At 42.9% G+C, this 56427-nt stretch overlaps 3 protein-coding genes across 5 annotated transcripts; 1 reads left to right on the top strand and 2 right to left on the bottom strand.

The window, feature by feature from the left end:
• Nucleotides 1-6405: 6405 nt before the first annotated feature.
• On the bottom strand, nt 6406-24561 carry LOC108941158 (death-associated protein kinase 2-like). Of its 3 annotated transcripts, XM_018763763.2 has the most exons (12): nt 24477-24561; nt 23370-23513; nt 14301-14522; nt 12853-12991; nt 11088-11217; nt 10870-10918; nt 10750-10776; nt 10496-10648; nt 10112-10157; nt 7144-7233; nt 6979-7059; nt 6406-6540 (listed from the first exon to the last, which is right to left on the bottom strand). In XM_018763763.2, exons 2-12 carry the CDS (start codon nt 23444-23446, stop codon nt 6463-6465), a joined length of 1092 nt encoding a protein of 363 aa, XP_018619279.1. In that variant the 5' UTR covers nt 23447-23513; nt 24477-24561; the 3' UTR covers nt 6406-6462. The 3 variants fall into 3 exon arrangements, with proteins under 3 accessions (XP_018619279.1, XP_018619277.1, XP_018619278.1); XM_018763761.2 differs by lacking the exons at nt 6406-6540; nt 6979-7059; nt 7144-7233 and adding an exon at nt 7847-9145; XM_018763762.1 differs by lacking the exons at nt 6406-6540; nt 6979-7059; nt 7144-7233; ... (1 more) ...; nt 23370-23513; nt 24477-24561 and adding exons at nt 7847-9145; nt 13406-14274.
• Nucleotides 24562-29937: 5376 nt separating this feature from the next.
• tbc1d2b (TBC1 domain family, member 2B) lies at nt 29938-43900 on the bottom strand. Its single transcript, XM_018763940.2, has 13 exons — nt 43497-43900; nt 40711-40861; nt 39540-39687; nt 38089-38258; nt 37464-37681; nt 34836-35210; nt 34070-34180; nt 33492-33688; nt 32384-32875; nt 32114-32231; nt 31424-31609; nt 31187-31308; nt 29938-30380 (listed from the first exon to the last, which is right to left on the bottom strand). Exons 1-13 carry the CDS (start codon nt 43833-43835, stop codon nt 30191-30193), a joined length of 2817 nt encoding a protein of 938 aa, XP_018619456.1. The 5' UTR covers nt 43836-43900; the 3' UTR covers nt 29938-30190.
• Nucleotides 43901-44556: 656 nt separating this feature from the next.
• sh2d7 (SH2 domain containing 7) lies at nt 44557-53517 on the top strand. Its single transcript, XM_018763476.2, has 7 exons — nt 44557-44583; nt 49057-49223; nt 50363-50452; nt 51394-51559; nt 51757-51978; nt 52177-52971; nt 53243-53517. The coding sequence occupies exons 2-7, from the start codon at nt 49069-49071 to the stop codon at nt 53288-53290; spliced, it is 1476 nt and encodes a 491-aa protein (XP_018618992.1). The 5' UTR covers nt 44557-44583; nt 49057-49068; the 3' UTR covers nt 53291-53517.
• Nucleotides 53518-56427: the final 2910 nt, after the last annotated feature.

Genomic DNA, 56427 nt, shown 5'->3' with positions numbered 1-56427 from the left:
TTCATTTTTCCTTTTCACATGTTGTTTATGGATATTGTCCCATCTAGGGTATATGCCTCCAGGACAGCCTGAATTACACAAGCCATCACTGACAATGGATGGACAATGATATATGAATATTTATTGTAGTGTTGGTCCACCAACAGTTACCGTGGCTCATTCCTGGTCACGAATGTCCATTTTACCTGGATTCATTTAGCAGTTGCTTTTGTCCAAAGCAAAATAAAATACAACTCAAAGCAAAGAAAAGTACATCTGCCCAGAAAAACAAAACGGACAAAAGGGCAGCTGGAAACAGACAGGAAGCCGTTGTAGCAAGAGGTTCGATAGGCAAACACATAGATGTAAATATGCATTAACAGCAAGTTTTAATACTGTCAGTTCTCAGGATGTAAAACAAAATGCAGCAAAGCAATAGTTCATTTGCTGAAAGTGGAAGTTTGATTAGTGAGAAGTTAGTTCTGTGGGAAACCACATGAAGAATGAGACTCAAGACTAAATTTATGTGACGTAGACTTGCCTTCTTTTGTTTATAGCTTATCTTTACGCTAAAAAGTACCTTAAATGTATTTGGCTATGTAGAGAATTTCATATCACACCAATGTAGGGTAGCAAAGTCCCTCGGTTGTAGGTTCGAATCCAGTTCAATCTTGGTAGAGAGGGGGACGGGACATACCCAGGACGGGATGCCAGTCTGCCGCAAGGCACCCCAAGCAGGACTCGAACCCCAGACCTGCCAGAGAGCGGGACCCAGCCAAACCCACCACGCCTCCAGGGAAACTGACTAAGCTATATTACTTGTAGTGTGTGCATATACGGCTACCCAGGATGGACTGGTGTTCCCCACCACTGCCAGTGACTCCCTGCCTTTTTGGCTCTGGACTACTGTGACCCTAACTGAAATAAGCAGTTAGTAAAAGTGAGTGAGAAATCCAGTGTAAAAATGTAAAATTTTCTAATAATAATAATCAGAATCAGATTTATTGGTCAAGCGTGCTGATCCACACAAGGAATTTGCTGTGACTCTAGGTGCCTCCAGTATAATAATAATAATCTACTGGATTAGCTTCCAGATTTGTGTTAAATATGAAATAAATACCGACATTTAACTTGTTAATTTGCAATAAACTAGAAATACAGTACAAAGTTGATTTTTAAGCCATATTAACAAAAATGACAGTGCTACACCTTTATAAAACTATATTTTGAAGCTTTTATGTTCAGTTGAAGGGCATGTTTTGTATAGAAGGCCATGCATCCATGTTTGTTTGACACCAAGATATTAAATAAAAATAAACTATATCCAAATTGAAGACTATTTTTTCTAGTGAACATATCACAAACAGAAAATGCAAAAATCTTAATTAACAGTAAGAATTTCCTTTCAGTGAGTTGGATTGGCCTCTCACCCAAGGAGTACCATGACAAGCCTAGTGCCGTATGCTTCAGGCATTAGGTCTGGACCATTGAAATCCTGACTTGGACAGGTGGTTGTGTAAAACGTAGTAATGAAATGCACAGAATTCCCTTGAAAGTCAGTATCATTACGGTTGACTGCATAATTAGATCTTATTTTAATCGCAAATATTACATTACATTTAGATGTATTAGTTTAACACTTTTCTCCAAAGCCATGTACATCTCACAGAAAAAAATGAGTGCATTACATCAACGCAAAGAGACTTAGATGCATACATGTGATGCTAAAGCAGAGTTAATTTGTTACATTCCACTATATGTACCAATGTGCATCACACCAGTAGCTGCATAAAGGATTATCCGTTGATGCAACAGTTTTTGACCATAAACACTTACACGTTAACATGAACTTAAGGGATCATGGGAGAAGTGAGTCCAGAAGTGTGAGTTTTAAAACCCTTCTTAAATGCAGGGAGAGATTCAGTAGTTCTGAAGGAGATGGGGATGTCATTTCATCACATCGGAGCCAGAACCAATTACTTTATGAACATAACATAAACAGAACATAAACTGTTACTTTATGAACAGTTCAACAGAGTGGTAAAGAGCCTTATGAGAAATTTAAATAATTAAGAACTGCTGCAGTAATAGTGATAACAATTACAATCTTCAATACTGAAGAGTTCTTTCTATGAGAAGTCTCTTTACGTGCAATTCTTTAGGAATGGATTACTCTCATTATGTGAGGGAAGCTTGTACCTTTACTTTAGTTACCACACAATGGGTAAGCAGACGCCAAACTCAGGCATGGTTTCAAAGGCCTTTTCTCATTTCACGTGACTGCAGCTATCGAATTCCAGCCTTGGGAAACATCCAGTTTGCCTTGTAAGTCATTCACGAAGTCCTATTTAAATAACACTCCACTGAGAGATCGCAAGCTACCATAAATATATGACTTTCCAGTCACCTTACCATTACCTATAGGTTACGATCGAATAGCAGACAGATGTATAATCTTCTCATACAACCAAGACAGTTTGGGATCATGTGGGTTTATCTCGGCAGCGTATTTAAAAATACAGATGGCTTCTGGCACTCACCATAGATGACCTCATTTTGAGGGATCCCATTACCACAACCTTGACAAGTTAAAAAGAACCCAGTGACACCAGAGAAATGCCTGGGCCAAGTCCTTCCAACATCGCAGAGATATCAAATCAAGGATGATGATCTTTTGTGAGACTGCCAGTGGATGAAAGCAACATGGTAAACTTTAGATTTGTACAGTGATGTATAATATGCAAATGCATCCATTTAAACCACAAAAATAAAACACTTATTATCAGTTACAATAACAGACTGGAAACAGAAGTCTAATCGGGTTTTGTGCTTCTAAGCTTTAAGAGACCAGTATTACAGCATTATGAAGACTTTTCTGTTACATCAGAGGATGTTAATAAGATGAAAAGCATAGTGTTCAAAAATAATGTTTGGGAGTCTGTAATAAGTGGGGGTGCGGTGGGTTGGACCAGGTCCTGCTCTCCAGTAGGTCTGGGGTTCAAGTCCTACTTGGGGTGCCTTGTGACGGACTGGCGTCCCGTCCTGGGTGTGTCCCCTCCCCCTCCAGCCTTGTGCCCTGAGTTGCCGGGTTAGGCTCCGGTTCCCCGCGACCCCGTGTGGGACAAGCGGTTCAGACAGCATGTGTGTGTGTGTGTGTGTGTGTGTGTGTGATATCCTAAAATAACGAATTCTGGATGTATGAAAATATTCAAGATAATAAAAGACCATTTTAAATGCACTGTCATGTGTACAAAAGAAGCCAGTGTTCAGTCCCAATATTTCGTACCCTTGCTATTTCAGCCAGGTAACTTTAGTAATACAACATTTCCTGCTGAAGTCATCTGGGTCATTGAACAGCACCTTGTACAGACGTCAGTTAATGTTAAAGACAGTCTTTCTAAAGTTGTTCTCAAAAGATCTGTGAAAAGTAGTAAAGACAAAATGCTTGTTATTATATTTCCACTTTGACACCCATGCTATTAAGATGGCCTACATTTTTAACTGCCAACAGATTACTTGTTTCAAGTCCAATTCATTCCAAAATCTCTTCCAGCTCAGTGGAGCTTGAAAAACAGTTATACAATTTTTTCACTGCCTGACCACCCTTCAAAATTCATTCATTACAAATTTACAGAACCTCAGCAGTTTGATCTTCAGGAATTCTGAATAAACCTCAGTCCATACCTATTATACTTGAACAAACCAGGTGGAGAATCTTCACACACACACATTAAGAACACAGATTTTGATTCAGCAATAATTTTATTGAAAGCAAGAATGTGAAAAACTAATCTGTAGTTGGGTGTCACCCAAAGCCGTCGGATTAAGCACTTTTTGTGTAACGTTACAGAGAAATGACAATCCTTTTCCCATGCCCAGACAATCATGTCCCAATCCATCATTCCACATTTTAGACCCAAAAAACCAGCCAAAATATGCCAAAACTATGCTCGAACCTTTTCAGGTTTTCTGATTAAGAATGCAGGGAACTCTAACTACAGTTTTGTTTTCCAGTCAGACATTAGGAGCATAAAAGTTTCATAACAACAGTTATTGCATACAAAAAACTGACAGGTGAGCGGAACTGGCTTTGTGAAAATGCTGCTCATTCTCAGGAGTCTAATGCAACTTTAATGATACTCAGTGGGACTGTATGCATCAGACACAGCATACACAAAGTTCAGTTCCACAACGTGTTAGGGCCCCTCTGTAGTGCGGACAAAAGAGGACTACACAAAACCTAGGGACAAAATGAAGTATGCATCCATATCCTATTCAAGGCACTCACAAAAAATTAGCAAAAAGTCAGTGTGAAATGAAACAATGGAGGAAAAATTCATTTTACGGAAATATATAGACACACACACTTGCTTTGTGAGTAAATGCACTGCAGGTTATTTTGCATGTGCTTTAGTTTGTGCAACTATTTCTGAGTTCCTGAGGTAATGGCTAGTAACAATATGTAATAAGGATTATACAATTCATACGTTTTAACAAAACTCATTTTACTATTTACCCATAATACTCGAGTGAATAATCACTCACCACACTGCAACAGACCTTGCTGACACAAAGACTATACTGTACAATACGTTTAATGAATGGTACATTAACTTAAGTCTAAAATATTTTCTTAATGTAACACAGAAAAACATTAAAAACATAATTTTAAAACTTTACAAAACTGAAAACTGAACTGGTTATGAGACTTTTTGTAATTCAAAACATTTTAAAAATGAATGAGAAGAGGATGACTGGCCACTTTTAGTGGCTGATCAGGACTTTCCGTAAACAACAGAATAAAATAAAATAAAATAAAAAAAGAAACATCTGGTAAACATTAACATTGCACAGAAACTTTGTCCTTACAAACCAGTCAGCAATAGTTTTAACAGTTTAGACTCTTACAGTGAACTGTAAAACTTACGATATTTAAACAATATTAACATATACACTAGATACATGTGAGAAAATCACATGTAACCTCCTGTTCCTGAAAATTTTCTTATATAACTTCCTTACATCATATGATAGAAGACATGAAGTAATACTTTGCAACTGAAGTAGAATAAAAAGTACTTAATTTGCACAGCACTAGAGCTCATTACAATCATATACAAGACAAATACCAATTAGAAAACTTAAAAGGTCCACAGTTGTTTTGCAGTTTAAGTAAAGGTTATAAAATAATCCATGAAGGTCGCACAATCATGTGACAAAACTTGTTTTATGATACACAAAATGTATAAACTTTTAAAAGTGCACAGCACATTAAGGGGTTAGAGCAAGAAATGACATATAGCCTAATGAATGGGCAACGCAATAAATTCAGTCTTACAACTAAAGTTAAGAAAGGCCACTACAGGTGTAATATTTTAACTGCAAATCAACACTGTCCTTTAATATGGCATGCAGAGAGAGTTAAAAAATTGCAGACAGACAAATTTCACTGGAAAACCAAGTATCAGTTAGTCAAACTGTGCACTATTAATGAAGAACATGTGGCCCATGCTCCTTGGGTGGGGTTAAAAGCTCAGTGCTGCGCCTGCCATGTACCAAACAAGTCTTCAATCACTCAGCAGAATGCTGACTAACTCCAGCACTCCTAACTGGGACAGTATTTTCAACAGCCCACTGTTAGAAAAGCATGGGAACCATTTTTACAAAGGGCTTGTTCTCTGGTCTCCTGCTTGATAAGGCACCCAAAAAAAAAAAAAAAAAAACTGGAAAAAAATTAAAATGACAGTAAACCAATTTAAAAAATATATATATACATATATATATATATTTCCAAATGTTTGTTACAAATAAGCTGTCTTTTCACACAGAGAAGAATTGTATTGCCCTTGGAATCTATAACTGCATGCTCTACATGTTCATGAAGAAGATCAGAACTTCTCCTGTGGAAGTGTGGAACTATATTATGCCATCAAGTGATCTAGTCAGCAGAGGTAGTCCAACCCAGAGCAAGCCTCTAGTCCTTCAGCTACGTTGGTTGACTTTCAGTGGGAGTTCTGGAGTAAGGCAACATATTAGCCACTATTCATCTGCAAGTTAGGAAGGTTTAAGTCAGTCAGGGTCTCTTGAACGTCCTCTGCCTCGCTGCCTTTCTGACACTGACAAGTTGCTGGTTGCTTGCAGCGAGACAAGCTTCAGAGGTCAACTCTTGCCCAGTGCTACGTGAGTCTCACTAAGAGGAAAAGTAGAGGTATGCACAACAACTAACCTCTGTGCTGTATGTACAAGGGGGAGGAGGCTGTTGTGACACGCAAATGAAAATAACTTAACGGGTGTAAAGCTGGGGGTAAATGGCGTGCTGGAATTCACATGTCTTAAGTTCAGATTCTCATTCTGTGAATGACACATTTTAGAAATGAGAGAATTGTAGATGCTCAGTTTGCACAACAGCAGCTTCTCTGTAGTCTCTTTTTTTGTTTTAGTATATGGCCAACCAACCATCTGTCATTCCAATAAAGAATCTGTTCAGGATGTGCTGCTCCTTTTCCTGGCTCTGGGTCTTTTCTTTATGGCTTCCTCCTCCTGGTCACTCTCGCAGCACCTCTGCAAGAAGAGCCATTACTGCATCCGTCGCTTGTTGGAGTAGACCCAGCTGACTGACTGATTTAACAGTGTCATTTACTAAAGGACCAAAATTACAAGCAACTCCTTCTGCTGCAGGCTTTTAAATTAAGTTAATGTTTTATTTAAGGTATGAACTGAAGATCTTAGGAACACCCATAAAGACGATGACATTCAGAATCATAATTACACCTATTTTACAAGAAGCTAATGCTTTGCATGGAATTATGGGCTCTTTTCCCAAACTTGAATTCTAACTTCTAAAGAACATTTTCAGTCACGTTGTGTTCTATTGCTTGAATTATTCTCTTACTTTAACCAAATTCTTTAAGAGCTGATGATCCTGTGCGCATTTGTAAAAGGGACTTAAGAGTGAACCAAGAAAAGCTAGTAAGTGCAAATTTTAAGACGTATAGTTACCAGGTCATCCTCCTCTTTGCGGTGTTCCTTCTTCATCATGCGTGTTAAGCGGTTGCAGAGTGCTACAATCCTAAAAGACATCTGTTAAAAACAGTAAGATAAGTCATTCAAAAAACAAGAGGCATCACTGCTGTTGATTGTCCTTGCATCAGAGGAACACATTACCTTCCATCTTCGGCGGATATACTGTCTCCTGAAATTTTCCAGGTTGATGACAGACAGCCTCCGTACCAGGGCTTGCCTTGGGTTTATGGGCTGAAAAGATGGTAAAAAATGACAGGCAACTTAAATATAGTGAACAGATATCAAAAGCAGGCAATTGCAAAAAAAAAATTATTTTACTGGGGTAATATTGCAAGAAAAGACTTGTGCAAAAATCAAAGATACACTTCTGTTAGACTTCTTACAACTATTTTGCTAATTTCAAGTTCAGTTACAAGGAGCATGTTTTTAGGTCAGTATTAAATTTGTTGTCTGGTAACAACAGCAGCACAAAATTAACCAAAATCTGTGTAGGTGAACCTTTGGGATGGATATTCAAAACTGTGCCATAACCAGAAACCCACATACTATATGAAATAACAAACCACAGTTATTCATGTACATATCGAGTAAAGAAGCTTGAAAAGTACATGTGAAATGACTGAACTCCTTGTACCTTATCCTACTAAAAGTCTGTGAATCCACAGTCCAAAAGTGTTTAGCTCCAGAACACAGCTTATTTTATTTCATATACTGGCTATGTTTGGAGCATTGGAGAATATCGCTTTTTTTAAATAAAGAACATGAAACTAAATCTTAGAAAGTGTACAAAGCATGATGTTTCAAAGCATCATGTTTCAAAACAACTTTATAAGGCAAATGGGTTCAGATCTTGAAAAATAACAGACCAAAATCACATACACAACAAAAAAAGGAAATAGAAGGAAACTGTACCAAACGCCACACTGATGGCATCATAATGTGTGTACAGTACAAATTGAACCATGTGGTCAGTTTAAATCAGCTAACAAGTTTGTTAAAATTTAGCATTAGTCACAAAAAAGCAAAACTTGATCAACTGTTACAAAATCTTAATCATGTTGCCTGTTACAAAACAAATACAAAAAAAATTTACTAAACATTTATTCAAGTGAGGGTCTTTCATTAACAGCTTTGATTTTAAAAACCAGTTTTAAATGCAAAAACAAAACTTGGCTTCCAATTCCTTAAGTGACATACAAACAGTAAACATATGTATAAGTTGTTTTCACAGGGCATAAAAAAAAAAAAGACACATTTTGAACACAATGGAACCAAAATATTTCCAAGCACTGCACACAATGGGAGAGTAATTACTTCCTATTTTACTCAGGCAAAGGGAACTAAAATGCCTTTACTTGCATTAATTATAAAACAAAACACGTAATACTGATTAAAAATACTTAATCCAACATACTACAAAGACTGCCTTCACTATGTTAAGAAACAACACAAAACTAGTACTATATTTTCTCTTTAATGGTCTCATGTCTTTTCAATGTAGGCCTTAGTTCAGGTCCAGATTGATGCCAGAAAGTAGTTCCCCTCCACAGGACTGGTTGAGAAGCTCCTTCAAGGCCTCATTGATATCATTGTTGAAGAAAGAGGAAAAGCTCCGGTTAGAGATGCCCTTGTTGTCAACATCTATCTGGAAGGAAGTCATGACATCCTGGACCCACTTAAGCTCAGAGGAGAGCTCCTGCCTTAAGGAATCAAAGTGTGTCTTCCGATCTACATACTTCCCACTGATGCTGGCCAAGCTACAGTCCACTGCCTTCACGTCATCCCGCACATGCTTCTTCATGGCCTCCAACTTGCGGAACTCGTAACGGATCTGGGAGAGTTCGTGTCTCACATTCTCGTTTTCCTCTTTATACCAGGAGTCTTTCTCGTTGTAGATGGAAATCAGGGCATCTATATCCTCCTGGAGCGAAATGTGTACCCTAGCAATGTCAGTGAAGCTGTTCTCCATGGAGGAGATATCATCCACCACCTTAGCAAAGCGCTCAAAATTGACGTAGGTGTTGTTTGGAGGCATGCTAGAATGGGACTTAATGGTGTACTCCTTCAGACGTTTGGTCTTCAGCTGCCTGCGCTCCTTCTTCTTGCTCTCAGGCCCTTTGGTTTCCTGCTTGTGTTCATGGGACTTCACAAACACAGAAATGGATGATTATTGAATAGGGAACTGAAACCACGATGTTCCATGTGGCACAGGTCCACAGACACATCAGCGAAAACCAGAGTGGTGCTCAGCAAATCAGGGGTTAATTTCCAGCCAGGGGATGCAGATATCGAAAACACGCTCCATGTTTCATGCTGGAGTCATTCTTCTTTTTCTTCCATAATTTCATGCAGTTTTCCAAACGTAACAAGGTTTCCACATTAATAGAAATTTATAGGTCAATTTTTATTATCTGCAGAATGTACTATGTCAAAATAGTACATGTAATGTAATACATGTGCTCACTATAAACAACAAAATATGTGTCCATGGGTTTAAAAGACTTATGCTAATGAAAACTCAGATGAATGTAGTTGTCTGTTGTTAATGAAGTTTGGCTCCAAATCTTCTAATTATATCACACCTTGATTAGAATTTAAATAGGTGTTTATGACTGCAAGAGTCATGTGGTTTAGGAGGAGAATTCTTTTTGAGAAATATACAACTCCTAAGGTAGCTGCTGCTGCTTTACAGTAAATGATGCTCCAGTGGTATGTAGCAGGAATCATCCAACAACTCTCATCCTTTGCATTGGAGCATAAACAGAGCTGCGATCTCCCACTCAGAGTGTGAGTCTTTTCCTTACAGCACAGAACACTTACAAACATGCTCCAGGCTTGTTAAGAAACAGATTCCCAAATGACTGCTTTTACTACTTTCTCCATATATAAGGGCATTTTCACAAGCTGTACATGGGATGAATCCCTTGCCTACATGCAAGTTAAATTTACATTGTTTTTACATTACATTACATTACATGACATGATCAATTAACATCAGTTAAAAACATCATGCACACACACACACACACACACAGAGTTTTTATACAGAGACTACTGCAGGAATGATCCTGTAAAACTCATTTTGTGCTAAATATAGTATACCAGATACCTTAATCCAGGGGTGGTTGAGAGCATCTTGAATTGTAAGTCTCTTCCTGAAAAGCAAAATTCAGTCAAGATCCCACAAGCTCAGCTGACATAAACTTCCAGAAGAAGAACATCACGCGCATGGCATCTAAGACCGCAGCTATTGCAACAAGCCTCATCATGCTTCATTCTGGCCCTAAACCCTGTTGAATTCTGTATCACACTTTCACAACTGAAATGCAGAAATGTGCACGTTCCAGTCACAGCATGCAAAGAATGAAGCCAGATAAAATAGGTCTTAAGGAAAAGTCCTTCAAAATATTATTGTGAATAGAAACACCACTTCCTAAATACCATTACAGATTCCTTTAGGCAAAAACTTACATTAGTGATTTTGATGACTCACCTTGTGTCCTTTTCTAGCAACTGTCTGATGAAGCTTTTTGCAAGTTCACTAGTGTGACTGAATAACTCCTCATCAAACTCATAGTTCACAGCCGAGATGTTTGCCAAAGTCTCCTGTTTGGTCTCGCCAAGAAATGGTGAAGCCCCACTCAGCCTGCGAGAGCAACACATAGAGAAACTTAACAAAACCGCAGCAAATGTAACCAGGACGTGATAAATGAAGAGGATTTCAGAAACAAATACTCCTGAACTTACAAGATGTAGGTAATGACTCCTATGCTCCTGCAAGAGGACACAGATACAATGGTAATTCTGAGAATGACACAGTTGTCTGCTGCATAGCATAAATCAAGAGAGTAAATCGAGACATCTCACCACATATCTGCTGCTAATCCCAAAGGCTCGTAGTTGACGATCTCTGGAGCTTAAAAAAGACATGAGACGAACCATAAGCATCACTTCAGAAGCTCTGAAAATGCTACACAACCACCAGTTGTTTAAAACCCATACACACCAAGATAAATACTGTATCTGCACTGTAATTTTTCTGCAAGGAATCACTGTCCCGCACAATCAAAACTAGAACAACTTACCAACGAATTCTGGAGTTCCAAAAATGTTCTTGAATTCTACTCCATCTTCGATTTTGTGAGCTAGACCAAAGTCAATCAGTTTTATCCGTGGTAAGGGTACGTTCTTATCTAGCAGCATTATATTTTCAGGCTGAGAACCAGAGGAAAAAAACATGTGAATGCCAATTAATAACCAGAGCTAAGAAATGTGGCACAGAAATAAAATCCCTTTTTGTTGCAAGATCTCACAATCGCAAGCAAGACAATTTTATTGGTTATAAAGTTCTTAAAAGTATGTCACAGTATGAGCTTTCATATCTTATAAATCTGAAAGTCTGCTTGGAGGAAATTAATTTTCTTCACCGTAATTTTAAATGACTACTGTTCCAAGCAACATCACACATCGTGTCCAAACCGGTTTTGACAATTTGAAACCACTGGTCTGGGTACAGGACAGAAAGCACAGACATTGCTGGCTACCGATACAAAGACCCTTAAAAAATATATTACACTGATAAATACTCAAGTGTTCACAACCACAGGAAATGCCTCTTCAATGCACGCAAGATAAACAGTTGTACTTCCTGCCATAAGGAGTCACTTCTAGTCATAGAAAAACACGTTTGTACACGACTTCCGCAACATCTGTTTTAACCATGAGCTATTAAACAAAAAGTTTGAAAACACAGTTAAATCTATTAACGACACTGACTATGTTCCTGAAGCAAATAAATGAAAAGAACATTTACTGGAACACCTGGAAACATGAGCCAACTACTGAACAGCTGGTTTAAGGCCTCAAAACTTGACTCGGGGATGTGAGTCTGGTTCCGCGAACTCCAGAGGAGCCCAAGTTAGTCCAGTTATCCGAGAACGTACTCTGGACGGGCTCCACATTCTGCTCCCACTTCCTCGGGAACCTGTCCGGTGCCGGCTCTGGAGCCGGGGGACGGACCCAACGTAACACCTGTGACCCTGCCGGTGCTGGCGGAGGAGAGCAATCTCAGCTCCGATCCCACACGTCGAGCCCTCTATCAGCAAAGCGACTGCACCCGGCGCTCCCAGGCTGATGACGCAGCACACCGCGGAGCCCCATTTAACCTTCTCATAACTCTCAGAATTCTATGGCTTCCTGCAGCAGAGGTATGAACAGCCCTTAAAGCAAAGCCAAAATGAGGCCACAAAGCAACTAATGTTCGCAGCTGGATATCTGTTTGAACTCTCAGCGGGGAGAGCAAACCCGGCCTCCATTTTCTTGAACGTGCTGGATTTACGGAGACTATTCGGCTCTCGCTCACGTACCGCGCAACATCTGCTGCTATGAATTAATTATGATTTTATATTATTTATATACTACACACTCAGGCATCATCAACATCAAATATGGCGCTCGGGTTTGGGAAATGACTTGTCACCAGAACAACTTAATACGCTCCCTTCCTCTTTTCATGCAGGCCTTATGCCAGTGCAAATAATCCCATCAAAGCAGAAGAGCAGCGGGGCCCTTTGTGGTTATGGGCTTGTGACAGAATGAAGGGGATGGTTTAGAACGCAGAAGGAACTAGAGCAAGATCGCAGCTGTTGCAAGTATAAAAGCAGCCCGTCCGTATACAACGCACATTTAAAAGGAAGCGATGCAAGTCGGTTGTTAAAAAACGTCGCCTCAACAACCTACGTAGACGTAAACAGAAAGAGTGAAACGTGTACCGTGCTTTAAAAGCATGACAAAAATGACAACAGGCTGCCAGCACAGGAAAATAACCTAACAAAGAAAGAGATCGAGCACCTTGAGATCAAAATGAGCGATTTTTCTGGAATGGAGGTAGTGGACTCCATCGAGGATCTGCTTTATGAACTGCGTAGCCTCCTCTTCGCTCAGGGACTCCTTCTGAGCCAGGAAGTCAAACAGTTCCCCTCCCGACACCCTGTAAGAGACATGGGCTTTATGTGACGACTCTACTCACTTTACAGATGGCCTTTCACCGCTACTACGGTGTTCATCACTCAGATAGGAGGACCGGTAGTAAAGCTCTAGCCTGACATCTTTGATCCAGTAAGAGAAACAAGGCAGAGCAGAAAGTTAGAAAATTCATACAAGCACAACAGAACCCAGACTACTGTCAAACCACAGCTAAAAAAAGCTGATTCTCAATATTTCAAATGATACCCACATCCTCTTTTTAATGCTATCCTGTTTCTAGTTGAAAAAAAGTGTGCGCGCAGCCTATCAACAGATATGTTATCTATTAGCAAATCTACAGAGAACACATTAGAACACAGGTTTCTCTACAGAACTGCGTGCCGTTTACTCAAATGCGTAAGAAATTATCCGCTTTTACCATCCATTTACCAACATTTCTTCATTAAATCATGAGTTTTTCCACAATGGGACCAGTGACGGTTCCAGGCTAGCACTGCGTGTTAACTGCAGCAACCCTATAATTTGCGCTAATTGGGCGTTCGTGCTCCTCTCCTCATCGAGGCCTGAAAAACCACGCTAACAAGGAGCGTCTCTCTCCCCCACCCACTGGCTACTGACCTAGGCAGTGACATTCAGGTCACTTACTCCTGCACACTGTTGGCAAAAAACTAAAGCAAACAGCCCCTTGGCCAAGAACAACAAATATAAACATTTCCTGTAAGCCCCAGCCCAGGATTATGAAAAACTGCACAAATTGTGCTAGCACCCGTCATCGCAGAAATGCCTGCCAAACAGACTTTTCGAGTGACCTTTTTTGTTAATTTAATTCTAATAAGCATTATACTCATCCCTTTTAATATTTTTCTATAATGAATCACGCTATATTTGTTTTCACGTATTATCATCGAACTGCATCGCAATCTTGCGCGGCTCTCCGTGCCTCTCTGGTGAGGAGAGCGCTCTGCAAAAAAAACAAAGCGAACTTCAAACGAATCTATAATACGCCCAAATTTCTTTCTGCATGCACCCCTCCAATCGGAAATATTCTTCACGGATTAAGAATTTACACAGTTCGATATTCGACTAAAATATTAAACTAAGGCTCTCGTTTAACAAGGGAAAAGCCAGTAAAACGCAGATCGTTTCACAATCTGACGGCAGTCGCGCTAACACATCTGATCCTGACACACACTAAACGTGAAGCATTTCTCCCGATAACTACAAGTTTTCCGTCATCGAACCGGCGCCCTGTGAGTCACATCGGTCAGAACAGATGGGTAGGGCTGGTGCAGATGCTTCTCCTCTTCACTCACAGTTCCAGTATGAGCACCACGTCGGTGCGGTTCTCGTAGATGTCATGCAGCGTGATGATGTTGGGGTGCTGGATGTGCTGCAGGATGCCGACCTCGCGCTCGATCTCTTCTCTGCGCACTCCGCGTCGGCTGGCACGGCTTTGCCGCTTCTTGATAAACTTGCCGGCGAAGTCCTGCCCCGTGCTCTTCTCCCTGCATCGCTTCACGATGGCAAACTGCCCACTGCCGACCAGGAAGGGAGAGCATTCGTAAGGCCACACGGCTCCAACTGCCACCAAACACTGCAAAGCGATAGAAACATCGCAGCTCTGCGTATTCTCCTTCCTTTGTAGGCACCATAACAAGTGTCCTTCTGTTCCACCATAATCTAAAAGTAGCAAGAAACCAGCATTAGAAAGAAGCAGTACTTTGTCCAAGGCAAGACAAGCTATGGAGTTGCCGTAAACACATCTGAAGACCATTAGTGAAATTTTTCAGTTCTGCTGCATCACGTCCGACAGGGAGGGAGAAGGGCGACACAGCGGAGGTGCTGCAGGTATCTTGCAGCTCACGGGCTACGCGACTGAACGTGGGTTCAATCCCCATTCGATCTGTGTGGAATGTGCATGTTACTGTCGGTTTCCTCCCACGGTCCGAAAACACGATTTTTAGTCGAACGTATGCGTTTGACCGTGTGTCGGCTCCACTGGAACGGACTGGCATCCCGTTCGCGGCGTACCCCACGTAGAGCAGCAGCCTATGCTTCTGGGATGGGCTCCAAACCACCGCGACGCTGCGGGGAAGTAGGAGTTGTAAAAGGAGAATACACTTTCAAAAAGTATTGAGAGAGGATGAAGGCACGCGTGAGAAGGAACGAGAGCGCGAAAGTGAGGACAATATAAATTCGGGAAAAAAACCTGTTGCATCATTACGGTTTGCTACTTAGTTGGACCTTCCCATCACGAAAAAATCCTAACTACAGAAAAAAAGAAGCAAATTTAGTGCATGTTAGTCGGGACAGCTCGCAATGTAGTAGTTAGAGCTGCTGCCTTTAGACCCAGAGGTTGCGGGGTTGATTCCCGCCTCTGGCTGTAGCACCCCTGAGGAACATACTTACCCACTTTGCTCCAGTAAAATTTCCCAGCTGTATAAATGGGTAAATAACTCTAGGTAGATTAATATTGTATGTTACTTTGGAGAAAAGCATCTGGAAAACGTAACAAAATTCAGCCACTCATTGGTTAGAAATGGTCTGTGTTGAACGTTTAAGACGTCGTCAACTTTAGTCACAGCTGAAATGCCCTTGATAGCAACCCAAGACTGAGCACAACTAATGATTAAAAGTTCTTTCATTGGCCGTGACTCTCTTGGACATTTAAAGTTTCTTGAAATCGTACATATACAGCTGCTACGTTTCCGAGTGCAAAACACCGGTTTGTATTCCTGCGCGCGTGTTGTCAAGATGGTATAAATATGACCGATTCCAAGCGGTCAAAGGATCTAGAGATACATTTTGAGTCTGAACAATGCCCTTTTTATTTTATCACAAATACTGTATGCAGCTGTTAATCCTCTCAGAATGAATTCCCGCGTTGTAGTCCCACGACAGCACAGTTAAAAGGGCACACGCTGTGTGGTACGCTTCAGCTGCAACAAAACTTTCGCGGTGAAACTCTAAAGGGGCTCGGAATCACAGTTGCATGCAAGTTAGAAACATATTTTTAGAAACTAAAAAGCAGAAACCCTTTCTGGCCGAGCGTGAAACCCTCAAAGCTTTCTCAATTTTCAGAGAGCCTTCTATTCAACCGTCTAAAAGGGATGGAACGGATCTCGTTTTTATAATGATTTTGTAAATCGATGAAGCGATGAGACACGCGGAAAATAAGCCTCGATGGGAGTTCCTCCTCTCGGGTGCAATGCCATGTGCGCGGTGCTCTCTGCGGCTATAGCGGGAGCCTTATCAAATGGCCTCGTCACCCAGGGGCAGGGAGGAGACGTGTCAACGTGCCGTCTGAGCTGACTAAGCCTCTTCGTTTTTAGGCCATACCGCTGTGCCTCGGCAAGCCCTCGCTGCCCAGAGAGAATCACAGCCTCAGCTAAATCATCACTTACCCAAAAAGGTCAATTACAGACAGAGTAAAGCCTGTTAACCTGTGTTTAAGGTTGGGAAGGGCAGACACGTTGTGTTTTTTTCTTTTTTTGGTTGAAAACCTCATGTGCATTTGTGCTGCTGGACAGTCGGGAGGAAGGCAAACTAAAAGTTCCGCTCCTCATTTGGAGCCGATCCTCATTAAATACACGGAGTCCTAAAGATAGACGCTGCCTTTAAAGTGTAATGTGAGGAATTCCAGCCAGCTGCGTCTCCAGAAGGTAGAATGGCTCGCGGACCCTGGAGGAATATTTAGTCTGAAAAGTTTATCTGAGGGCACAAAGCAGAGACTTGCCCTCCCGATAGACAGAGGGTGTCATCTTAACACTTTCTGTATTCATCTTTTGGCAAGACATTAACATTTCACATACAAAATAATTTAGTATGTTTATGTCTTCAGTTTGCTGACGATCATTTTGTATCAACTTTAACATGATGTTGTTCTGTATAGGAATAACAGTGCACCATGTAATGTTAAAAGTAAAAAGCAATATTTCTCAGGAACCCTAATGCAAGACTGACCTAGAACACCCATCAACATTTAACTTTATATTGCAGTTTACACAAACACAGATTTGTAGAGACAGGTACATGTATACATTATCTGAACCTGAAAAGAAAAAATAAATCACATGTAATGTCAGCAAATTGAAAAAATACTTTGTGCTAAAGTGTAACATGCCACGTTACAGAAATCAAGGTATCTGTGATAAAGTATAACGAATTCCCAAGCAGAAAACCATTGTGCTGTAATACAAGTACAGTACCATATTCCCATGTTATATACACATACAATAATTGATTTTTCAACTTATGGTTAATAGCAATACTGCATGCAAACATATTAAGACTTAAGTTTTAATAATCATTACAGGCCTGAGGTCAAAAAATGAGGACAGACACCAGAAATAAAGCCTCTGTGAATAAGAAGAAATGTGTGAGGTTTTTTTTTTTTTTTTTAATTTATATTTTCACATTAACCCTAAGGAAGGAGACAGGTCCCCGTGACATTACTGGCACCTAATAATAGTTGCAGTGCATCCACTCCTTTCACCTGTTGGCTCCTATGGGCTTCATTTGGGGTTGAGGAGGAAGGGGTGGCTGAATTAACACTGTTGCCCAACACCACAACACACTCGGTCAGATTACAGTGGTCCTGTTTGCCCCCATGAGGGACACTCACTTATCTGATGGTCGCCATTTATTGACGCAAAGATAAAACACTGCATTATACAGCATGATAAAATATTTGCCATTCAAAGTTTTTACTTACTGGGCCTCAGAGAAGGTGTGTGCGTATGTTCACACCTCCTGAGTAGGACAGGGCATGAGAGCATTTGTGGAGACGTAAGAATTGAACAACTGACTAAATGAACTGGGGGAAAGAGGTAGAGGACTTCAAATTACACACGTTCAACGTTTTCATATTCAGCGACAACAATCAGTTGTTGTGCACTTCACCTAACATTGCCCACACTAAATACATATTAAAGCTTATTAACAGTGTTATGTCTATTAACAATAGAAATAAAGGACCACAATTTCACTCAGGAAATGCAAGTAGACTCATTTCTGCTGAGCTACGGGTAACTGGGGGTAGTGTAGTGGTTGGCGCTGCTGCCTTTGGACCCAAAGGTCCCAGGTTCAGTCTCCAGTTATAGTACCCTTGAGCAAGGTACTTACCCTAAATTACTCCAGTAACAGTAGCCAACGGTATAAGTTGGTAAATTATTATAGGTAGGTTAACATTGTAAGTTGCTTTGGCAAAATGAATGCGTATTGCAGGGACAGCTGGTAGTGTAGTGGTTAGTTACCGCCTGTAGATGCAAAGGCTGCAGGTTTGATCCCACGTCCCACTGCAGTACCTTTACCTTAAATTGCTCTAGTAAAGTTATCTAGCTGCATAAATGGGTAAGTAATGGTAAGCTTGTAATAACTAAATCCTTAACATAGTAAGTTGCTTTAGAGAAAAGTATCAGTGAAATTAATAAATGCAAACTACAACTAATGGCGTGATGCCTGGGGAAAGAGACCTCAACGAGAGAACGAGAGCCTGGATGAATGGGTTGTATGAACACAACTTCTGGTTTGGGTATAATTACATCATGTCCTATATTAAGCCCCTGTACAGTTGACCTCTGGATATTCTAAACACTTTTGGTGAGCCAAAATGTATAATTTTACTTTGGAGAGTATCTTTGGTTGCTATTGGCTTTCTGTCTTACATGCAAACGTACAGCTAAATTCTACAAACATTAAAATGCTGGTGCACTAGTATCTGACCACATCTTTTTTTTTTTTTTTTTTTCCCCCGTGTGACCACAAGAGCTTTTCCACTTAAAGCAGCTGAAGGTTATTAGCTGCTTCGACGGTTTAGCCATTTGTTCTGGCGAATGGCGCCAGCGCGGCGATCTTGCGTGCATTTCACAACACGCAACTGGAGTGACACAACAGCAAAGGAAGTTACACTTTTGCCAATCCCAAGTCTCCTGAGCGCAGTGCATTCTGAACTCCTTAATCACTCTCAAACTGAGGCATCGAGCAGGGCGCGTTCGCCAGGCGGGCTCTCTCATCAGCGCTGAAGCGTAGCACCGCAAATGCTTGCGCCCTTGTCAAAGCAAAAAAAAAAAAAAAAGCACTGGCAGACTTACAGATCTCTTATTGCAAGCGCACACACACACACACACACACACACACATTGTCTGAAGCTGCTTGTCCCATACGGGGTTGCAGGGAGCCGCAGGAGGGGGAGGGGACACACCCAGGACGGGATGCCAGTCCATCACAAGGCACACCAAGCGGGACTCGAACCCCAGACCCACCAAAAAGCAGGACCTGGTCCAACCCACTGTGCCACCGCACCCCCCTCTCTTACTGCATTTCATGTTTAAACAGCGCAATGTCCTGCATGTTGTTTCCGAGCAGCGGGAAACAGCCCCGGACTGCGTGAGGGTACGGCATGAGTTTGGAGACTCACTGAAGCAGCTTGAGGAACGTACCTTCGACAACAAAGGAGTGGCGTTTTCTTCCGTGGAAGGTGCTGTTGCAGGAACCTTCACATTATGTATACAAAAGAAGCCTACAGGTTCAACAAAGCCTCCATTCTCCCCCTGGGCCAGTTCAACATAATGCACGGTGCTCTTGGGATGTCAGTGGATCAGTTTGCATTGCGATTAACAAGTCCCAAGGACAGTCTCACCACAAGCCTTACCAGGGATACACCCATCCCCTACAGCAGTCACCCACAGTTATTTTCTCAGTCTATCTTAGGTTAAGACAAACTTCCTAAGATTCTTCTTCCCTCACCTACACTGAAAACCCATATGAGGGTAGGTCCAGGATAAGCTCTGGACCACTGCGACCCTTACCAGGATGGGCGCCAGAGTGAATTATTAGGGTAGGAGTGGCTGCCTAAGCATTTTTTCATTCATTTGAACCAAAAAGTTTTTTTTTTTTTTAAATTTTTTTTGTGGTTTTGTGGTTTTAATTGAGCAGGGCCAGCTGAAAAACAAACCAAAACACTGCAATTATGTTCTCCAAATCATCACACAAAGCAAGCCAACAGTTGAGGATTGTCAAAGTTATGTCACTCTGGCTCTCACTGAAGGGCATCACAACAGGTTGAAATCCCAGTTATCCTCAGCTGATCAAGTTCTCTCAACCCCAAGGCCTATATACGATTGATGTCCAGGTTTGAAACGTAGAATGTAAAAATAGCAAAGTCTAGTGGAAAAGAAGTCTAAAGACAAGTAAGGAAGGGTGGCTGTATATTCAACTTCAGATAAAAAATATTTATCTTTGTAAAATATCTACAACCGCTTGTGGGTTGAGGGGGACACGGCGGCGGAGCAGGTTTGACCAGCGCCTGCTCTCCGGTGGGTCTGGGGTTCGAGTCCCGCTTGGGGTGCCTTGCGATGGACTGGCGTCCCGTCCTGGGTGTGTCCCTTCCCCCTCCAGCCTTGCGCCCTGTGTTGCCGGATTAGGCTCCGGCTCGCCGAGACCCTACTCATGACAAGCGGTTTCAGAGCATAGTAACATTGAGACTTGATCTGATATAAATGCTTTTTAGAATAAACCAAAGGGAGCATCTGTCATGTGGCTCTGCTGTTGCAATTCAAGGGATAAATATTAATTTTTCACTAAACCAACAAATGTGAGGCAGATACTGTACCTGCTAAGGTCTTTGTGACGTTCTCAGTGGTGTACACAGGGGATATTGCGTATACTGTACTCCCGTACTATAAATACGCCAAACAAATACATGAAATACCCTGGCTAGCTCTCGGCCCGTGCCGTCGGGATCAGCAACACCTGTTCAAAATGTCATTCATTTTCTTGCATTCACACGATCCGTGTCAAGTGAAACACACAAAGATTTCCCTTAATTCCAGACATCTACTTTACACACAAAACACAAAAACACAACATGCTACTACTAGCAACACACACACCCTTTAAAAGGGGTTAAATTCATGTCTCTCACACACACACACACACACACACACACACAATGTCTGAAACCACTTGTCTCAAGTGGGGTCGCGGCGAACCAGAGCCAAACCCGGCAACACAGGGTGCAAGGCTGGAGGGGGAGGGGAACCTACCCTGGACGGGGGTTTAAATTCACATTTTGTACAAATGTGGAAGAACACAGTATAACTCATGAGGGACATTTTATACATACCCAAAATAGGCATCACACCTCATGACAACCTTTGTGTAAACGGCTCATACGGCACACATGGAGATCTCCGTACAGTAAGTGCTTGCTGAGTACGACTGCTGCATGACCACTGTGTCGGTGTTAGTACCGTCTTCATTTATACAGATGTTGCATGGACAGTATTTCATTTCCTCTTCCTCTTCTACCGATCTTTGGAGAAATTTGTTCCACAGAAAGGTGTAATTATGGCTGCAAGGTCTAATGGGGACTAGCCTTTCACACACAACACGCAAAACTGACCAACTGCAGTCAATCGAATGCCTTTTTCAGGTCTCTGATCAGGTCCGCAGATGTTTTTTTTTTACTGCAATTATAATTTAAAATAATGCAGAGAAGTGAAAATGAAGAGAACGACCACTTAACGATGAAGACGACGACCACGGGTTGAAAGCTGCAGCTCAACAGGTCTGCAAATGACAACTGCTGGGATCACGGGACTGTGTGGGAAAATTGCTGGTTGTCATGAAGTGGACCTGACACATGCTTAAACCCCTGTCATACAACCTGACATACTATACATAATGTTTGTTAGGGAATGAAAAGCAGTCATTATAAAAATTATGACCACAACCATATGAATAGTCAAAAACAACATTAATGCTTAGCAAATCCAAAGGTTATTCTCTAATTTAATCAACAATTTATAAATTCACTTTCATTGAGGGGGAAAAAAAAAAAAAATCATTCTGCCTTACATATTTACAGTAGCCAGTGTCAGATATTTCCATACAACAGTTTTGTGGTTGACAGCAACGCAAAACAGACATTCCCTATACTGTATTAAGTAACGGATGTAGGCTCCCAGACCTAAAAGCCTCCGATCTGCAGACGATCAAAAGTCAACTTCATTGGAAAAGAAATTCGGAGGATGGGACATTTTGCAGACTTGACTGTGACGAGACCATAGACTCATTAAGGTGCATCCTTGCTTGGGCTCATGAGCACAACACTGGTGGGAGGGAATTTTCTCACTTGCTAGGGAGAAGGGAGCCCGTCCAACACCAGCCCACTGGCTTTTTACTAGGCAGAAGGAGCGCATTACCCAGCTCCACATCCATAAACCATGGGCAATACTCACTTCTCACCAGAGTTCTGACTCTCTGCTGTGAATACGTCATGCTTCTTCATTTATGCATATGCAAAGAGCGTGACATGAAGAAGTGGAATAGTGTGGTCTGGTGCAGGACACTGACACAGTCATCATCCCCACCACAGACAGGAAAGCAGCTAAATGCACTACACCTCCACTGCACTGTTACTGTACACATTTGGTAACAAGTTTTTGGCAGTGTCACAACAACGATTAAAAAGTGTACATTGTCATGTGCGCGTAGACTGGAAGCTGCGGAAGAATCACCGTAGCAGCACAATAAACGAATGAATGAATGAATGAATGAATGAGGCTATGGTGTGGAATTTGAGCCTGGCATCATATTAAGATGATGTTCCCACACATTTTAACTCAGTGTGGATTTTGATATTTTCATTTAAGATCGTTCTCAGGGCCACGTGAAAATCACAAGAACTCCTACACCACATCCCACATACCATAAATTTGTCGCTGCTCTTTTTCGGAACATGGATGATTACTTCCTTATCATGGCAAAAACATTCTTTCTATCAGACATTTTTATGAGCCTTCTTATATCTCTAAGTTACAATCACTCAGTAAAAATCTGGTTTTACAGCTGACAGGTTTTAAGAGGTTTTCCTGAAAGGAAATAAACTGTCTAAGAAAAAAGCAGAGTACTTTTGCTTTGCAGACTGAGGTACATTCCATACAATGTGATCCCAAGAGTGGATTCGGAGACCGAGATGTTGAATAAATCAGTATTATTGCGCAAAAGGCCAAAAAAGACCACACACAGACCGTCAAAGAGCAAAAGGTTTCTCTTCAGCAACAACGTGTTGCGAAATTGATATTACATCACCCAGCAAAAGTATTAAGTTTTGATGGCAGGTTTATTATAAATACATGAGACGGAAAAGTAATTGACAAACGTACTCTGCTGTTATCTATGTTTTCGAAAGGGAATTTGAGAGCTGCACATTATGTAAGCAGCCCCACAGCACAAAAATGAGAAACATTATGTCCCAGTATGAACAATATTGAATATGAGTATTGTAATTACATTTACAAACTGGATCATGTGTTTCCTGGGCACACGCATCGCTTCGTTTTTCACAGACGTGCTTCTCCAGCGACCTCTCCACTGACCTTCCCAGCTCCTCTCCGATCTCGTAGAAGTCCTCCACTTTCTGTTGCTTAAAAACGGCCATGCTTTCCGTCCTCATCGACGTGACTTCCTCGTACAGTGGTGACCTAGGCCAGGTGGGGTGCCAGGCGCGTCGATGCGCAGCCCTTCGAGACACAGACAGAGGAGATGGACCATATGACCCCAGTGCAGGTCTCGCACAGGAAACGGAGAACAAAACGACACGGCACACCTCACATGTTTCAGCATGCTGCTCCGCATTCCTCAGTGAAAAAGCAGCAGATCTAACACACACACACACACACACACACACACACACACACACACACACACACACAGTGAGTTCTGTGTGCAGTGTTTAGCAATGGCCATTATCATGGACAGATAAAAACAGGGCTGAACTTGATCATGTTATTTGCTAGTACAACATTGTTGAATAACACACACACACACACACACACACACACACACACACACACACCTCCCAAGTAATAAAGAACTGCTAATCCCACAGTGTTCTTAGGGGCAGACAGGCAGGCAGCACATTCACATCCTTCACATCTTTAATTTTTACTAAATTAAATGTATATCAGAGAGACATGCGCAGATAGATACATAAATTACAGACAGACAGATAGATAGATAAATTTAGTTGCTGCGTAGTAAGGCTGTCTACTACAGCTAAGCTTAAATAGACAAAACTTCTCCGACACGACTGTATGTTCGCAAAGTTGCTCTTGTCTTGATTTAACACGGTTGACCGGTGTTTTCCCCGTTATTACTACTTGGTACATAATAATTAACTACACGAGTCACTGATCGGATGGATACAAGATCATGTTAATATAACAGCTGGCAGCAATATAAATACATATTTTTAAACGTATGAATATATTTAAAAGAGACACTATCTGAAATTTCACACGTGTGTGTCAAAACCCATCTTCAGAGTCCATAACAAGACAGAGCGAGCGACACGTAACGTTACTACAGAACCGGCGACGACGCGCACGTGAGAATAAACACCTCCAACGTTTAAAGTGTGCTCGTCCGCTCGCGAAAGCGAACAGAGGCGCGAGTTTGTGCGCGCGCGCCGTCCAAGTGCTCACCGCGTCACAATGAGAGCTCGAGCCGCGCACAGGCGCGCACCATGTCCTCCGCGCTCCCGTTCAACGCCGCTCGCTCCCGGCTCTCTTTAGAACTCTGCGCTTGTGCTCCGTCCTGCACCGACCGGGTAACTCTGCTGTACTCCTCCCCCTCCCTCCTTCTGTGCGCTTGCTGCGCGCTCCCAGCTTCCTTTGCGCGCGTCTTCGGGCTCTGCGCTGAAGCCTGACAACCACCTGTTAGCCGTGACGGATGCGCTCACGCAACCCTTAGCGCCACAACTCACTCATTATAAATATAACTGAGCAGGCCGAGGATATATATTAACTCCTCGGGTATTGTGGGCCCAAAAAAAGCATTAGCAATAGCACTCAAAGGAGTTTTCCCGCACATATACCGTCCGAGACAGCTGCGCGCATAAGACTTGAATGCTTACTCTCTATATGTTACTTACAGTCGTGTTAGAAAATTTCCAAGATAGGAACGAATGTTCAGTTTCTTTTTTTTTTATTTATTTGTTTGTTTAAAATAGTATTTCCCTACAGTTCAGTTTTCTTTATAAAAACAAAAACAAACAAAAAAATACTGTCCTGCGACTCCACGTTCAGCCGTTAGTGGGCAGTAAAGGGCACTCAGGCCGAAGCTCAAGAGGTTCAAGAGTTTATTGTCATATGCACAGTAAACAGCTCGTTACACCATACAACGAAATTCTTACTCTGTGAATCCTCTCAGCAGCCTATGAGATAAATTATAAGGACATAAGGAAAGAAAACACAAGGCGTTTTGCAGAAGCAATGGATCATCTCAGAGGTGTTCACAGGGCGCGGCACGTTTACCAAGTTCAAGTTTATTGTCATAGGTACAAGTACCATGTACACACACACACACACACACACACACACACACACACACATTGTCCCATACGGGGTCGTGGGGAGCCGGAGCCTAACCCAGCAACACAGGGCAGAAGGCTGGAGGGGAAGGGGACGCACCCAGGACGGGACGCTAGTCCATTGCAAGGCACCTCAAGCGGGACTCAAACCCCAGACCCACTGGAGAGCAGGACCTGGTCCAACCCACTGCGCCACCGCACCCCTCTGTACAATGTACAAGTATCATGAAATTCTTCCTGAATGCTTCTCCACGGACTATGGACAAAGACAGAGACGATAGAAATATTGCACAAACAAAACAATGACAATGGCAGTGAGTAGTGCAACAGCAATACCACACTAATCCCTCGGCAGTCGCCGCTCAAGAGGAGTTAATAAAAATGTTTAAAATGAAAATTCTTAAGTTTTTGTATGTACTATAACTATACCCAAGATGTTCACACAACCTCGCCTGTTAATAAATTAATAAAATAGATTTAGTAGATAATAAAGGTAAAAGTGGCCAGAAGCTGACAAATACTGGAAACACTTGTGTAATGGAGAGGTCAGCAGAGATGAAAAATTCTTATATTAAATTATCTTAAATGAGTTTTTAATATGGTTTGAATAAAAATAATAAAAGTGCTGCAGTATGCTGGATTTATGTTCCATCCAGGGTGTAGCGGCCCTACGCCCTATGTTTCCGGGACAGGCCACAAACCACAGCAGTTCAACTTATAATGGATTGATGGTTGCTAGCGGTACCGAGTTTTTTTTAAAATTCATTATAGCTTTAACTGTGGTTCTTACAGGAACTCACCCCTGAGTAAGTATAGCGAAATCTGTATTATGTAGCTGTCCAGACCCAGTTGTGTTTTTAAGTTGAAGAGCCAGTGTATTTCCATTGATGTACTACTGTACACAGTACTTTTTCTGACAGCGGAGAAGCGATGGATCATCTGTTGTTCAACCACAGTCAGGCAATATCCTTGATCAAGGTATGCAACAATAATTACCTGTTGTGTAAATAGGTAAATCATGATAAAGTTGATTATTGCTGTAAGTCACATTGGACAAAGGGTAGAATGCAACAATCAATGTGAAGTTTTTCAAACTATTGAATTGCAGCAGGTTTCTAAAAGAATTAGTTATTTACTACGGTCATAAAGTACACATTTTATAAAAAAGAGAAACAGGGAAAATCCTTAAAACCCACAATAATACCTATGAAATTACAGGCTATTCACTTGACCTTTTTTATACGTTCTCTTTATGTCAGCTGTTTCTGATGTACAATAACGAAACGCCTTTTTACCAGATTTTTTTCAAATTTGTTCTAATCCATTACAAACAAATACATCCCCTGTTAGAGTGTAAAAGATGACCCATTACTCGTCGGTTTGCTGCCGACAGCTGCTTAGTGAAAGGACAAGGCACCAAGCGTTAGACACCCTGATCGCACAAGTTACCTCAGAAATACACTCAAGTGAAATAAACGCGAGATCAGCTCTACTCCATCTTTTGTCCTCGCGCTCAGCATCTAGGGACTCGCTTCATTACGCGCCTCGTTGGCTTCCCCTTTCTTAAGTGTTTGCTGCCACCTACTGGAGCAAAATAAGAATGGCGAGGTATTAATGCTTACTAGCGTGAGCGCTGCACATTTTTTTTTTTCTAGAACTACAGCTCTTGTCATTCGCAACATCTATTTTCATCAGTATTTCGCAAGACGCACTGTTACATTAAATGTATAAATTCTCCCGGTTACTCTAGTTTAGTCTGACAGTAAAGTCCAGGCTGATCAGGCTGCCACGCCCTTTATTTGAAAAAGCAGAAGCGAAAAGGCGAGGGCAGTTTCCGTCGGCTCACACTCTGCGCAAGTCCGTAAGACAGTTTCCAGCAAAGGATGAGATTTACTGTCGCACAATGAAAAGAAATTCGACATCAAGCGCTATTACATAAGAACTCCAGCGTAAGCCAAGTTGTCCAGCAGCGTACGCAGCGAATCGAAAAGGGGGCCGTTCTGTTCTCAATGACGTGCCGGGCATGGCTCAGCCAATCAGACACGAGATTGACACTGCTCCCGCCCAGAAAGTTCCACCCAAGATGGCGCTAGAGAGCCAGTTTATAAGGAAGGACGTCGGAAGGACAGGCCTTAAAGAAGCAAATGCTTGGGAAGTGAAAAATAATGAAGGGCGTCCAGGGTAACATTGTGTCTTAATAACCTGAAAATTAGAACCACGGAACTACGCAGGATTTTATGTAGCACTATATTTATGTGGTAGTAACAACAGGAGTCTCTAAATTAATCTTAAAATAATCCTTTACAACATTTGCTATTGCGCTACAAACTTGGGACATCCATGGTGATGAGGAGAAGTCTGGTGTCAGCTAATGAGAAATGCCTGCACACACATACATAGCGTACTTATAAATACAACTAGAATAAAGCTGAAAAGCATGGTAAAATATAAAAGCACCCTTTCTTTCCCCAACAGTTGCATCGCCGACCTGTAACAGTGTCGCCTTGAACACGTTACATTCACTTCCCTCTAAGATCTTGCTGGAGAAACAAAATGTCCATGTAGAACCGTCAGGCTCAAAGTTCACAGCGAATAATGCATTTATTTATGTGGAGGGAAAACAGCGGAAGAGGCTACGGTGAGGAGCAGAGGCAGAAATACGTTGACATTTATTGAATACTGATGCTACAGATACAAAAAGACAGCAACAGGGCACGATTACACCGCGATAATACTTCTTGAGTATGTAAACTTGAACAGGTAACATTCCGAGTAACAATACTTAACATTCAAAATATGCAGCAAAGATTCGTTTCTGATAATAAGAAAAGTGCCAATATTGTTTATGTGCCAAGCATCAGTCCTGGAAAACAAAACATGGCAATACATCTCAGCATTGTCAGTACAGAAGTGAAAAGACTATCCTAAAATTCCACCTGACAGCCGAAATCAATATGCTGGCACATTTACTTCTAACTGCAGTTTGTGAAAATACTTGCATTTATGTTTTACTGCTTCTTTAACAAGAGGGCATAAAATAAGTAAAACATTCATGATTTTCAGATGGCCAAATACATAAATAGGCAAAAGTACAAAAATGTGAAAATTTTTAGTGGTGCAATTGTATTTTTAAAATTTACTACTTAAAAATAAGGATACATGTGTATGTTAGATAAGCTGGTCTCAGAACTGGATGATTTTGTGTTCTTTTGACTGTAAGCAGAACTGAATTAAGATAAGTAATATTTGCAAATATCTTAAATCAGTGAGAAATACCCCAATAGACAAGCAATATTCAATATAAAAAGGGATAGTATTTATCATATGTATGGCAATGTGAGAGACCTGCTCTCAGAAGCACAATTTCACAGTTTTTTTACCAACTACATTTGGAGTTAAATTTGATGCTTTGTTCTACAGTTAAGTTATTAAAATACATTTCTTTTGACAAGTGACAATACAGTTATGTGCCGAAATGCATTCTACAGGACGATGTATGAATCATCATTAATTTCAATCAATCATTAATCATCATAATCATCATTATGACAAATGACCATGAAATATATTAACTACCATTGTGTGTGCATTTATATGGCAGAGACAAATGACGTATTTGAAGCACACAACAGATTGTGTTGAAAATAATAAAGCTGAGTAACACTCAAAGAATGTGAAAAGTAGAGGGAATGTACTTCCATTCAGAAAAGATCAAATGTGATCTAAGAAAATATGTAAATAGAACATACCAAAGCAGATTAAAACAAGTGCTGGGTTTAAGACTCCCTTGAGTTTAAAGTCTGTCCCTTGCAAAATGTGTCCCTCAAGTCCAAATAAAGACAATTCAATATTTACCAGGACACTTTTCTGTTCATAAGAAAAGTGCCAATATAACCTGTATCGATTCTATGATAACACCACTTGTAAACTGTTGTAAACTGGACAGACAACTGAGGACATGACACATGCACTATTGTCTGAGTTTTTCCCTTTTAAAGGGCCACTTGAATTTTTAGAGCCATTACGACAACTTGGGATTTGAGAAGACTAGTCTGACTGCAGAGCAAATAACAATTGTGAAGGTAAAATGGAAAGACTGCAGCACAGGACTGTAACCCTAAAATCTCAAAGACAGACAACATGGCCCAGTAGGTCATGACATAGAAGAATGCAGTTTACACAGCTACTAAAGGACAACAAAAACGAGAAATTGGGATGGCAAAAACCTAACCCCTGAGAATGACTTGTTTTAATACATTAAGTATTACCTAGAATCCTATTTTGCTCATGATAATTTGTTCAAAACGTTGTCAACGTTTCGGCTCTAAATACGAGTTCAGTTTAAACCCTGTGATAGAATATTGACTTTAATCCCATGGATTACCTTGCTGTTCTGACATAGTATTCTGTGTTTTAATTCCAAAAATCAAGAGTCCCTCAAAAAGTGTGCCTTTTCTTAATAGACAAAAAATGATTTGATCTCTCAGTTAGTCTTCAAAATCAATCTATTACTATAACATCATACTTTTGAGGCTGCCAATAATTCATTAAGACAAACAAATCTAATTAACAAGGGGTTACAACAATAGATGTCACCAGAGCACCGCTGAGCTACTCCCGATTTGGTCCAAGTGATTCAGAAGGATCACACAAAGGAAAACGGTTCTAGCTCAGACACAGTCTGAGTGAAGAGCAGGTCCAGCATATGTGACATTGAGCATAGATTTTGATTGTAACTCAAGGAAAAAAAAAAAAAAAAAACCCCCAGAGAGAACAAATCAGAGCACTTCATCTGCAGCAGATGTCAATATGCCAACTGGCTTTCCGTTAATTGTCTTCCTCATCGTCACTAATCACATTGTCAGGTGCCGTTTCTCGCTCGCGAAGGAATGTCTGCCGGATGGCCTCCAGTTCAGTCAACTCCAGGCGGACCTTCTCCAGGTGGAAGGTGCGGCGGTTTTGAATCTGCCTCAGCGGAAAAGGGTTCATGTCCACAAAAGCCATGTTCATCAGCTTCCTGCAGGGACACAAACAGTGTTCCTTCAAGAGATCTCCAATTTGCAAGCACGGTCAAGAACGCCGAGATTCAAGCTCTTCCTCATCAAACACTATTACTGAGCTACTGTCCAAGTGCTTGTCCCCTTCCACCCACCATGTGTCACTGAGTCCGTACGACGACTCTGAAATTACTATGTCCAGCTAACGTCCAGCTTCCCTATGCTTGTGTTACGCCCTTCATAGTACACTGCTAAAACCGTCAAGTACAGGCTTCACCAAGTTCAGACTGGTGCTGCTTATCTCCAGATGAGCTGGGGGCAGAGCACACCACATCCTCTCTGACCAGCCTGTGACCAGGCCTTGATGCACTGCTCTTCATCTTTCCCTTCCAGAGAGCTCATGCTTATCACGCTGCTTTTTGTCATCAGCTCTACTCTCTTGAAATAAGTTGTTAGATACATTTGACATTTCCACAGCACTCACATCAAAAACCAAAGTCTATTCAGCATCTTTCCAAATTCAGGGCCCTTGTCTCTTTAGACTGCAGCAATTCCGAATGTTACGTTCACATGGCATCCTAAATTTTCGACTGCACGCATTTATATTGCCGTTAGTGACTACATCTCTTAGTTTCTTATAATTACTCTTGACAAAATCTTCATATTAGCAAGGTAAACAGATGATATGCACATATTGTATAAAAATGTTTGTATATTTATTGAATTTTTTTTAATTATGTGTATTTTATTCCAGTCAAAGGTGTGACCGTTGCCTCTTTTATTGAGGTTTGTAATACTCCACTAAAAGAAGGACATGCTGAAATACCTTGCATCCAGGATTGTTCGTGTGAAATATCGAAGGTACTTGAAAATAGCCATGGAATCCTGCAGTTTCAGGAATTCCTCCTCTTTGTACTTGAAAAGTGCGAGGGCAAAGCGAAATATAATCTGAAGTGAGAAAGAGGAAGACTGAAGTGCTGAGAAGCACTGAGCTGCTTACAATGTTACACATATATTTTGCTTTATACACAAATTGCCTTTGAAAATAACAAAATCAGTTTACCTTCGGGCCCTCATACAGAAAGGCATCCCAAATCTTGAAGAGAATGTCACTGACCACACTGTCCACAAACACCACTAGAAACCAGTTGAAGGTGATTAGTGAGAAGTCCACTTTATGCAGTTCAAAATGGGCATGAAGGCGAGGGAGTTTCTCATTCATCAGGTCCTTGAACACTCGCTGGTCAACCTAAGGAAACGGCACAAGTTCACAAGCCAGAATAAAAGGGAATATTAAAAAAAAATTTAAAAAAAAAGTGGATTCAGATTAATTTTAGGTTTTAGTTTTTCCTCAGGTTAATGATCTAGCCAATGTTTCATAAACTCTCTTTTTCTAATTTTTCCCCCCAAATTGTGAGGCCACAGCACAACTGCAACATTACTTGTAGGAAATATGATCGTTCATTCATTCATACCGTAGGAGAATATGATTTATCAACAGAAAAGGAAAAAAAAAACAAATTGCAACTGGACCAGCGCACGGCATTTAACCTGTACTGTGCATGAGTGACTGCTGTCTGCAGGTTACAATAAATTGCCTGGAATATGAGTTTGATCACGTGCTGCACTGCTCACCCTTGAGCAGCACGCCTGCATGTGGTATGAGGCACTGTGAGAAATGTCTGTGTTTCAGAGCTAATCTGATAACTGCTATAACAGAGGACAGATATTTGTTCGAGGCTCATTTTTATACCTGTGACCCCATCAGTGTTTTCGTGTAATAGTCCCTTGGCATGAACACCTCCACAATGGCAATGAGGCACCAGAATGCATCCTCCTGGTCGAGATACAGGAGGGCAATCGCCGCCAATCTGAAACACGCACGACACCTTCATTGAGAGATTTACTATAGGGAGCTGATCTATCAGCTATGTACATACATTCATGCATTTTTAGGACAGTAATATCACTGTGCAAGAGGAATGCACGGGCACAACTTCTGTTATGATGATGGATACGGTACCTGTTGAGACCCTGGCAATAACCAATGTCAGGGTTCCTCCAGGAGAAGGCCAGCAGCACGTTCCGCAACTTGCCGATTCCATCTGCTGCAGGGGAGGCGTAGTGCTTGTTGTTGGGCAGCGTCCGCAGCAGGTCCAGCTCTATCTGCTTCGATGCGGGGTTTTGCTTCTCTAGGGCTGTGCTCAGGAGGCCCTCAAAATAGTTGGTACCTAGACCCTCCTTAAACTTCCTGACGTGGAAGCCAACACACCAGCGCCACACCTTGGAGCGGTGCTCATGTGGCACACCGGTGCGGATCAGAGCCTTGAGCTCCGGCGAACGTACCATGTCCCGATTCATCATCCCCGCCAAGTAATTGTCCCACTTCACACCCACGGAAACTTCCTGGTCTGCCAGAGACAGCGACTTCAGGTCCAGAGCCCTCACCTTGGCCACCAACATCTCCTCCTCGTCGTCCTCTGGTACCGTTTTAAAGCCGTACACATCGTACTCACTGCAGGACCAAGAACCATTAGGAGATACGATGCAGAAAACTGATACATTTAAGCTCCTAGAATTTCTGCATACATAAACTGTATTTAAAAAAACATGTTAGTGCTAGTGATTGCATCTGTAAGTTTCTTATAATTACTGACAAATCTTCATATTAGCAAGGCAAACAGATGACGTGTAAATATTGCATAGAATATATTTTTATATTTCTTGATATTTTTTCAATTATTTTATTCCAGTCAAAGATCTGACCATTGCCTCTTTTATAAAGGTTTGTCATTCTTCAAAATTGCCATTATTGCAACTTTTTATATAATATAAAAAAAAAAAAAAAAAAAAAACTTATTTAACGGACAGTCAGAGGTGGGATCTGAACCTGCGACCTTTAGGCCCAAAGGCAGCAGCTCTAACCGCTACACTACCAGCTGTCCCAGTCATATTTTTATTCATATATATAAACATTTTATGACTCTTTGGAACTAGTCAAATTTTGTAAACAAGTCTTGGTCCTTTCTTTGCAGCTTTTAAAAGCGAACGTTAACAATGTTAAAAACTGAAAAGCAACGGAGCCATCCATTAACCAACAGTGGCTATAATGCAGTGAGACAAAGCAGTACCTGACAGGATGGGGCTTAAAAATGGCGTGCTCCTGTTGGTCTGCGGTGTCTGCTTGAAGAGCATCTTCCAGCAACCTAGAAATGACCTCCCGGGCTGGGTTCTCCTCCGAGGAGGAACACACGGGGTTCTTCACCTCCTGCAGCAGCACCAGGTACTTGCTTTCCACCTGGCACAGCTTGGCCTCCAAAGCAGTGTACTGTCAAGTACACAGGATCGACACAGACACGCAGTCATATTGGTCACAAAAGACACACACACACACACACAGTCTCAGAGAACCAGCACACGGAGAATCCAGTAAAAACATGCAGAGAGCAGACACCTGTGAAGTACACTAATGTATACCCTGCATTTACTACGAGATATGCATTTGTGAATGAGCTGAGCAAACCGCCAGGCTGGCAGCGCAAACAGGCGACTCGTGATCCTGTTCACCCATCTCTTTCCCCACGCCGTGCACATACAGTATAAACTCACATGCGCACCAAGGTGTAGACGCAGGCACGCATGAACACAGATGGGTACAGGGATACATAAGCATGCTCCTACACACCAACTGTCATTATCTGAAAGTCACCTTTGCTTCCAGGGCCTTCTCCCTCGCTTCCGCATTCCTGCGCAGGACTGTCAGCTCCAGGATTTCTTTGTTCAGGAACTTGTTCTGGGTTTTGTAGCCCTGGAGGCTGTCCTACGATTATGCAAGCAATACACCCACATCAAATGTTGCGAAATGACCCAGATAAAGTATTTATTGCATCCTGCTGATTGATACAGCATGTCGTTAAAATAATTTCAAACAATAGCACCAAAGTATGCCGTCGTTGAAATGAAAAATAAACTAATATATACTGTATATATAACATTTAGAAAACAACCTTAGAGCTTTAAGAGGAAACTATAATACGTTTTTATTGTCACGCTGGATTTGAAGCCTGGTATAGGTCAACACCACAAAGGCTGGTGGTTACAGTAGAGCAGGGCAGCTTTCGGTTTCTAATCAGCCAAGGACACAATAACTTCCCTAAAAGCACTGATGTAAAACACAACCCCGGAGCAGATGCGACAAACGGATTCAAAAAGTATATACTGTACGAGCGTCGTGTTTTAGAGGCCTACTGACAGATTTGCCGTTAATCCCCAGGTACAGGAAGGAAGCTCGAGTTATACGTGACGGGCAGGGCCGAAGCCAGAGGAAGCAGCGGCTCGGCTGTTTTGTTGCTTTGCGCGGCGCGAAGCGTTAAGGAAACCGGCGCCGAGTCCTGCGCTCGTTTCGGACCAGCTGCGGCATCTCAGCGCGCAGCTCGGCGAAGACGAGTTCGGAGGGCGCGGTTTGCAATTCGTACCCTCAGGTTGTTCAGCTCCTGCAGCTCCTTACAAGCGGAGGAGGGAGAGCCACAGTCTGGACTGCTGGCGCTCCCGCCACTAGTCGAGCTTTCCTGGGATAGCCGGATGATGACTTCGTCTTTCGCCTGGATGGTCTCCATCAGCATCTCCAGCTGGTCATTCATCTCCCCCACCTTGTTTTTCAGACTCTTCAGTTCCTGCTGTAGGTTCTCCTTCTCCAGGGCCAGCTTCTCCATATGACCACACAAGGCTTGGATCTGGCCGTTCTTCTCCTGGAGCAGCGGGGACTGGTCCTGCGGCCCCTCGCCGCTAAGAGCATGAGGCCTTTCGCACTGCGAGCTCCTCAAAGTCTGCTGCAGCAGCCGCACCAGCTCCTAGGAAGCAGGAAAGTGCACATGATGACCCTTGCCCGGAGCCGGTGAGGATCTCCGAGAGGATCTGGCCGATTAGCAGTGCCTCTCAGTTACTCTTCTTGCATCGGGCTGCAACGGAAATAAATCGATGACCGAGATCGTCATACCCAAAAATGTCAACCTGGACCATTTTCAACCAGCACAACAGACAAAATAAGCACACGGAAAATTAATGTGCATCTGTCCTCTACCGGTTTTCGTCACACTACCATCCTTGAAGGGCAAAAACTGAAAATTGAGAGTAGCTGAAAACGGTTACTACAGATTTTTTTTTTTTTTTTTTTGAAAACTGGGTACGAATCAATTTCATAAAATGTATACATAAATTATCTAATCAACGTACTTTACATCATTCTGAAATACTTGCGTTCTGTTCCGTTCCAAACGACTATTCCCCCAAAATATTTTCTGCCTCAACAGCAACGGCAAAGCCACACAACTTCAGATTTTTTTATTTTAAAATAAATCAAAGACGATGTACTTCAGAAGAAAATATAAAGATGCAGTGCAGGAAACTGCTGCGTGCCATAAATCATGACGACCGCCATGTCCGGTGTCTTGAAAGCTGAGGGAATGACGCCGCCGGCGAGGTGTTGGCTCAGGACGTACAGGGCCGCAAATAATCAGGCCAATTGGATAACCTTAACATTACAAGAAATCATGAGTTTGTTCCACTCATCCCCAGTTCAACCTAATTTAATTTCAGGTTTTCCAAATGTTGTTATTTCATTTACAGGAGTCAAATGAAGCCAGACAGAGAGAGCAACTCTTTTCACCCTTTTTACTCTTCACACAGCAAAGCTTTCAGTACAAACAGATGCGAAGCACAGCTGGAGGACACACAATGTCACAAGTGCTCAAATAAAAGGTCTAAAGTGTACATTGGAGTCGATGGGCCGAGTTATGGTTCAGGTTAGGTCATTCGCTGCTTGTGGCAGCAGCTTCATTCAAAGATCTGTTGTTTATGATGCCTGAAGTCCCACTTGGCCAGTAAAGTTCCTTAGAAAAACCCTTAGCCTTTAAAAACCAGGGACCGCACGTGACCCGCAGCGTGTAAAAACGAGCAAAAGCTCGCAGTGTATTTGATCAGAACGGCATATCGGAGATGCGCAAAGAAGTCTAATAAAATACCGGAACCCGCACCAAAAGAACTAAGACGCACGCTGCTGACGTATGTCCGTTCGGGCTTCGGATCACCACGACAATCATCGTACCGCCGAAAGCGGATAACGGATGGATTATTACGCCGCAAACGTCGGTTAACTCCAAAACCCAAACGGCACATCTTTCTTGCACATTCACCTAAAGGTACCACTTGTGAACTCCTATTTAACGAGGCTGTATTTATTCAGTGTTATCAACGCTAAAACACACAGGCGTGTATTTTAACAGGTGTGGATTTCCCACAGAATACAGGTCAGCAGCCTGCTTGTTCCCGAACGGCACGTGACGCGAAAGAAACGAACACGCGGCCGCGCGCGTGTCACCTGGCACTCTCGTCTCCGGTATATCGCAGGAGGAATAAGGAAACGGCCGTAATCTGAGATACGGCCGCGCGAACCGCAAGGGGACTTTGGTCGGAAGGCAGACGAGTCACAAGGTGCAAAGCTTCACAAGTCACGCGGATCTCCCTACATCCCCACGCGTTCAGAAACCGATACTCAAACATCTTCGTGCAAAACCGGGGCTTCGTACGACGGTCTTTGCAACTGAAACGCGTCCAACATAAACCTGCGGTCTAGCGTTGGTCTCCGTCACTCCAGCCCTGCGCCAGATTGGATCCTGCACACCGGAAGAGTCGGCGAGAAGCCACATCATAGTAAAGAACCAAGAGGAGAGAGTGAGGGCAGAGTAAACCCCAGCAGGGTCTGACCATAAGGGGAAGTAATACTGTATATTAAATCAGAAAAAGAGAAACTTTTCATTGAAACCGACTTCGCTATTCGGCTTTTTCCAGCCATCTGGGACCGTATGACTTAAATCGGCGAGGGAATTAAAAGCAGCAAGCGCACAAGTGACCTGCGCAAGCTGATAGAGAAAAGGACAAGACCTCCTCACAGCTGCAGGCAGCGACTTGGTGACAGTCAGCAGAGCCCCTTTCGGCAACTGTCCGACAGTCCTTCTGGATACAAGACAGCTATTTACGGCCACGTCCCACCAGCCTGGCGGACCGCTGCGGGTCCGTCAGCCAGGGGTCGGCGGCGATCGCGGTACCTTCTGGCTGGCGAGCTCTTCTCCGAGTCGGCTCAGCTCTTCCTGCTGACTCTGTAGACGCAGCTGCGTCTCTGACGGCTTGCTGCCGTTGAAGTCCACCGGGGAACTGTCCACGCTGCGCCCGGGCTTCCCGGAGCCCATCACGTCCCTCAGGAAGGGCCTCTTGGAACGCGAGGAGGACTTGCCGAAGTCGAACGTGAAAACGGAGCCGGTGGAGTCTAGAGAAGGAGAGCGAAGCGAGGGACGATCTCAGAGTTTGTTTTCAACAGCTGGACTGCTATGCAAATGTATTCGGGCGAAATCGCTGGAAGAAAATATTTTCAGACGTTAGCCAGGCTTTTAGCTCAGCACCAAATGCAGGTTCGGAAAGGAGAACGTGCGGCCCTCTTTAAAACAAGATTTTCTTTCTTCTCTCACAGAAGGAAAACAGCTCTTTAACGTCCACACGCAATTTCACCGTGGATATAAACCCTTTGCTCGCGGCCACGGCTACTAGACTTGGGAGATCATTAGGTGGAGCTTCCTTCCAGTAGAAACTCACGAGAGTGAGAGCTCCGAGAGGTCAGATTACGGTCTATTAAAACGTCCCGAGACACACGTAAGAGAACGAGGACGGCGCTCTCACTTCTGTGCGTTTCCGCGTGAGGTTTCTTGGAGGACTCCTGCACGGCCATATGCTCCTGTAGCTCCTTGGACGTGGAGTCCACTATCTCCCACTCGTCTGAATTGGTCGTGTAGAATATGCTGCGCCTGCTGTCGTTGCCCCGGCCCGGTCTCAGCTGGGACATGGAGTGCCTAGTGTGTGGAAGGAGTGGGCACACGCACACACAGACACACACAGACACACACACAGGCGTGCTGAACATTACAGACCAAGAAGATCCGAACGCTTACATTTACGTATCTGTCCGACACTTTACTCCAAAGCGACTGATTAATCCCTTTATAAAAACGGGTGTTTTTTACCGTATCAATCGAGGGCATCGTGCACAAAGAAGCTACACCAGGAGATACTACAAAAACCTGGGTCCTCCGAATGCAAGGGAGCGGTTTCAACCACTACGCCATCTGGTGTCCTACGTGGAATGTGCGGAACGCCTTCTTTTAGTTAATACGGTTCTCTCTCACCAAGACCATGAAATATCTTCTAAGAAGTGTCAGCTCACAATTTTCGGATCGCAGAATTAGCTGTAAATGTATAGCGTAACAAACAAGACCCAAGAAAGATGCCGTCCGTCTTTTCCGACGCCAGATTATCCAATGCTGCAGACGTACAGCCCGCCTAAAGTTGAGCGAGTCCGCAATGCATTGAAAAATAACTGTGTATTTCAGCAAGAGATTATTTTAATATTTTTTTTTTCCTTTTTCCCCCACCTAAATGTTGCCTGCAGTATTCTTTCCATCTCACCCCAGTAAGGGCTTTGGTCTTCAACAGCATTATGTTATCCCTGCAGATGTATTAAATCCTTCCAGATGTGCAGCGAGCCTGCAAGCATAACCTCAGCACAATAAAATTCCATCCCGAACGCTTGCCGAAGGGAAACCTTTAGCCTGCTAAATGTCGTTTGTGTGAATTATGTGAAAATACTTCCTACTCCCAGAAAGCGCTGTTAAGAATGTAGTAATGTCAGATATTACCCTTCTCAGGAAGATACATAGGAACCATCCTGCAAATCAAGAGGTGGGGTTCCGGTTGGACAAGTTTCACCGGTATAGAAAACACCAGAACACACAAGGAAGCAGCTTTTATCAAATACACATTTCTGAACCGCTCGTCCCATACAGGGTCACGGGGAACCGGAGGCTACCCGGCAACACAGGGCGTAAGGCCGGAGGGGGAGGGGACACACCCAGGACGGGACGCCAGTCCGCCGCAAGGCACCCCAAGCGGGACTCGAACCCCAGACCCACCGGAGAGCAGGACCCGGTCCAACCCACTGCGCCATGTTCCGAGAGACACTTCTTTCCTTCGGTTCGGTACCTGAGAAAACACCGTTGCGGGTACTTCTGCTTCACTGACCGCAGACGGCCTTTCTCGGCTCTGGCGAGAAGCGCCCCCACCTGACGTGATCTCACCTAAGATCCGAGCTCCACTGCTTGAGGAAGTGGCCCGTCGTGTTGCGAGCGGAGGGGGCTCCCGCCGCGTCTTCCACGCTCGTCTCCATGGCGAAGTCGCTGCGCACCTTCTCCATGCTCTCGCTCGGCTTCTCGAACACACAGCCATCTGCGAGCCCAACAAGCAGGTCGTCGTCACCTTCTAGCGTGGCTCTGAGGTCAGCCCTCGAAGCAGAGGAGCGCCGCTGCCCCGTGGGCTGCACCGGCTTCGGGAATCGATCGAGACGCCGGCGGGAAACGAGAGCCGGAAGGCGACGGCAGCCCTTGTGAATTTCCCAGCAAGGATGAATAAAGTATCCTCTTATCTATTCTTAAACTGGATGCGCGGCATGACTCAGGGGACTTCACGGATTGCGCGTGCTGTTCACTTACTCACTCTAACGGTAGACGCCTTTATGGACGTTCGGGTCCGATATTCCGGAAAGCTCCTCCAGCCGTTCGCTAAAACTGGGCAAGTTCAAAACGCTGCCCAGAGCAGAGGAGGATAAAAAAAAAAACATTTTAAGGGAACGTAAGATGCCTTCTAGCATGTGCTCAAGAGAGACATTTGAACATATTCAAGTTATCAATATGTTTCTAGCATTGGCATAGAGACCCAATTCGCAAACTGTCCACTCCCAAAACAGAGCATGATAGAGAGGAGGAAAAAAAAAAAAAAAAAAGGATTTTAACGTAGTCGTTCAAACGTGTACTGTAGAGAGGAAACACCTGCAAATGCAGAGGATTGTTTACTTTCCTCACAAGTAATACTGATACTCCGAATTTAGAAGCCGCTCTGTAACCTCAGACACGCGTCAGAAATAGCGACAAGAGACTGCGATTTACCGAGGTCCTAAAGCGCGATGTTCTCAGCCGCGCGCACGCAAAGGTACACGTCGCAGGCGAATCTACGCAACGCGCCGCACGCACGTGCTCTCGGGGAAGACTCCGAGCAAACTGCTGACATCCGTCCGGGACCAAGAGCCGCATCGGTGACCGATTTCTCGGAGCGGAACCCGAAGGCGGCGACGCGAAAGCACAGCGCGTTCCGGGACATCTCGTTAACGGCCGTGCGCCGACGTCACGATCCAAAGACGCCCGCCCCCCCCCGCCCCGCGAGCTCGGCCGGGGATGCTGCTGCAGGCCTCCTTACCTACGTCGTTGGCGACGAGGCCCGTGGAAGGGTGGAGCAAGGTGGGCGAGCACCAGCTGTCCCGGTGCGTGGATCCGCGCGTGTTGCAGAACTCCCAGCGTTTCTGTTGCAGCTGCTGCATCCAGTAGAGCATCATCTGTTTACTGGGGGCCTGTAGGGGTCCAGAGCATCCCTTTCTCAGCGATCCGTACACACGGGGCGGGCGGCACGTGCGTTTCGCACAGCCACCGCAAAGGTCCTACCAAAGCGCTGCCTCATTGTTACATTAATTTAAACGTGTGCGGTCTCGCTCACATACGGGCAACGTTGCGTACGGAATGAAAGCTGCCATGTAATCGAAGCGTCGAGGATTGCGAACGACGCTCCTTTTCCCAACAGAAATGATGCGCCCGCGGAGGAGCGTGTTTATAAAGGCCATATGGACACAAAGAGAGCCAATATACAGAAACAGTCACCGACCAGTACCCTTCTCTTGAACCCATGTAACCCTGCAGTCCACACCAAATAAGGAATCGGTGTTCTGTAAACAATGTTGACTAATAAATTGTGGGGTGGGGGGATTTAAAAAAATAAAATTAAAAAAAAAAATCAAAAAACAAAGGCAAATATACCGAACAGGAGGTGGAAATGCTGTTAAGGTTATTTAAACCCCTCAATCAGCTTCGGGAAACTCTTACGCACGTTCCTCCTCGCACAGATATTTCTAGAAGGCGCATCAACCTTCAGCACCGTAATCTTTCGTGCCCTCAGCCCAAGCGCTTCCTTCCACAACATTAATTATTTTTTTTTTTTTAAGGGAAATTATGTACTTAGAGCTCATGCATCTACACATTTGGCTGTTTTTGAACAGCTTTTATAACATTTGGCGTATTCCGTTAAATGAGCCTTTATATAAAAGTGCTCTGTTGTTGACATATAAGGTACAGCATAGCCAGTATGAAAAATAAAAATATAGCAATATTAATAATGTCACGCCAAGTGTGATAACAGATGGCAGTAAAGGTTCAAGACATCCAAGTTTGCTTCCCTTCAGAATCTCAGAGCACAGAAGGCTGACATTTAATCACCGTTAAAGCGACTTAAACTGGTCCAGGGGCGTTTTAAAGTTCTACGGAAGTGGCACCCGTACGGCTTGCGCATTTTTTAATAATTCCTCAATAATAACTTCAGGATACATTTCCGTCACCTTGTTTTGTCGACACAGTAAAAGGTGGGCTGGGTTCTGACTTTCCCAAATGTATTAATTTTGGGTAATAAAGATCAGTTCATCAATTAGACCACGCATCAGATTGGTTAGAAATCAAGACAGTAAATTGTGGTATTTCAGGTAGACCATGCGTCATTTTCTTTAGAAAGGACTTCAGCAGCATCAACCAAGACGCCACATATGACTATTGATACTACGTCACAGAAAATAGAGAATAAATGAAAACAAAATTAAGGTACAAAAGCAAATGAGCTCTGAATGCAACTGTATTGGAACGGTTTCAGATTTTTTTTTTTTAACATCAGAAAAAGATTCTGGCAGCACCGCGTTAACTTTCTAAAATGGAAACTAAAGGGAGAATTCCCAGGACTCTCCGAGAAGAGGTACTTAGGTACCTACTTCTCAAAATCTAAAAATGACGCCAGCGGAACAGAGTCCAAGGGAGCTGCTGGTACCCTGGTATTGTCACGGTGCAAGCAGGGCAAACCAGGGCAAAGCAGGGCAAACCAGGGCTTTGTGCTCCTCGCTGCAGGAATCTCAACACCGCAGCGAAGCGCTCATCCAGCGATCATTCAATTACACAGCCCCATCGTGCAGAATGAAAACACACCTAAGCAAAAAAAAAAACACGGTACAACGTAGCGTTTTTTTTACATCCCATGCCATATATTTGCTTTAAGAGTACGGGAGAACGCCACTCTTTATAATGCAATTAGTCTAGATGGAAATGGCACAGGGCCACAGCAGCACACAAGGAGTAACACGGTGGCAGAACGAAGACATGGTGGCACTATAGAGACCGGAAGGACACGGGAAGCAAATGATCACATTCAGACAAGTATATAAGGATAAATTAATTAATAAAAAAAGGATAAAGGAAAGGGAAAGAGAAAAGAAATAAGAGAACAGAGAGCAATTCTCCAATGACGTGGATGTAAAAGTCGATTTTTGCTGGTGGGTTATCGCACTGCGTTTCCAACAACTCGTTCAGGACCATCCAACGACCGGTGTGCGACCAGCGAAGGGCGTAACAGCTGTACGGTCGGTGCACGGTCAGTTAATAAAGAGTGGAAGCGTGGTGTGTGTGGTCAGTGCATGCTCAGTTCACAGCCAATGCAAGATCAGTATGGTCAGTGTGTATAATCTGTAGAGAGTTAGTGCCAGACCATGATTGGATGATGAATGTATGGTCAGTGCATGGTCAGTGCACGGTCAACGCATGGTCAGTGTGTATAATCAGTAGAGGATTAGTAGCGCATGACCACTGGATGATGAGTGTACAGTCAGTGCATGGGCAATGCAAGATCAGTGTATGTATGGTCAGTGGATGAGGCAGTGCATGGTCAGTGTGTATAATCAGTAGAGGGTTAGTAGTGCATGACCATGGCATTGGATGGTGAGTTTATGGTCAGTGCAAGATCAGTGTGTGGTCAGTGTACGGTCAATGTGTATAATGATCAGCAGAGGGTTAGTAGTGCATGACCATTGGTGAGTGTATGGTCAGTCAGTGCACGGTCAGTGTAGTGTGTGCGGCCAGAGTGTGGCATCCTCTCTCTTTCTCTCTCTCTCTCCTACTTACCTTGAGCAGGACCTGTTTACCTGCTGTGAGGATCTCGAACTGCCCCTCCTCGCCCTCGACGTCATACCGAAAGCAGGCATCTGCGATGTCGATGTGTCCCATGGGCAGCCCGTCCTGGGCACTTTTGAAGTAATACAGATAGCATTTTCTGGGGTCGTACACGAACCACAGCGGTTTGAAGCCTCTGAGTGGCCCCTTGCCCGTAAGCTTGTTTAGATAGCCGCATAATTTGGAGCTCTGGTCCTTGGCGCCTTCAAAGTCCGACACCTCGATGGACTTCGTGGCCGGAATCCTGGAGTTCCGCGGGCAGTTCGCGTCGCTCCCATCCGCTCCATGCATTTTTCATGAAACTTTTCTTCCTCTGCCTTTGCGACTTCACAGTCCTCCTTCCCATCCGCATGACCGCTCGCTCACTGACTCGCAGCATCGCGAGGCATTGTGGGAAATGGGGTTCCCGCGCACAGACCTCCATGGCGCTTGTAGTCTTTCTTATTTCGATAACTGTACGAATAGATAGACGGAAGCGGCAACTAGTGTAGCACACGCGCAGTATCAGTATCGTGTGGGCGCAAAAGTAGCTCGCGTTGCAACATTACCCTGCAATATCTTGTTTCTCATAGTAGGAAGCTGTCCAGTTGCAAAGTATTTTACGCAGTGTTCCTTTTTTTTCTAATGAATAATCCTGACTCTGACATTATCGAGTTAGTTGGGCCATTTTGGTGAAATGCCGCATAGATATTTTCCTGGGCACAAGGTATATACTTGTTATTTACTTAGAGGCAATGAGTTTTTCAATCGTTCGTAATTAGACGAGCATAAAATATTCACGAACGAAGGGCCAAAACGGCTCTTGTGGGAGGTCTAAGGTGGACAGAAATTATTTTGATCGGGACGAAGTCAAGAGTAGACATGTTACGCTGTAAACAAGCCGTAAGGGAACCGGGCAACCGCCCTTTTAGCGAACGGTGGAAAACACTGACAGATGCACCCACTAGGGGGAGCCCGTGTCGCGCTTCGGCAGCGCAGTGGCGGCGCTTTGCCTCAGTGCTGAAACGGCCGACTGCGCCTGTCTCTCTTACCGCTTCCAGTAAGTTCGCTCGCTCCCGCAACAGCTTTTCTACAGCTTCGTATTTCACCTAAGTCATTTACCTTGCGACTTTTCGCCGATTTCAGCTGTACACCCTTCACCACTATGGAACTAGCTGCCGAAACTAAAAGCAGGGCAGAGAAAATCAAAAGAAAGAAGGGCAAACGAGGCAGTCTTTTGAATGTTTTATTACTGAGCCATGAGTGAAATGCATAGATTTGTTTTATACACGAGGGGGGTGCGGTGGCGCAGTGGGTTGGACCACAGTCCTCCTCTGTGGTGGGTCTGGGGTTCGAGTCCCGCTTGGGGTGCCTTGCGACGGCCTGGCGTCCCGTCCTGGGTGTGTCCCCTACCCCTCCGGCCTTACGTCCTGTGTTGCCGGGTAGGCTCCGGTTCCCCGTGACCCCATATGGGACAAGCGGTTCAGAAAATGTGTGTGTGTTTTATACACGGGAGGCGCAGCTTCCTCCGGGCTGATGTCACGTTCTGTAAAAGCAAATTATTGTTCTTAACCTTTCGCACCGACCTTTTTTGTCCAAGTTGATTTGGAGTGTTAGATGATCATGATGAGCTTCACATTGATTTACTTACTTATGGAGCGGAGTATTCTTGCAGTATCATTTCAAACACCTCGATTAAGGTACCCCAGCTAGGAGTGGGGTTCGAACCAGCGAACTGCCGAGCGCAGGACAACAGTCCTAAACACGGCCTTACATTCCAAATGTACCTTCAGTCCTGATACCAATTTTTCTGCGCTTTTCCAAGTGTGTTGTGTGTTTTACGCTATGTTCTCGTTGCTTCCAAGTGCACTTTAACTCTTTCAGTATTTCCAAGGGCAAGTTTTTGTTTGTATTCTTTATTTTACTCTCCAGAGAAATACTGTATCTCAAAGAATTTATACATAATTTATAGTAACTCCGTTGCTGTTAACTCAGAAAAACTGGGCAAATCTAATATTAAACTAATATTAAACTATATTAAAAGTGCAGTGTCTTCTCCAGAGAAATACTGTATCTCAAAGAATTTATATGCCTACGGTAGTAACCCCATTGCTGTTAACTCTGAAAAACCGGGCAAGTCTAATATTAAACTATAAAAGTGCAGTGTCTTTCAAATGTTGGAAAAATTAGGTATTTTGCTTGAAAAAATGTAATGTAAAAAAAGCAGCTAGTGCAGTCTGCAAGGTTCTGCCAAAGTAAGTACACAAGAGAGAATTACTTATAAAGTAGCTGCGGTCTTAATAAGAATTCTTTGTTATTTAAAAGTTATAAGAAATGTTATAAAATTTTCTTCTAAGAATTTTATTTTTATATTCTTTTATGTAATACCCAGTTTAAACTATAGGTGCACCTATAGTTTAAACTGGGTATTACCAAAAAAATATTATTCTTAAGAGAAAATACATTCTTTTCATGGTTATTTGGAATTTTTGGACAGATAGTAAGTAAGTAAATAAATAAATAACCATAATAACTGTGAATTTCCACTTCCACATGAAACATTTCAATATGAAAGCTGAATCTGTCCTTGCAGTTGTAAACTATGGGAAATACTATTAAAAGAATAAGATTTCTTTGCCAAAAGTGCCATTCGAAACGGGTGGACTAAAATGTAGCAGGTCGGAGAAATGGTACTGATTACAGAAAAAAAAAACATGGTCTCCAATTTTGAAAATGCTTGTAAATTTCATTACCTCATATCGACATTTCTGGGAAGGCTGATGCTGCCTATCTGCGTAGGGCCTCGGTGCTGTAATCTCACATTTCCTTCTTCCAAAACAGGAAACGGAATTAAAGAATTTCTGTAATCATATCTAATTGTGAGCCATTGTGTGCTGAGTGTTTTCTCAGTGTAATTTAAGGTAAAAAGCTATTGAAGGAAAGGTAAGCTGTACCGTACAGCTATGTTGTTGAGTTAATTTCGACTCTTGGTGACCACATGAACTGAGTGCCTAAAAACGTTTCTGTCCTCCACTTTTGTTCTTAGTGTTGAAAGTGTCATTGTCACTGTGACTGAGTCCATCTAATCAATGGTCATCCTTTCTCCTTCAGCTTTCCCAAGCCTTACTGTTTTTCCCAACATAATCTGAGCTTTGTATGATGTTTACATTTATACATAGCTGACACTTCTCCAAAGCAGCTTACAATGTTTATCTACCTATAGTTATTTACCCATTTATACAGCTGGGTAATTTTTACTGGAGCAATTTAGGGTAAGTACCTTGCTCAAAGTTACTACAGCTCGGGGTGGGAAATGAAACCTGCGACCTTTGTGTTCAAAGGCAGCAGCTCTAAGCACTACGCTACTTGTTACGATGATGTGTGCAAAGTACAATAACCCCAGTCTCATCATTTGTGCTTCTAATGATAGTTCTGGCCTGATTTGATCCAGTATCCATCTGTTTTTTCCTGGTATCCTTAAAAGTCTCCTCTGGCACAACAGTTCAAAGGATTCAGTGTTTTTCCTATTCTTTTTTCAGAGTTGAGATTGCACTTTATTATGAGTAAGTTAATATTTCTTGAACCTTCTGGAAGACCTCACTTGTATTTCCACATCAGTTTTCATCTTCAATTTCTTTGCATACATTGTTAAAGAACTTCTTTTTGTCTGGGTGTATTTTGGTAGTGGGGGTGTGGTGGGTTGGACCACAGTCCTGCTCTCCGGTGGGTCTGGGGTTCGAGTCCCGCTTGGGGTGCCTTGCGACGGATTGGCGTCCCATCCTGGGTGTGTTCCCTCCCCCTCCGGCCTTGCGCCCTGTGTTACCGGGTAGGCTCCGGTTCCCCGCGACCCCGTATGGGACAAGCGGTTCTGAAAGTGTGTGTGTGTGTGTGTGTCTTTAGGAGAAACACCTCAGCATTATCCCCACTCACCATCATGAACAGCACTGTGGCAACAGTGGAGTCATTTAGGTTCCTGGGCACCACCATCTCACGGGACCTGAAGTGGGAGCTCCACATAGACTCTATTGTGAAGAAGGCCCAGGAGAGGTTGTACTTCCTTCTCCATCTGAGGAAGTTCAACCTGCCACAGGAGCTACTGATGCAATTCTACTCCACAGTCATCGAGTCTGTCCTCTGCACCTCTATAGCTGCCTGGTTCGGCTCAGCTACGAAATCAGACGAAATCAGAAGACTACAGCAGATAGTTCGGACTGCTGGAAGAATCATCGGCCACCCCCTCCAGCTCTCCAAGAACTTTACTAATCCAGAGTCAGCAAAAGGGCTAGCAAAATCATTGTAGACCCCTCACATCCAGGCCACTTCCTCTTCGAACCTTTGCCATCTGGCCGGCGCTACAGAGCACTGAGCACCAGGACAGCCAGGCACAAGAAAAGTTTCTTTCCTCAGGCCATCTATCTCATGAACAGCTAAATCCCCCCTAGAGAGTAAACCAGTGCAATACACAACACTATTTATATTTATATCTATTTATCACATCATATGTCTTACTCACATTCCCTTGCATTTGTATAGAACATACCTGTATGTACATATAATGTCTAGCGACTATGTTGTATATTGGGTTCTTATATTTTTCTATATTTTTTCATCCTTCATTCACATACTCTATCTTCTCATCTATCTTGCCACTGTCATTCTGTCTGTGCTGTGGAAGTTTCTGTCACCAAGACAAATTCCTTGTATGTGTGAACATACTTGGCAATAAAGCACGTTCTGGTTCTGATTCTGATATTGAACGTTTTTATAAACCTCAGTAGAGATTTGTTTCAATTGTATTTAGCCAAGCTTACAATTTATATAACTATTCAGACTAATAACTCTTACTGAAACTTCCCCACACACACACCATCTGAAACCCGCTTGTCCCATACGGGGTCGCGGGGAGCCTTATTGAAACTGTTTAGAAAAAATCTCTTGATCATAGTCACGATAGTAAGACAACCATGGATAATCAAGGTTTTAACAGTTTCGCCACTTGCCAAAGTATTGCTGTGGTTTCTGCTGAGGTGCACGGAGTCTTTGGTGGAATGTGCTTAAAGTTCGGGATTTTAAGCACTGTAAAATTAATGAAATAGTGATCGTGCAAAGCATGGTGTTGAAAGTCCCAACAGGATATTTAATGTTTTTCAATGTGCATGTGTATCACCCGCAATTTGCTTTTATTATAATGCAGATAAAGTTAATACCACACAAGTCACCATAACAAATATTTCTGTCGTGATCCTCTGTATTTTCTGTCCCCCAGGGCCTGAAATAGCATTTGATTTACATGCTGTGCAGCTCTCGTAAGGAGGAACAGCGATAGTAAAATGTACACGTCAGGAGCTGACTGTTCGCTGACAGCGTTGCTCCAGATAAAGTCATACAATAGTTTCATTTAGGATGGGCACGCAGGGCGACGCCTCTCGGAAAATAGGCAAAGCAGGTAACAGGCCTGGCCAGTCCGATATAGTAACGCAGCACCTGAAATTCTCTCTCTGCTTCTCATCGTGCCACTGACTGCGTTGGTCAGGACCGGGTGAGGATGGAGGGCAGGGTGCCTGGGGAGACCCTGGTGATGGAGGGGCCCGAGGGAATTGCGAGGAATATGGCTCTCCGCTGGTTCACCGAGACACAGGCACCAGTCATCATACGTGATGGGAACCTCCCTACCTGGTTCCTGGGACTGATCTCCAGAAAGTAAGCCTTCTTCGCTGACCTTGGAGCTGTGCTATAGAACTGTGTAAATGCCACATGTGAATGTGCTTCTTACCGGCACGTGAGTTCTTTGTGATGGTTAAGACACCATTGTACTGCTCAGCAAATGTGCGAATGAGTTAATTAGAACTTTATTAATCCCTGAAAGGAATTTGTACGAGGTTGCAACAGCATCCAGTGTATAACGCGCATACATACCGTGATTAAACAAGGAGAAATAACTTAGTAAACACATATATTTAGACTCAGGGTGGTGAAATACGGCAGGACAGAGCAAATTCATTTCCGCTCAGTTATTAAGAGGTCACCGCTCCATCCAGACTGAGGACTAGAAAAGTACTAGAAAAGACATCTTTGGAATGGCCCAGCTGGACCAGTCTGTTACTGAAACTGCCAGGGTGGCATCCATAGGGTGAGAGTCCATGACGGCTCGGCGTTTGTTTTGTATCTGTTTCCGTGTGACTCCAGAGAGTCAATCCTCGCTCCTAGGACCAAGATCTTTCTTTCTTATATTTTAAAACAAACAGGGTAGTACTGCAACCCTGCACTGGAGAATTGGATGTTGATATTGGATACATTAATGGATGGAAATAGAATAGAATGCCTATGAAAAGCTTTGTTTTCTTTAGGTGTCAGCTGTAGAAATGTATATTTATAGCACATCTTTTAAAATTTTAACATAAATAACTTTAATAGAGAATAAAATGAGCATTAATTTCAGAATAACACTTTACTGAAAAAAAATCACAGAGCTATGATACTGTAGAATGTGTCACCTTTCAAAAGGTCTTGCCCTACTTAAAGTTACGCTTCATTATTAGTATCATAAATGCCAAAGGACTGGACAGAGCAAAGAAATTGCGATACAGTATTTAAGTAATCTTCGAAAAGCTTTTTCTTTCAATATCTTTGAATGTTCCCTGTAGAAAAATTGCTTGCCTGTGTCATCTTCAAGACGGTAAATTTTCCTGCCGAATATATGAAAGCAAAATGATACTGGTAGAAAAATTAAAAAGAGTAATAATAGAATAAAATTAAAAAACAGGCAATACCTAAGAAGATATACTCCAGATTTGACTAGAACATTTAAATAGTGCCATCATTTCCTGTTCTTTTTATAGGGATGCTGAAGATCAGCTGCGCGATAAGCCTCTTGGCTGTTTTCTCATTCGACTCAGCGACAAAGCCATTGGGTACATTCTTTCCTATAAGTAAGTGGCAGAATCCCTCTGCACCCAAAAGATAATGCTCAAGAGGCTGGATTTTTGAAGATCTGTGAAGCAATATGAAGTGCTTTAGAAACGGAAAAAACTGAGCAGTCAGACATTCTACTGTATTTACTAAGCATGCGCAGCAGCGTTTGCTCTTCGAGATCATTTTAACACGTGTACAAACCAAACTTTGGCTGCCGTACCAGAGTTGACAGCAACTACGAACGTAGAAAAACGCTGTTTTGATGACTAGTCACGTTACTACGGAGTCTGCGTAGGGCCAGCTGAAAATTTACTTTTTAAAACGGAAATGTGAAAAAGCTAAAGTCTATGCACAAGGCTATTAAAAGCTCATGCACTAGTTCTGTTCAGTTTAAGCGGCTGAAGATTTAGCTTTCTTGTGCACACACCTTACATTTATTTATTTAGCCGATGCTTTTCTCTAATACAACTTAGTGTTAAGCTATTGCAAACATTTACCTCATCAACATTATTATTACTGTAGAACAGTCATGTCATTGATAAACAGTAACAAATGTTAACATAATAGTTTTAGTCCAGATTAAATGAATGAAAATTCATACACACACACACACATTCCCTGAAGCCGCTTGTCCCAAGCGGGATCGCGGTGAACCGGAGCCTAACCCGGCAACGCAGGGCGCAAGGCTGGAAGGGGAGGGGACACACCCAGGGTGGGATGCCAGTCTGTTGCAAGACACCCCAAGTGGGACTCAAACCCCAGACCCACCAGAGAGCAGGACCCGGTCAAACCCGCTGCGCCGCTGTGCCCCCCTAAATGAAAATTAATCATGTTTATTCATTTCACAGATATTGTGAACCATATTATCTATGTATTGTGTATGTATTGTATGCAGTAAGCTTCATTATGTGCAATGAAGTTCTCAGCTTTTGAAAACCCACATTTTTTTCCACTCCAGAGGGCGTGATCGATGTCGTCACTTTGTCATCAACCAGAACAAGGCTGGACAGCTCATTGTCTCAGGCGACACTGAAACTCATAATAGCCTGATAGACCTGATTGATTACTACAGGACCAGTCCCATTGAACCTTTTGGAGAGTATCTGACATCTTCTTGCTATGAGGTGAGAAGACCAGCCTTAGTTTACAGTTTAAGGCAAGGGTGTCCAGTTAAGTGAGCCAGGACTGGAGGATACGATCATTTTTTACTTAGTCTTTGGTTGAATATTGGAGATTGCCTCGTTAAAATAAGCTGCTACATGAAAATAAGACAAATCAGAAAATAATTCAGTTCCTAACAGCCAGTGTCGTATCCTTGCAGCCCCCCCAAAATGAGCTCTATGATGTGGTCCAGGTTTACCCGAAAGAAAAGCCTTGTGTGAGTGTGCAGGCTATGAAAACCATATGGGACAAGAGGAGTAGCCAGGCAGTTGGACAGCCCCCAGTGCTGCCCCCCAAGAGTGGCAGGAAACTTACAGTGAGCACTTCCCTTGACAAGAGCCCCCTCCCACAAGTAAACGAAGCCTCCGGTGTTTCCCAAGAGGTAGTTTTCATTATGTGTTTCTATTACCGTCAGCAACTTATATTTTTTACCCATTTACTTCCAGATGGATGCAACAGAAGGGACCACACCTAAGTTTTATTTTCTTAATCACCAGTTTTCTGTAGCAAATTAACAGAGGGCGGTAATGATACTCACGCTGATAATGTGTTTTGTTTAAATCCATCATTAAATCTAAAGGCTGTACCTCCAGTTCCAAGAAGGGGCACCTCTGATGACAAGAGCCCTCCAAGTGGTCAAATGGTGTATGCTCCAGTAGAGGCAGACAGACCGAAGGAGAAGTCTCAGGCAGTGCTTACCAGCAAAGGGAGCCTGGACAGATCCACAGCAGAACATAGGAATGAGTGTGTTGAGCCTAAGGTGGAAGATCTTCACACCGTCTCCAGGAACTACCTCCAAGACAGGGAGACCACCCAAGCCATGAGCCGTCCTGGCCCGCAACCAGGTTCTGTGTATTCAGAGCTCAGCCTGGTGGACTGCAGGAGTCAGTCTTTGCCAGTGCTGGATGATTGTACCACAGAGCAGCACAGTTACAGGCAAAACTCCACATCTGACACACCCTCCACACTCTCGCCCAAACCCATGAAAAAAGCCACCTGCCATACTGTCTCACTCGTGGACCAATGGGACCACGCTAGACAACCGGCCAGCTCGGGGCTGCCCAGCAGCAGCAGTCTGGACAAGCTCTGCAGTGATTCCCTGTACCAGCTAGTTGGAACTGGTCAGTGGGGGTCCCCTAACCACAGCCAGGCTGGCACAGAGTCCACCTGGACCCCCATGCCCACAAATGGGCAGGAGGGACGTGTTTATGCCCAGGTTCCTTTGGAGCTGATGTCCAGTGATGAACAAGCTGACAAGGTCTATGAGCAGATCCCAGATAAGGACTTCTTCAATAATCCCGAGGCCTCCAGCTCCCACAACACCTACGAGACCCTGGAGGAGCTGAAACAGAAGGGCCCAGCTGGCGGAAAAATGGTACGTGCACTTCGAGTTCCACATAATGGAGCAGCTGGTTGTCTAGTGGTAGGACCTACTGCTTTTTGGACCCAATGTTCGTACGTTCAAATCCCACCTCTAGCTTGCCCTACACGTGCTGTGTAAGTGGGTAAGTCATCATACTGTAAGTACCTTAACATTTTAAGTTGCTCTGGATAAAAGTGTCATCTAAATTAATAAATGTACATAAAAACACACAAATAATTAGTAACAGAATAGAAATAAATTCTTCTTTGATTACTTTTGGCAGAATGAAATATGGCGAAGACTTTTCCCAGATAATAAGAAGAAAATATAAAAAGAACAGAAGACTTCGTGAAGAAATCTACAACCCCGAAAAGGCCGATCGACTCTAATCTGGTGGATTACTGTAAATTAATATTACAAGACAGTGAAAACGTGGGCTTTAAGTGAATTCATTTTTTCCCCACATTACTTTCTTACACTGAGAGGGAATTTGTTTATATGCTATATGTCTGAAATCTGATACAGCTTTTTTGTTGTTCGAATGTGAAGTATTTAAAACACGGCAATTTTAGTGCTGCTTTCCTGTTTTTCATGCTCAGATTTGTTCCATTAAATTTCTGATGTCAGAAATGTTTGTTCTGTATTATAGCTACGTCTGGCCATTTTGAATTTCATGTCGCGTTTCTCTTTCTGCTAAGCATCACATAGATATTACATGTAAATTAAATGTCACAGTGTGGTTCTTTTTAGGAAATGATATACTGGTTACTTGATTTATATCTGAGAAAAAATTTACTGATATTTTGTTAAATTTCAATTCCAATGTATGATTCCAGTTTTAATAATTGAAGTCACTGTTTAATAATGTCATTCTACTAGATGTTGGTTTATATTCTTAATCTGATTTTGTAGGAGACTGGGAGGTGCAAGCACAGAATTGCTGGCATCAAAGGGTCATATAAAGCTTTTTCAAAATAAAATGTTAAATCAAATTAAAATTTCCAAGCTGTTTTTTTTTTTTTTGTCTGACCTTCTGACATACTAACACTCACCCCTGACTTCACAGAAATGAGCACAGCACAAGTCCAGTTTAAATACATCACATACATGATAATAACTTTTTATAACACATCAGTTTCAGAAGAAAACTGTGATATTCTCTTGGAAGTAAGAGAATGCTATTAGTTGCATCATCTGTCTTACAAGTTAGATTCCACTGGTAGGAACATGTTCTATCTAATACAGCTTTCCAACTATCTTTTCAACCCTGATAATACATGTACTCAACTATTTATGCCAGTCGCTCACCCATGACATCCGCTGTGCTTTAAGTGCTTTTTGTAAAACACATTGTGTTTAGCCACAACACACTCCAGCCAATATATATGCCATGGATATGTCCGCACCGCAATTTTATTACACATCTGATCAAGTCCATTGTTTTACTTTAGATGATTATTTTAGCCCATAAGTCACAAATGCGTGATTTGTAAATTTGTACATTTAGATTTATTTATCTTGCTGACACTTTCCTCCAAAGTACCTTACATTGTTAATCTACCTACAGTTATTGACCCATTTATACAGCTGGCTAATGTTAGTTGAGCCTTTAAGAGTAAATATCTTGCTCAAGGAGACTACAGTCAGAGATGGGATTCAAACCCATGGCCTTTGAGTCTAAAAGCAGGACTTTTAACCACTACATTACCAGTTACATTTTGAAAAGCAGTCTTCCTCTTTTTGAGATCTGTCTTGAAATGTTGCTGTGCAGCGTATGTTACTGAACAGTGTGTTGACTGAACAACGGGTTAATCATTACAGCCAGAACCAGTTCTCATTTGTGAAACGGTTGAGGGTCAAGCTTCAAAGTGAAAGTATTGAGAATGAGATACAGGTGTTTTTGGGCAGAGTGAAATCTTGTAGGTGAGGAGTATTTTTTTGCTTCAGAAGTAACCAGACTTTGCTTTTTATATATGTGGGGGCGCGGTGGGCTTGGCCGTGCCTTGTGACGAACTGGCGTCCCGTCCTGGGTGTGTCCCCTCCCCCTCCAGCTTTGCGCCCTGTGTTGCTGGGTTAGGCTCTGGCTCGCCACAACCCCACTCGGGACAAGCGGCTTCAGCCAGTGTGTGTGTGTGTGTGTGTGTGTGTGTGGTTTCATGTAAAATGAAGCCACTTGCTGTTTGTATTAAAAGCCATTTGTATTGGCTGCAGTGTAGTGACCTTTGAAAATTTGATTTCACATAAGTAATTATTCAAAAAAGTATTTCTGCATCAGCATAGATGTTTGTGTAAAGTGTTAAGGAAAAGTTTCTGTAAAATGTAAAGGAAAAGGAAGGCATTGCAATATATCCCTGTGGGTAAAGTAACAATGGGCAGGAAAATGAACACGCTTGAATAAAGTTTAGATTTTGTGTAAGGCAAATTTAAACAAAAGGAAAAAAACTATGAGCAACTCAGAAAAAAAACACTTGTGGCAGCTGCGTGCCTTAGTTAATGTAAAAATTTTCTCGGGCTTCAAACTTTTTATTTGATAGTTATCTGAATTATTCTTGCTGATACCACTTATACAATTACTTCCATGTAAAGCTAGTCCGAATCTCTGGCATCCTAGTCATGGTCCACTGAATAATACTCTGCTTTTCTAGCTATTTTTAAACAGTCGAAAGCTTCAGCACTTGAAAAGCTAAACGTGTTTCTTTCGAGATAAAGAAGGACTTAAATGTTGAGCGCATGGATCCTGTACCTGCAGGTACCTGTCCTTGCATCCCTGCATGTACAGCTCAGTACACGTGTTTGTTGCATAAGAAGAGAAAAGAGGATCAATTGCCCTCTCTGTCCTCACGTGGCACATTTACTCGCCACATGTGCGTTTGCTTTGTTCTTTAAAGCTATTATGGTTTGCTCATGATCAAATATAAAGCCCAGAGGACCATGGCTGACTGCTTCTCTTTCTCACAAGTGTGAAAGGGGAATGGTGCTAACCTCTCGTTCTGCGTGAGCCGCGCAAAGCATATTTCATTATTTGTCATTTTGACCTCTTGTCCATACCGACTATTGCTCTTGGGCTATCTGTAAAGGATATAGATTGTGTTGAATTTCTTTGTGCCTGTCTAGGTGAAGCAGAGTCGTCATGATTTTTATGAAGCATGTTTACAATCCATCCATCCCTGATCAATAACTGCTTGTTCAGTGCACATTGTGGTGGTCTGGGGTCAATCCCAGAAGCGTAGGACAGGAAGCAGCACACATGGTTATTAAAAGTCACACATTTGCTTAAAACTCATATCTTTGGACTGCAGGTGGAAACCAGAGCATCCGGACAAAATTCATGCAATCTCTGCATAGGTTGAGACAGACTCAAACCCACGTCTGAACCCACAGCCCAGGAGATATGATACACCAGTGGTACCTGTTCCGTCACCACACTGCCCAATGCATACATTATTTTTCACTTTGTTAACTTATAAG

Source organism: Scleropages formosus, chromosome 11 (assembly GCF_900964775.1).
Source record: "Scleropages formosus chromosome 11, fSclFor1.1, whole genome shotgun sequence".
Lineage (NCBI taxonomy): Eukaryota > Metazoa > Chordata > Actinopteri > Osteoglossiformes > Osteoglossidae > Scleropages > Scleropages formosus.
The sequence above is the reverse complement of the archived record's forward strand: the minus strand, read 5'-3'. Positions and strand labels throughout refer to the sequence as shown.

What these genes read in the sequence shown, in the direction of transcription:
- LOC108941158 (XM_018763761.2), bottom strand. Translation starts at nt 23,446, where the DNA reads ATGAGGACGGAAAGCATGGCCGTTTTTAAGCAACAGAAAGTGGAGGAC. An exon ending in ATCGGAGAGGAGCTGGGAAG is followed by an intron (nt 14,523 to 23,369) that starts GTCAGTGGAGAG and finishes CCTGGTCGGCAG; the next exon opens with TGGGCAGTTTGCCATCGTGA. An exon ending in TCAACCACCCCTGGATTAAG is followed by an intron (nt 9,146 to 10,111) that starts GTATCTGGTATA and finishes GTGTTTGTGAAG; the next exon opens with TCCCATGAACACAAGCAGGA.
- tbc1d2b (XM_018763940.2), bottom strand. Translation starts at nt 43,835, where the DNA reads ATGCATGGAGCGGATGGGAGCGACGCGAACTGCCCGCGGAACTCCAGG. An exon ending in AAGAGCTCGCCAGCCAGAAG is followed by an intron (nt 35,211 to 37,463) that starts GTACCGCGATCG and finishes CCTGCTTCCTAG; the next exon opens with GAGCTGGTGCGGCTGCTGCA. An exon ending in TTCTGTATGAGGGCCCGAAG is followed by an intron (nt 31,309 to 31,423) that starts GTAAACTGATTT and finishes TTCTCACTTCAG; the next exon opens with ATTATATTTCGCTTTGCCCT.
- sh2d7 (XM_018763476.2), top strand. Translation starts at nt 49,069, where the DNA reads ATGGAGGGCAGGGTGCCTGGGGAGACCCTGGTGATGGAGGGGCCCGAG. An exon ending in GGGTACATTCTTTCCTATAA is followed by an intron (nt 50,453 to 51,393) that starts GTAAGTGGCAGA and finishes TTTCCACTCCAG; the next exon opens with AGGGCGTGATCGATGTCGTC. An exon ending in TGACATCTTCTTGCTATGAG is followed by an intron (nt 51,560 to 51,756) that starts GTGAGAAGACCA and finishes GTATCCTTGCAG; the next exon opens with CCCCCCCAAAATGAGCTCTA.